Source organism: Hevea brasiliensis, chromosome 14 (assembly GCF_030052815.1).
Source record: "Hevea brasiliensis isolate MT/VB/25A 57/8 chromosome 14, ASM3005281v1, whole genome shotgun sequence".
In the NCBI taxonomy this organism is placed as follows: Eukaryota; Viridiplantae; Streptophyta; class Magnoliopsida; order Malpighiales; family Euphorbiaceae; genus Hevea; species Hevea brasiliensis.
The window spans coordinates 25,263,596-25,331,063 of record NC_079506.1 but is presented as its reverse complement, the minus strand read 5'-3'; the positions used below and the strand labels follow the sequence as shown (position 1 = coordinate 25,331,063).

Here is a 67,468-nt window from a genome sequence, read left to right as displayed (position 1 = left end):
TTTGTTTTTTAGGTGTTTTATATATTTTCTTAGTTTACTTGTAAGTTTTCTAGCATAAAGTAAAGGAAATAAAGGTGTTTGTTGATGGAGTGGGGCTCTATTTAGGTTCACACCTCACACCAATTTCAAATATGCTTGCTTTTTTAACATACTGGGAAATGAGAATTGTTAGATCTCATTCTGCATGTTTCTTTAAGTTGGTAGTTGCATCTATTGTTACAACATCATTACCAGTTCATGTTTCTGGGTCTATAGAATTCTGTATTTCTTGGAGTGCAGGGAAAGAGAGGCTAAATCAAGAAGAATGGTTGCTTTTTTATTTGGATAACTTGATTGTTTGGCTAAATTATAAGAGTACATGCATCCTTTTTTGAATGGCCTGGCTATAAAATTATTTAGTTGATTAACCTGAGCTTTTTAAAAGACAATGTTTAAGGTCCTTAAACTGGCAAAAGTATAATGCTACAGCCAAAATTAATGTTTTAATGTTGTATTGCTGCCTTTCTAACTTGAACTCTTAAAAGACAGAAAAGCAAGATGAATGAGAATGGATGATCAAAATTGCTTGCTGGTTTCATGGATTGATATCACAAAAATAACTAACAAGCAATTGGAGTAGTTAAAAGGCTAAAAACAACACTTTGGAGATAGATTATTTGTGTTAAAGCAAGAAGAATATAAGCAATGGCAACAAATTATTTTTCTTGTTAATACATAATACATCTAGGGAAAAATAGAATAAGCAATGTGTAACACCCCTATGCTCAGTAGTTCCGTACATTCTACTATTCCGGTGACCAGTGTCTGCCGGGACAGTTGGGATATGTAAAACCATATTTAAGTCACTTAGAAAAGCTATGAATGAAAATTAACAACAACTACATGAAGGCAAAATGGAAATGAAGAAAACAAAGCATAATGGGTTAAATGAGCCGAGGCCACAGCGATGGGTGATCGAACCGAGAAATGGCTACGAGCTCAGTCGCAACCCTAATTTCGTGTGAGACACTGTGGCACCCCAGGTCTAAGGATTATTGTAAAGCTAATGGTAATGTGAAAACCACAGAAAAGAAAAGAAAACCAGTTCGAATAATTGAAACAGACATCAGAAAGCAAGTCAGGGCTGTTGGAAAAACAGATTTGATAGATAAGGGACAAAATGGTCAATTCACCCTTAGAGGTGACTTTTGACCAAATGATCCATTAAAATATATGAAATTAAAATTTCATAAAAGAATTACAAACATAAAGATGTGTATGGAAGAGAAGAAAAAATTTTTCAAAAGTTAAAATGATTATGACATTATCATTATGCAAGGATGACATCATAATAATTTATAATTTTAAATTAAGAAATTTGGGGATAAATGTTAACATAAAATCACAAAAGAAAAGGAAAAAAAATTAATTCCTGTCTTTTTCTTCATCATCTTATGCCGCCCCCTCTCTCTCTAAAATTCTCTCCCAAATTCCACCATTAATAACCAAATCCAAGCTTTCAAACTCCCAAACTTAACCCTAATTTTGATAGTCTTTCCACTAAAAACCCTTAACTAGACCTTGGTAAGAAAGATTGAAGAGAGAAATTCAAGGAAGAAGTGGGAATTAAGATGATTGGAAAGCTCTATAAAAGGTAAGTCTTTCTTTCCATTTAAATTGAGTATTATGTATGGAGATGGAATTGAATAAGTAGGAATTTACATAGGAAATCAAGAAATCATGCATGTATGGAACCCTAGGAAATTCGACCAACATGTGGGAATTAGGGTTTGATGGTAATTGATGGTATTAAACATGTATTCATGCTTGAATGAGTGTGTAGATGTAAGTGGTACACTTTAATTTCATGAATTATCCTAATTGGACATTTAAGGTTCTTGCTGATTAGGGTTTTGAGGAAAATTAGGGATTTTGGTGAATTGATGACAAATTGACATTGTTGATGCTTAAATTGGTTAATTGGTGTGCTTATAAGTGTGATTGAATGCATGGTCCAAATCTGGATAGCTTGACCCTTGCTCATTCACATGGCTATAACTGAAATTTTTTTGCTCCAATTAGTGTGAGGCTAATGGGAGATGAAAATGAAGACCCAAAACAATAATTTTCATGCAGAAACCTTATCCTAAAACTGGCCACAAATTAGTGTAAAATTAGGTTGAATCCGGATTAGGTACCCTGCCACTGGACAAAATTGACCATATGAATAGTACTTGTTCAAATAGTCATAACTTGGTGTAGAAAGGTCCAAATGACCTGATTTTTATACCAATGGAAAGCCTAAACATAGTAGAAAAATTTTCATGAAGAATATAAACCCAAATTCTGACCATAACCTAGTCAAATTGTCAACCAAATTTAACTTACCAAATCTGCCATAACCTAAATTGCCCAAACTTTCTGGGTTTTGACCAATCCCGCCAGCCTTAGTAAAAATGGCATAACTTGAGCTACAAAACTCCAAATGGAGTGATTCACAAAGAGAATTAAAGCTAAGATATTAAGGAATAACTTTGATGAATAAAAGTTGACCAAATTTCCATTGTAGATAGGTCCGATGGAACAGTAAACTTTGGAAACAAAAACTAAAAATTTGGAATTTCTCTTAGGGAGTTTTGAATTTCAATTGGCAATCAATGCCAACACAATTGTAACCCAAAATGTGGTATGTGAGTGTAATTAGAATTAGTTTACCTATTAAGTATGAAAAAGTCAATATTTTACCTAATTGGTCAAATGAATAGTAACCCCATAATCTTAAATACAAAGAACTCAACTTAGAAGACCTTATAAGTAAATTTTAAATGCAAAATTTAATTATTAGAATTATTGTAACAAATAATTGAGAATGAGAATTAAAACACTTTAAATTATGTATTTCAATTGAAAAGGAGCCCTCTAAGGAAGGGAGAAGTGTGGACTAAGACAAGGCTAATATAAGAGGTTTGTGCACAATAATTTTTGACTTCTTATTTGCTACTTGAAAAATTTAGTTGAATATGTATAGTGAACAATTTGTGCTTATTATAGCTTTGAGAAATATTGTGTTGCCTATTTTACAAATGAAAATTTGGAATGAAAAATGCTTAGTGCTTTGCATGAAATGTTTGAACAATATGATTTTGAATTTGGTTTTGGATTCACACTTAGTATGGTAATATCACCATATTCCTCCTCCATTCATGGGGTTGAGATTGACTATGTTCCTCCTTCTCTGGCTTGCCAGTCTAAGATTGAGATTGGATGAGTACTCATATAACTAGCTAGCCACCTCCCTCTTTGATTTCAATTAGTGGGGTTAAGATTGCTTTGTCGTAGTGTACAACATGATATTATTTAGAAATTTTGTGTCATGACCTAAGTTGTGTTATTAATTGGCAATACTATGATTTATAAATTATTTTGATAAAATGGTATTATAAATGTTGACATCAATATTGTGAAATGTGATTGTGAAAGGTTTTAAAATTCTTTTTATCGATGAATGCTTTTATTTTTAGCAACTTTAAAATTTTTATTGTGCACCACTGAGTAAAATTACTCAACGATGGCTTTTTATTGCTATCGCAGATAGGGAAAAGGATAAAGCAGCAGGGTGAGCTGCTATAGTGGCAAAGAAGCATATTTTGAGGACTTTTACAGGTATAATATTTTATACCCTTGTAATTTCTTTTGATATAAATATTTTTGTTTATATGTATCTATTGAACTAATCGAGCAGTTGTACATTAAAGTTTGTATTAATAATATTTTTGATTTTCCTTTCTGTCAATTGAGACTTTTATATGTAAATTGAATTAAAATTAATGATGATGAGATTTATTGAAAATGTGTTACATTGTGTTGATTGAAATGAGTTGGATTGTTGAGATTAATTGGAGTTATGGTTGAGAACTTTACTGGAAGTGTTTTTAACAGGTTTTTGAAGAACTGTTTTCTTAAATTACAGCCGACACTCTGTTGAAATTTTTGTAAAATTTGCGGAAATAATGAATTAATTAAAAATTTAACTCATAACCTAAACTCCAATTAATGGCTTTTTAATAATGATTTAGTATCACTTTACATCTTAAAATGAATTTGATTTATTTAAAATCCCTTATAGTGTATTTAATGGGTTATCGGTAGGCGAAGTTCGGTAATTCATTAGGTATACTACCGAATCATGTTATGTCTTATAGAGGAGTAAGGTATGACATGCTTTAGTGGTATCAAAGCCATATTTTGAATGAGTTTTGAACTATGCATTTGAATTATTTTCTTGATAAGTACAACTACTCAAGTGTTCTTAATTGATACATATGATGCATTTACATCATGAATATGAACTAATGGGGATAATAGTCCTTGTGTTGGCTGACAGGGAATAGAGAATCTCTATAAGTGAAATGGAGGAAGGAGACCCCGCTCTGTTGAGCAATCAGTTGAGGCTGAGGCACAAGAGGAAGCCCCAGTTTTACAGAATGCTAGTGGGTCAGCTACACCAGCTCCATCCATGCTGCAGTTTCCTGCTCAGTTCGCTCAGCAGATGGCTGCATTATTTCAACAAATGGCTAGAAGTATGCCCACCCAAGTCCCAACTCACACACCAACAGTGCAACCCCAACCTCCAGCTAGATAGTATGATAAGCTGATAAAGTATGGCGCTACTGAATTTAAGGGAACTGTGGATCCGCTAAAAGCTGAACAGTGGTTGGAGAGAATGGAAATGGTGTTTAAGAAGCTACACTGTACAGAAGAATTAAAGTTCCAGTACACTATTTCTTTGCTATAAGGAGATGCATATGAGTAGTGGAAGACCATCCCCCATAGTCTAGTGGAGCCCCCAGTCCTCACATGGTCAGATTTTCTAAGGAAGTTTCGGCAGAAATGGGTCCCCGACAGATATATTGACATGAAGTTGCAAGAATTTCTAAGCTTGAAGCAAAGGGACAGAAAAGTGGCAGAGTATGAAAGGGACTTCTCTAGGCTGAGTCACTACGCTGGGAGCTTACTCACTACTGCTAGAGATCGATATAAATGCTTTGAGGCTGGGTTAAGGCCTAGCTTGAGAATGCAAGTAGTGAGATTCAGACATCAAAATTTTTCAGAACTGATTTCGCAAGCTCTGGAGCTGGAGAGAATTGAATTGGAAGGGGCACCTAAAAAGGGATCAGAAGAAAAGGAGAAGGGTGGAAAGGCTACTGGTCAACCTCCTGATAGTGGATCAGGAAAGAGAAAAAAATTTGAAGGATCCAGTTCATGTAAGTCTGGTAGAGGCAGATCTTCTGGATAGAGACCACCCCAATCCCGTCAGCAAACCCAGTAGACACCTAAAGGTGCACTGTTGATTCGACTTTGTGAAACCTGTGGCAAGACACACAGTGGAGTATGCTATAGAGCCACAGGAGCATGTTTTAACTGTGGAGGGACCGGTCATTTTGCTAAGGATTATACAAGTGAACGTCGTTCTGGGCCACCTTTTACTTTAGAGGCAATAGCCCAAGTCTAGTAGAGGCAGAGGTAAAGGTAGGGGTAGTACACTTGGTAGTCAGAGTACAGTGAACCAGCCAGAATAGAGTGGTACCTCAACCAGAGTGTATACTATGAAATAAAGAAAAGAGGCATAGACTTCCGACATTGTTGCTGGTACTTTCTCAATCTTTAACCAATATGTGTATGTATTGTTTAACCCAGGGTCTACACACTCTTATGTCAGTGCCAGCATTGCTTACTTTACTGTTGCTCCTTGTGTAAAAATGGATTTTGAGGTGTTAGTGACTAGTCCTTTGGGACAAGAGGTTAGAGTAAACATGATGTATAAGGATTGTTTTTTGGTGATCCAAGGACATTTTTTTTTTGGTCAGATTTGATAGAAATACCCTTCAGAGATTATGACATCATCTTGGGCATGGATTGGTTAGCCAGGCATCATGCTATGATTGACTGTAGACTAAAGATAGTCACTTTTGGTCTCCCTCAGTGTGGTGATGTAGTAATACAAGGGGAGAGGCAATTATTGATATCAAATCTCATTTCGGCTGCATTAGCTAGAAAAATGATCACAAAGGGGTGTGAAGCTTACTTAGCTCATGTGATAGATACCCAAGTATGGAGTCCAACATTGAGGGATATTCCTACTATATGTGACTTTCCGGATGTCTTTCCTGATGAGTTACCAGGATTACCTCCGGAAAGAGAGGTGCAGTTCAAAATAGAGGCTATGCTTAGTGTGAACCCAATCTCCATTACTCCGTATAGATTGGCACCTGCTGAATTGAAGGAGTTGAAGGTGCAGTTGCAAAAAATTGCTTGACAAGGGCTTCATTCACCCCAGTGTGTCACCTTGGGGAGTGCCAGTACTGTTTGTTAAGAAGAAAGATGGTACTCTCCGTCTATGCATCGACTATAGACAGCTGAATAAGGTGACAATAAAGAATAGATATCTGTTGCCTCGCATAGATGACTTGTTTGATCAATTGAATGGTGCAGCTGTGTTCTCTAAAATTGATTTGAGATCCGACTATTATTAGTTGAGGGTACAAGAGTAGAGTATCTCAAAAACTACTTTTAGAACTCGATATGGCCACTATGAGTTTCTGGTTATGCCATTTGGGTTAACTAATACTCCAGCTGCTTTTATGGACCTGATGAACACTATCTTTAGGCCATATTTAGATCAATTTGTTGTTGTGTTTATTAATGATATATTGGTATATTCGAGGAATGCAGAGGAACATGATAAGCACCTGAGGATTGTACTACAGACCTTAAGAGAGAAATAGCTGTATGCCAAATTGTCGAAATATAAATTTTGGCTGAAAGAAATTTCTTTCTTGGGCCACATTGTGTCAACTGAGGGCATTAAGGTAGATCCCAGTAAGGTTGAAGCTATCCTTAATTGGAAGCCACCCAGAAATGTTACAGAAGTTCATAGTTTTCTGGGTTTAGTTGGATACTATCGCTGTTTTGTTAAGGGGTTTTCTATGTTAGCATCTCCACTAATCAAGCTGCTTTAGAAAGATGTAAAATTTCAGTGGACTAATAAATGTCAATGGAGTTTTGATGAATTGAAGAGATGTTTGACTGAAGCTCTAGTCTTGACTTTACCTACACTGGGTAAAGAATACATTATTTATAGCGATGCTTCTCACAATGGGTTAAGCTATATACTGATGCAAGACTGAAATATTATTGCTTATGCATCACATCAGCTGAAATCACATGAGAGAAACTATCCTACACATGACTTGGAGCTTGCTGCCATAGTATTTGCTTTGAAGATCAGGAGACACTATTTGTATGGGGAGAAATATTATATCTACACAGATCACAAGAGCTTGAAGTATTTGGACACCTAGAAGGAGCTAAATTTGAGGTAGAGGAGGTGGTTAGAACTGATCAGCAAATGTGGTTGCTGATGCTTTGAGCCGCAAAACCATGGCTAGTGTCACACCTTACCCCTCTGTAAGGCATAACATGATCCCGTAGAATACTTAATGAACTACCGAACTTCACCTACCGATAACTCATTAAGTACCCTACAAGGGATTTTAAAACAATTTTCTTATCTTTGACAAGTGGTGAGCATTTCTAATAAGTATTTAAAACATTTAGTTGAAATTAAAACTAATTAATATTTTTGGCCATTTTAGTTTTCCGCAAATCTTATAAAAATTTTGACAGAGTTTCCTCTGTATTTTGAGAAAATCGTTCTTCAAATACCTGAAATAAAAGCACTTCTAATAATTATCTAACCACTGCTTCAAATTCATACTCAATCTCAACCAATTTCTCAAAATTCACAAGTTCAAAAATTCTCAAAATACTGTCCATCAATATCATTTATTCATATTCCATTCAAGATAAACAATTTATATATTCATCATACTAAAATTTACATTCAAAAAGTCCAAATTAAAATTTATTACAACTTTTATACAAACTTTGTACAAGCTGCTCAATACCCATGTACATGTCCATACATTTATGTGCAATATATACATCAATATAAATATTTACTATTAGGGTATAAATTATACACAAAGACTTCATGATGATGACTTCACACACCTCAAGAGCTACTCACGCTCCTCTAGTTCTCAGATCATGAAGAATAAAAGCTATCGCTGAGTATTAGGACTCAGTGGTGCACAATATACTAAAATAATCTTTATGCAAAACTTAAAGCACATTCATTCAAAAATTTGACTAAACATGAAAATTAAATACAATCATGCATTGTAAGATTTTACATGTAAACCAAGTTTATTTTAAAGTATCAAAACACATTTCATAAAACTCACAGTTAGATCACGCCATTCGAAACAAATAGAATCTCAATAGCCAGAGGCTAAAGAGAAATCACATGAATCTCAATAGCCAGAGGCTAAAGAGAAATCATATCACAGGCTAGCTAGCTCAAATATATGGATATCCATTCACATCCTCTTCTACTGGCACACCTCAACACTTCTCCAGAGAAGGAATCAAAATTCAAAACTAATTACCCCCACTAGTCGTGCTAGTGAGGTGTTTAAATATATGGTCATGACACTGTGGTTTCAAAACTTATCTTAACAATTTGCTAAACATTGTCATTTCAAATATACACAATAACTTTTACAATTTAAATCAAACATCATAAAAATGCTATAATCCAATATTTCACATTATTCAAAACATTATGCAAAAGATGATTATAAAAGTATATGTTGTGCACAAACCTCAAACGAGTCGCCTGTTGGCCTTGACTCGACTCCTGGTTCTGTCCCAGATTCTTTCCACTGAAACACGAAATTTTCCAATGTTTCAGTACTAAAACTTAAAATAAATCCAAAATAAACTTAACTTCACATTTACCTAGCTCTAACGTGTTAAATTCGACATTCTCGAAATTTTGTGTTTCGGGTTACTATTCACTGCACTATTCAAGTCAAATTATTGACTTTCTAAGGCTTAATGGGTATGGGAACTCCAACTTCACCCACATACCACATTTTGGACACCAAACTTGTTGGTTTTGGTCATTTGTTTAAAGCTTAGGTCATTTTGGCAAAATTGCCAATTTTCGGTTTTGGTTCTCCGAAGTTGTACTGTTCCATTGGTCGATCTACTGTTGGAATTTGACAAAACTTCCTTCATAGAAAATGTTCCTTATTGTCTTAAGTGTATTCTCATTTTTGGATCACCCCAATCGGAGTTTTGTAGCTCAAGTTATGGCCAAAATAAGTTTAATGTTCACGCATTAATCGCTCATACTGCAATTTAGGTGCTGGCAGATTTTTGGTCCAACTTTGGTCAATAATTTGATCAAGTTAAGTTCATAATTTGGTCTCACTTTCTTCATATGAAATGTTTTACTATGTCTTAGGTTTCCATTGGTTCAAGAATCGCCTAAATCCGAGTTTTCTAGAGAGAGTTATAGCTATCCAAACATTGCTGCTCAACTAAAAATCTGCAGAATTTCAATACAGAAATTTTAACTTTGCTCAATGATTTGAATGAGTTAATGGCCTAATTTGGGTTGGTGTTCTTCATGAAAGTTTTAGGTCTATATCATATCTAATTGCCGGTAAAATTTCAGGTCAATTTGACCTACCTAGCTCGAGTTATGACCAAATGAACAGTTACTGTTCATTTGGTCAGTTTGGTGCAGTGGCAGCCAGCAATCAATTCACTTTGGTCAATTGTTTCACCAAGTTTTGGTCAGTTTTTGGCTATGGTTCCTTAATGAAAATTGTGCTCTTTTATGTCTATTTTCATCTCCAATTGGTGGCATATCAATTGGACTTGTAAAATTTGAGTTTTGGTCCTTCAAAGTGGGTTTAGTCATGCTGCCAGCAGCATGACCATTTACCTCCGAATTTAGTTTTCATTCCTATCATTCCCACACAAGTTATTTGGTCATAATTGACCATTATTTCACTTCACAATAGGTCCAACATGTCATTTATGCATTTCTCCAAATTTTGGTTCATAAACCCTAGCATTGAAACCCTAATCTCACTAACTCTTGCATTTAACTACTTCTAATGATTTTAATGTTAATCATTTAACTAAGTAAGGTTTCTAAACTCATTCAATTGCATCATATTCATGCAAACCATACTCCTCTCAAGCTGCCCCAAAATTCAGTTTGTTCTTCCCCACATTTTTTTTTCATTTTAAGGTTATTTACAAGCTCTTAATGCCATATAAACACTAATTAAACAAAGAAAAATTAAGGCTTGTATTACCAACCTTGAGCAGAATTTTCTTCCTCCTTTTCTTCAAATTTTCCTTCTTTCTTTCTTGCTCAATCCTCTTCTCAAGTTGCCTAGATAAGCTTTAACTATGGTGACTAATTTTTCTATGGTGAAATTTTATGATATACAAGCTCAAAATTGAGCTTTAATGGAGTTTGTGGAGATGGAGAGTTAAGAAAAAGAGAGAGATGAGAGAGGAGATGAAGGTTGACGGAAATGAAGAAGAAAAAAACCAATTTCTTTTCTTTTTATTTTGCTTATGGAAGACCACAAAGTCACAATTTAATAATTCATTTAAATAAATTCTTTTATGACATCACCTTTGACTTTTCTAACTTCTTTCTTTTCTTTTTTTTTATTTTATTTATTTTTTATTAGTTCTTTAATTTTATTCTCGATTCCAAAATTTTCTTTTCTCCGATTTTATTTGATGCTAGGTCAGAGTCACTCGGGTCAATTGACCAAATTGCCCTCGCGGCTCATCCCGCTTTGCAAATAATCCAATATTTCTTCCGACTTCGACCTAATTATTTAACCGGCTTAACAGCTTCTTTTCGTGGTTTTCTTTTCCATTATTTTCATTAGGGTCCTAAGGACCGCAGCGTCACTTTTTACGTTTCGAAATTTGAGTTTAATATGACTTCGCAGTCGTTCCCGATGAGGTCACTCATCGCCGTGACTCTACTGCTTAACCTCTTATGTTCTGCTTTTTCTTATTTATAGTTAACTAATTAAACATTACTAATTATTTGTGTTTATGGCTTCTCAAATTGTCTTAAGTGTGGCCCTAATCCCATTAATTGTCCTGACACCGATCACCGAATGTTGAAATATACTGAGCTATACAACGGGGTGTTACAATTCTCCCCCTTAAATAAATTTCGTCTCAAAATTTTTACCGTATCAATCTCTCGAACACCGTGGGTGTTGTCTCCTCATGTCCTCCTCTCGCTCCCAAGTAGCTTCTGGCCCGAATGATGGTTCCACAAAGACTTTTACCAACGGTATCTGCTTATTCCGTAGTCGCTTCACCTCATAAGCCGTAATCTTTATGGGTTCTTCTTCATATGTGAGGTCCGGATTCACTTCTATTTCTTCTATCGTAGTACATGAGATGGGTCTGATCGGTACCTCCTCAACATGGACACATGGAAGACATTATGTATCTTCTCCAACTCTGGAGGTAGTGCCAACCGATATGCCAAAGGACCCACTCTTTCCGTAACCTCATACGCCCGATAAAACAAGGACTTAGTTTCCTTTCTACTAATCTCATAATCCTCTTCCAAGGAGAAACCTTGAGGAAAACTTTCTCACCCATCGCATACTCAATATCCCTTCTCTTCAGATCAATGTAGGACTTCTGACGATCTGATGCAGCTATAAGTCGATCTCTGATCACCCGGATTTTCACTTCAGTCTGTTGAACACTTTCGGGTCCGATCATCTTTCTTTCACCACGTCATCCCAACACAACGGGTTCTACATTTCCCGCCATACAAAGCTTCATATGGAGGCATTCCAATGCTTGATTGGTAGTCATGTTGTAAGCAAACTCAATCAAAGGCAAGTGTGTATCCCAACTACCCTCAAACTCAATCACACAAGCCCATAGCATGTCCTCCAAGATCCGACTACCCTCTCGATCGGCCATCTGTCTGTGGGTGGAATGCAGTACTGAAGTTCAATCTAGTTCCTAGGGCTCTCTGAAGACTACCCCAGAATCTAGAAGTGAACCTAGGATCTCTGTCTGACACGATGGATACTGGCACTCCATGCAATCTCACAATCTCATCGATGTACAACTTGGCCAATCTTTCTAAATCAGAGTCCATCCGAATCGCGTAAAATGAGCAGATTTAGTCATGTCAACAATGACCCAAATCGCATCATGACTCTTCCGTGTCCTCAAGTCCCATCACAAAATCCATCGTTATTCTTTCCCATTTCCATTCTGCATCGGGTAGTGGATGTAACAACCCAAATGGTACTTGATGTTCGCTTTACTTGTCCGATGTTAGGCATTTGGATACAAACTCGCCACATCTCTTTTCATAGCCATCCACCAAGAATGCTCCTTTAGCCCTCTATACATTTTTGTGCCACTGTGGTGCATGGCAAAGGAGACTCATGTGCTTCCTTCAAAATGATCCGCCTCAAATCAACATCATTAGGAACACATATTCGCTCGTGTAACAAAGAAACCATCATCTCCGATTGAGAATTACGGTTTCTTGCCTGTCGGACTTCTTCCATCAACTCGATACTTCGATCATTCCGAGCGACCATTCTAATATGATCAATCAACACCGGCCGTACATGCCATGCAATCGTTGTCCGCCTCATCATTAATCTCTAAACCGCATGTAATGATCTCAACTCATGTACCAAAGACAAAGGAGTAACTCGTAGACTTGCCATAGTCTTGCGACTTAAGGCGTCGGCGACAACATTAGCTTTCCTGGTGATAGTCTATCGACAATCATAGTCTTTATCAATTCTAACCATCTCCTCTGCCTCAAATTCAGCTCTTTTGGGTGCCCAAATACTTCAAACTCTTATGATCCGTAGATGTAACACTTTTCCCCATATAAATAATGTCTCCAGATCTTAAGAGCAAACACAATGGTCGTAAGCTCCAAATCATGTGTTGGATAATTCCTCTCATGCGGTTTCAGTGGCGTGATGCATGTGCAATGACATTTCGATCTTGCATCAACACACAACCTAACCTGTGAGAAGCATCATCAGAATCAGATATTCTTTACCTTGTGGGTAAAGTTAGGACTGAGCTTCACCAAACATCTCTTCAATTCATCAAAACTCACTGGCATTTATCCGTCCCACCGAAATTTTACATCTTTTCTAAGCGGCTTGGTCAATGGAGATGCCAACATGGAGAATCCTTCACAAATCGACGGTAGTATCCACTAAACCTAAAACTGCGAATCTCGTGACATTTCGGGTGGCCTCCAATTAAGGATGCTTCAATCTTACTTGGATCTACCTTAATGCCCTCTTCGATACTACATGCCCTAAGAAAGATATTTCTTTCAGCCAAAATTCACACTTCGACAATTTGGCATATAGTTGCTTTCTCCTTCAAAGTCTCAAGTACATAATCCGCAGATGTCTATCATGCTCTTCTCGCATTCCTCGAATAGACCAATATATCATCTATGAATACCACAACAAACCGGTCGAGGTATGGTCTCAAGATAGTGTTCATCGATCCATAAAAGCAAATGAGCATTAGTTAACCCAAATGGCATAACTAGGAACTCATAATGGCCATAGCGGTTCTCAAGGCGCTTTAGGAATACTTTGCTCTTGTACCTTTCAATGATAATAACTCGATCTCGTGTCAATTTTGGAGAACATACCGCACCCTCAACCGATCAAACAAGTCATCAATGCGGGTAATGGATATCTATTCTTTATTGTCACCTTATTCAACCGCCGATAATCAATACACAAGTGGAGAGTGCCATCTTTCTTCTTTACAAACAACACCGGCGCTCCTAAGGTGACACACTAGGGCGGATAAAGCCCTTGTCAAGCAATTCTTGCAATCGCACTTTCAACTCTTTCAATCGCAGTGCCATTCTATATGGCGTTATGGAGATTGGATCCACACTGCATAACATCAATTTCAAATCGCACTCTCTTCTCGAGGTAATCTCGCAATTCATCAGAAATACATCCGAAAGTCACATATAGTAGGGGATGTCCTTGATGCCTTGGACTCGCACTTGGGTGTCTATCACATGTGCCAAGTATGCTTCACACCCTTTCTCGATCATCTTTACGCTAGTGCAAATAAATGATGTTTGATGGCAGAAATGCCTCTCCCGTATGACCACATCACCGCATACAAAGGGAGACCAAAAGTGACTATCTTCGCCTACAAATCAATCATAGCATGATGCCCGCTAACCAATCCATGCCTAAGATAATATCATACTCTCTGAAGGGCATCTCAATCAAGTCGACAGAAAACATGTCCTTGGATCACCAAAGGACAGTCTCTATAAATTCTATTGACCGGACCTCTTGTCCTAATGGACTAGTTACTAGCACTTCAAAACCCATTTGCACACATGGGACAAAGAAGTGAACCGACTATGCTAGCACTAACATATGAATGGGTTGAACCGGATCAAACAATACAAATACATCTTGACCAGAGATAGAGAATGTACCAGCTACCACATCGAAGTCTCACCTCTTCTCATTGTCTCATTGCGTAGATTCTGTTGAAGCACTTCCTTGTCCCGACCGACCAATTGTGCCCCGACTACAAGCAAAGGCCTCTACCTCTGCCTCTTCCTCTACCAACATCGTGAACCTCTGGGAGCAGGACTCTGAATAGATCCCTCGGCAGTAGTAGGAGTTGGACCATATCTCGGAGCACTAGTACAATCTTTAGCCATATGGCCTTTGCCTCCACAGTTAAAACAGGCTCCAGTGGCCCAATAGCATTCCCCCCCATGAATCTTGCCACAAGTCTCACGGGCGTGAATGTGAACCCTCGCTGATCACGACTAGACCTAGGGGTCTCTCGACTGTAAAATCTGCCTCGCCAAACCGCCACCTCAACCCCGCTGGGTCCACTAAACTTCTTTTTCTTTCCGAGGTAGCACCGTAACTCGCTCAACCGATTTTTCCCCTTGTCTTTTTCTAATTTCTTGACTTTTTCCTTCACTGGGTTTGCTTCTGCTTCAACTCTCTCCAGTTCAAGTGCTTGGGACATAAGTTCTGAGAAGTTGCTGTGTCGAAATCCTACAACTTGCATCCTTATGCTGGGCTTCAAACCCGTCTCAAATCTCTTGCATCTTGCTTTCTTTGGTAGTAAGGAGACTCTCCGCATAGTGACTCAAAGCAGAGAACTCCTCTCATACTCGCCATCGATCGATTTCCTTGTTTCAAACTCAAAAATTCTTGCAATTTCGATCAACATATGCGTCTGGGATGTATTTGTCTGAACTCTCGATGAAGTCATCCTGTGTTAGCACCGGTGGTTCTCGCTAAGCCGTGGGGATGGTCTTCCACCAATCATATGCATCCTTGCGATGGCGATACGTAATATTCGAACTTCAACTCATCCGGGCAAGGCAATTTCTTAAACACTGTCCCATTCTTTCAAGCCATTGCTCGCCTCTAAAGGGTCCATCGCAGCCCCATATACTTGATAATTTATCATATTGTCCGGCCGAGGCAATGGTTGTGCCACAGGTGGTTGTGGTGGAGTTTGAACGGGCATACCTCACCATTTGTTGAAACATCGCGACCATCTATCAGGCAAATTGTGCAGGAATCGCGCATTTGTGGGTGCTATCGACTCCACCGACATTCGTAAAGTGGGCTTCCTTGTGCCTCGGCTTCAACAGATCGCTCAACCGAGCGATCCCCTTCTTCCATTTCAGTGAAGCTAGGTATCTCTGAACAAGTAACATAAGGAGATTTCTCCGTTAGTTCACATTCATGATGTAATGCACTGTATGTAGCAATTATGGACATTGAGCAGTTGTACTTAACAAAGAAAAGACACAAATTCACAATTTAAAACATAATTCAAAAATTTGCTCTGATACCACTAAAACATGTCACACCTTACCCCTCTGTAAGGCATAACATGATCCCGTAGAATACCTAATGAACTACCGAACTTCACCTACCGATAACTCATTAAGTACCCTACAAGGGATTTTAAAACAATTTTCTTATCTTTGACAAGTGGTGAGCATTTCTAATAAGTATTTAAAACATTTAGTTGAAATTAAAACTAATTAATATTTTTGGCCATTTTAGTTTTCCGCAAATCTTATAAAAATTTTGACAGAGTTTCCTCTGTATTTTGAGAAAACCGTTCTTCAAATACCTGAAATAAAAGCACATCCAATAATTATCTAACCACTGCTTCAAATTCATACTCAATCTCAACCAATTTCTCAAAATTCACAAGTTCAAAAATTCTCAAAATACTGTCCATCAATATCATTTATTCATATTCCATTCAAGATAAACAATTTATATATTCATCATACTAAAATTTACATTCAAAAAGTCCAAATTAAAATTTATTACAACTTTTATACAAACTTTGTACAAGCTACTCAAGACCCATGTACATGTCCATACATTTATGTGCAATATATACATCAAAAGAAATATTTACAGTTATGGTATAAATTATACCCGAAGACTTCAAGCTGATGACTTCACACACCTCAAGACTCACCGCTGCTCCTCTAGTCTCAGATTCTGCATGACAAATAAAAGCTATCGCTGAGTACTAGGACTCAGTGGTGCACAATATACTAAAATAATCTTTATGCAAAACTTAAAGCACATTCATTCAAAAATTTGACTAAACATGAAAATTAAATACAATCATGCATTGTAAGATTTTACATGTAAACCAAGTTTATTTCAAAGTATCAAAACACATTTCATAAAACTCACAGTTAGATCACGCCATTCGAAACAAATAGAATCTCAATAGCCAGAGGCTAAAGAGAAATCACATGAATCTCAATAGCCAGAGGCTAAAGAGAAATCATATCACAGGCTAGCTAGCTCAAATATATGGATATCCATTCACATCCTCTTCTACTGGCACACCTCAACACTTCTCCAGAGAAGGAATCAAAATTCGAAACTAATTACCCCCACTAGTCGTGCTAGTGAGGTGTTCAAATATATGGTCATGACACTGTGGTTTCAAAACTTATCTTAACAATTTGCTAAACATTGTCATTTCAAATATACACAATAACTTTCACAATTTAAATCAAACATCATAAAAATGCTATAATCCAATATTTCACATTATTCAAAACATTATGCAAAAGATGATTATAAAAGTATATGTTGTGCACAAACCTCAAACGAGTCGCCTGTTGGCCTTGACTCGACTCCTCGGGTTCTGTCCCGTTATTCTTTTCCCCTGAAACACGAAATTTTCCAATGTTTCAGTACTAAAACTTAAAATAAATCCAAAATAAACTTAACTTCACATTTACCTAGCTCTAACGTGTTAAATTCGACATTCTCGAAATTTTGTGTTTCGGGTTACTATTCACTGCACTATTCAAGTCAAATTATTGACTTTCTAAGGCTTAATGGGTATGGGAACTCCAACTTCACCCACATACCACATTTTGGTCACCAAACTTGTTGGTTTTGGTCATTTGTTTAAAGCTTAGGTCATTTTGGCAAAATTGCCAATTTTCGGTTTTGGTTCTCCGAAGTTGTACTGTTCCATTGGTCGATCTACTGTTGGAATTTGACAAAACTTCCTTCATAGAAAATGTTCCTTATTGTCTTAAGTGTATTCTCATTTTTGGATCACCCCAATCGGAGTTTTGTAGCTCAAGTTATGGCCAAAATAAGTTTACTGTTCACGTGCAATCGCTCATACCGCAATTTAGGTGCTGGCAGATTTTTGGTCCAACTTTGGTCAATAATTTGATCAAGTTAAGTTCATAATTTGGTCTCACTTTCTTCATATGAAATGTTGTACTATGTCTTAGGTTTCCATCGGTTCAAGAATCGCCTAAATCCGAGTTTTCTAGAGAGAGTTATAGCTATCCAAACATTGCTGCTCAACTAAAAATCTGCAGAATTTTAATACAGAAATTTTAACTTTGCTCAATGATTTGAATGAGTTAATGGCCTAATTTGGGTTGGTGTTCTTCATGAAAGTTTTAGGTCTATATCATATCTAATTGCTGGTAAAATTTCAGGTCAATTTGACCTACCTAGCTCGAGTTATGACCAAATGAACAGTTACTGTTCATTTGGTCAGTTTGGTGCAGTGGCAGCCAGCAATCAATTCACTTTGGTCAATTGTTTCACCAAGTTTTGGTCAGTTTTTGGCTATGGTTCCTTAATGAAAATTGTGCTCTTTTATGTCTATTTTCATCTCCAATTGGTGGCATATCAATTGGACTTGTAAAATTTGAGTTTTGGTCCTTCAAAGTGGGTTTGGTCATGCTGCCAGCAGCATGACCATTTACCTCCGAATTTAGTTTTCATTCCTATCATTCCCACACAAGTTATTTGGTCATAATTGACCATTATTTCACTTCACAATAGGTCCAACATGTCATTTATGCATTTCTCCAAATTTTGGTTCATAAACCCTAGCATTGAAACCCTAATCTCACTAACTCTTGCATTTAACTACTTCTAATGATTTTAATGTTAATCATTTAACTAAGTAAGGTTTCTAAACTCATTCAATTGCATCATATTCATGCAAACCATACTTCTCTCAAGCTGCCCCAAAATTCAGTTTGTTCTTCCCCACATTTTTTTTTTCATTTTAAGGTTATTTACAAGCTCTTAAGGCCATATAAACACTAATTAAACAAAGAAAAATTAAGGCTTGTATTACCAACCTTGAGCAGAATTTTCTTCCTCCTTTTCTTCAAATTTTCCTTCTTTCTTTCTTGCTCAATCCTCTTCTCAAGTTGCCTAGATAAGCTTTAACTATGGTGACTAATTTTTCTATGGTGAAATTTTATGATATACAAGCTCAAAATTGAGCTTTAATGGAGTTTGTGGAGATGGAGAGTTAAGAAAAAGAGAGAGATGAGAGAGGAGATGAAGGTTGATTTGAAATGAAGAAAAAAAAACCAATTTCTTTTCTTTTTATTTTGCTTATGGAAGACCACAAAGTCACAATTTAATAATTCATTTAAATAAATTCTTTTATGACATCACCTTTGACTTTTCTAACTTCTTTCTTTTCTTTTTTTTTTTATTTTATTTATTTTTTTATTAGTTCTTTAATTTTATTCTCGATTCCAAAATTTTCTTTTCTCCGATTTTATTTGACAGTTAGGTCAGGAGTCAGCTCTCGGGGTCAATTGACCAAATTGCCCCTCGCGGCTCATCCGGTTTGCAAATAATCCAATATTTCTTCCGCTCACGACCTAATTATTTGGTAGCTTAACGATTCTTTTTCGTGGTTTTCTCTTTTCCACTTTGTGTTCATAAGGGTCCTAAGGACCGCAGCGTCACTTTTACGGTTGAAATTTGAGTTTAGAATGACTTGTGATCATTCCCGAGGAGGTCACTCATCGCTGTGACTCTCGGCTCGTTTAACCTCTTATGTTCTATTTTTCTTATTTATAGTTAACTAATTAAACATTACTAATTATTTGTGTTTATGGCTTCTCAAATTGTCTTAAGTGTGGCCCTAATCCCATTAATTGTCCGGACCGACACCGGTCACCGGAACAGTGAAATATACCAGGCTATACAACGGGTGTGTTACAGCTAGTTTAAAGATTTCAACTTTGTCCATGGTGCATGAATTAAATGCATTGCATGTTAGTTTGGAGGTTAATGATGAGGGGCAGATGACAGTTACTTGGCAAGTGAAACTAGTGTTGATATAACAGATCCAAATGGCTGCACAAAATGATAAAAAGTATCAGATGTTGATGGAAGAAGCTAGAGATGGAAAGAAACCTTGATTTTCTGTGAATAATGATGGCTTATTGGTACACCAGAGCAGAGTGTACGTTCCAAATGATGTGGAATTGAGGCAAATCATTATGAAGGAAACGCATAACTCTCCTTTTTCTATGCATCCTGGTGGAACTAAAATGTATAGAACAGTCAGAGAGCACTATTGGTGCATGGGTATGAAGAGAGACATAGTTGAGTATGTATCCAAATGCTAGACTTGGTAGCAAGTGAAGGCTGAACACCAAATGCCAATTGGGTTGCTACAGCCATTACCAGTTCTCGAGTGAAAATAGGAAAGAATCACAATGGACTTTATGATGGGACTTCCTAGAACACAGAAGAATTATGATGCAGTATGGGTCATTGTGGACATATTAACTAAGTTTGCACATTTTCTGCCAGTGAGGATAGACTATAGCCTGGACAGATTGGCTAAATTGTACCTTGATGAAATAGTGAGACTCCATGGAGTGCCAGTATCGATTGTGTCAGACAGAGATCAAAGGTTTACTTCTAGATTCTAGGGTAGTTTGCAAAGAGCCCTAGGAACTAGATTGAACTTCAGTACGGCATTCCATCCACAGACAGATAGTCAGTCTAAGAGGGTAATTTAGATCTTGGAGGATATGCTATGGGCTTGTGTGATTGAATTTGAAGGTAGTTGGGATACACACTTGCCTTTGATTGAGTTTGCCTACAATAACAATTATTAATCAAGCATAAAGATGCCTCCATATGAAGCTCTGTCTGGCAGGAAGTGTAGAACTCCTCTGTGTTGGGATGAAGTGGGTGAAATGAAACTAATTGGCCCAGAAATTGTTCAGTAGATAGAGGAGAAGATTAAGCTTATCAGAGATAGACTCAAGGTTGCATCAGATCGTTAGAAGTCCTATATTGATCTGAAGAAGTGAGATATTGAATATACAGTGGGTGACAAGGTATTCCTCAAGGTTTCTCCTTGAAAGAGGATTATAAGATTTGGCAAAAAGGGGAAGCTAAGTCCTCGTTTCATTGGGTTATATGAGGTGCTAGAAAAAGTGGGTCCTCTGGCATATCGATTGGCACTGCCTCTAGAGTTGAAAAAGATACATAATGTCTTCTATGTATCAATGTTAAGGAGGTATCGATTAGACCCCTCTCATATTCTACCAATTGAGGAAATTGAAGTAAATCTAGACCTCACTTATAAGGAAAAGCCTATAGAGATTCTAGCATATAAGGTGAAGCAACTGAGGAACAAGCAAATACCACTGGTTAAGGTGTTGTGGAACCATCATTCAGGCCAAGAAACTACTTGGGAACGTGATGAGGACATGAGGAGACAGCACTCACAACTGTTCAGAGACTAACGCCAAGTAAAATTTCGAGACAAAATTTATTTTAAGGAGGGGAGAATTGTAACACCCCTATGCTCAGTAGTTTCGTACATTTCACTGTTCCGGTGACCAGTGTCTGCCCAGACAGTTGGAATGTGTAAAACTATATTTAAGTCACCTAGAAAATCCATGAATGAAAATTAACAACAACTACATGAAGGCAAAATGGAAATGAAGAAAACAAAGCATAATGGGTTAAATGAGCCGAGGCCACAGCAATGGGTGACCGAACCGGGAAGTGGCTACGAGCTCAGTCACTACCCTGATTTTGTGTGGGACCCTATGGCATCTCAAGTCTAAGGATTATTGTGAAGCTAATGGTAATGTGAAAATCACAGAAAAGAATAGAGAACCAGTTCGAATAATTGAAACAAACTTCAGAAAGCAAGTCAGGGCTGTTAGAAAAACATATCAGACCGATAAGGGGCAAAATGGTCAATTCACCCTTAGAGGTGACTTTTGACCTAATGATCCATCAAAATGTATGAAATTAAAATTTCATAAAAGAATTACAAACATAAAGATGTGTATGGAAGAGAAGAAAAAAATTTTCAAAAGTTAAAATGATTATGACATCATAATAATTTATAATTTTAAATTAAGAAATTTAGGGATAAATGTTAACATAAAATGACAAAATAAAAGGAAAAAAAAATTAATTCCTATCTTCTTCTTCATCATCTTGTGCCGCCCTCTCTCTCTCTAAAGTTCTCTCCCAAATTCCACCACTAACAACCAAATCCAAGCTTTCAAACTCCCAAACTTAACCCTAATTTTGATAGTCTCTCCACTAAAAACCCTTAATTAGACCTTTGTAAGAAAGATTGAAGAGAGAAATTCAAGGAAGAAGTGGGAATTAAGATGATTGAAAAGCTCCATATAAGGTAAGTCTTTCTTTCCATTTAAATTGAGTACTAAGTATGGAGATGGAATTGAATAAGTAGGAATTTACATAGGAAATCAAGAAGTCATGCATGTATAGAACCCTAGGAAATTTGGCCAACATGTGGGAATTAGGGTTTGATAGTAATTGATGGTATTAAACATGTATTCATGCTTGAATGAGTGTGTAGATGTAAGTGGTACACTTTAATTTCATGAATTATGGCACTTGGACATTTAGGGTTCTTGGTGATTAGGGTTTTCAAGAAAATTAGGATTTTGGTGAATTGATGACAAATTGACATTGTTGATGCTTAAATTGGTCAATTGGTGTGCTTATAAGTATGATTGAATGCATGAAATTGAATTAAAGTGTGAATGTGGTAATATCCAAATCTGGACAACTTGACCCTTGCTCATTCACATGGCTATAACTGAAATTCTGTTGCTCTAATTGGTGTGAGGCTAATTGGAAATGAAAATTAAGACCCAAAACAACAATTTTCATGTAGAAACCTTTCCCTAAAATTGAACACAAATTGGTGTAAAATTAGGTTGAATCTGGATTAGGTACCCTACCACTGGACAAAACTGATCATATAAACAGTACTTATTCAGATGGTCATAACTTAGTATAGAAAAGTCCAAATGACCTGATTTTATACCAATGGAAAGCTTAAACATAGTAGAACAATTTTCGTGAAGAACACAAACTCAAATTTTGACCATAACCTAGTCAAATTGCCAACCAAAGTTGACTCACCAAATCTGCAAGAACCTAAATTGCCCAAAATTTTTGGGTTTTGACCAATCCGGCTAGCCTTAGTAAAAATGGCATAACTTGAGCTATAAAACTCCAAATAGAGTGATTATAAAAGGAAATTAAAGCTAAGACATTAAGGAACAACTTTGATGAAGAAAAGTTGGCCAAATTTCCATTGTAGATAGGTCCGATGGAATAGTAAACTTTTGAAACAAAAACTAAAAATTTGGAATTTCTCTTAGGGAGTTTTGAATTTCAATTAGCAATCAATGCCAACACAATTGTAACCCAAAATGTAGTATGTGAGTGTAATTAGAACTAGTATACCTATTAAGTATAAAAAAGTTAACATTTTACCTAATTGGTCAAATGAATAGTAACCCCATAATCTTAAATACAAAGAACTCAATTTAGAAGACCTTATAAGTAAATTTTAAATGCAAAATTTAATTATTAGAATTATTGTAAGAAATAATTGGGAATGAGTACTGGAACACTTTAAATTATGTGTTTCAGTTAAAAAGGAACCCTCTAAGAAAGGGAGAAGTGTGGACTAAGACAAGGATTAATAAGAGGTTTGTGCACAATAATTTTTGACTTCTTATTTGCTACTTGAAAATTTTATTTGAATATTTATAGTGAACAATTTGTGCTTATTATAGCTTTGAGAAATGTTGTGCTTCCTATTTTATAAATGAAAATTTGGAATGATAAATGCTTAGTGTTTTGCATGAAATGTTTGAACAATATGATTTTGAATTTGGTTTTGGATTCACACTTGGTATGGCAATATCACTATGTTCCTCCTCCATTCATGGGGTTGAGATTGACTATGTTCCTCCCTCTCTTGCTTGCCAATCTGAGATTAAGATTGGATGAGTACTTATATAGCTAGCTAGCCACCGCCCTCATTGATTTCAATTAGTGAGGTTGAGATTGTTTTGTCATGGTGTACAATATGACATTGTTTAGAAATTTTGTGTCATGACCTAAGTTGTGTTATTGATTGGCAATACTATGATTTGTAAATTATTTTGATAAAATGGTATTATAAATGTTGACATCAATCTTGTGAAATGTGATTGTGAAAGGTTTTAAAATTATGTTTATCGATGAATGCTTTTATTTTCAGCAACTTTAAAATTTTTATTGTGCACCACTGAGTAAAACTACTCAGCGATGGCTTTTTATTGCTGTCGTAGATAGGAGAAAGGATAAAGCAGCATGATGAGCTGCTATAGTGGCGAAGAAGCATCTTTTGAGGACTTTTACGGGTATAATATTTTATACCCTTGTAATTTCTTTTGATGTAAATATTTTTGTTTATATGTATCTATTGAACTAGTCGAGCATTTATACCTTAAAGTTTGTATTAATAATATTTTTGGTTTTCCTTTCTATCAATTGAGACTTTTACATGTAAATTGAGTTAAAATTAATGATGATGAGATTTATTGAAAATGTGTTGCATTTTGTTGATTGAAATGACTTGGATTGTTGAGATTAATTAGAGTTGTAGTTAAGAACTTTACTAGAAGTGCTTTTAATAGGTTTTTAAAGAACTGTTTTCTCGAATTACAGCCAGTACTCTATCGAAATTTTTGTAAAATTTACGAAAATAATGAATTAATTAAAATTGTAACTCGTAAACTAAACTCCAAATAATGGCTTTTTAATAATGATTTAACATCACTTTACATCTTAAAATGAATTGAATTTATTTAAAATCCCTTGTAGTGTATTTAATAGGTTATTAGTAGGCGAAGTTTGATAATTCATTAAGTACACTACGAGATCATGTTATGCCTTACAGAGGGGTAAAGTGTGACACAATGTGAAGGAAAAATTTTTCAAGAAGTTGAAAAATAAGACAATGGAAACGTCTGATGCACTAAATGAACTACAAACCCGAGCTGTTAGATTAAGCTGTTTATCTTCAATCTTTCTCTATCTGATTTTTCTCTAATTTTTAATAGATGAATGTATTGTGTAATAACTTTAGTCTGTTTCTTATTTGATTCTTCAAGAATGACTTAAATCCTTTTATAATCCTTGGTTGCTTCATAGTTTATAGAGTTGCAGCTGTAACGCAAAGTAATCATTTTAGATGTGACCGTGACCATGAGTATTATAGTGGAGACGCCATTGTGGTCATTTAGACATAGGTGTATGACTTCACTTGTATTAGGTCCACCAATTCCTTGCAATTGGATGTGGAACCACAAGAAAAACCTTCACAAATTAAACATAATCTATGTGCACGTTTGCCCATGTGCATATATATGTGAGCATCTCTTCTATTTTGGTTAAGATTTAAGGGAAAAAAGAATTTTGGCTTCATAATCTCTGTAGTTCTTGGATTAAATATTTGGCAAATGTATACTAGTTTGTTGGAATAGTACTCTTCAACAATGTAAAGTTTGCATTAAAGTGCGGCTATTAGCAGCATTTGGTTACCCTCCTGCAATCTCTCTCTTTACCCTAACTCCACTTGCCTTCAGTTGATCACTGTCATTGCAAAATTATGTTGGACTTTTATAAGTGGTTACTTCTGGGTTGGAAAGCATGGGATGCCAAAATGTCTCTTAGGAATTTACTTCTAAAGTGACTTGCTTGAAAGGGTTATTCTTTTTTTTCAGAGTTGTAACACAATGAATGTTTTTGGTAAACAAGAATCACTTTTATGTTATGAGTACGTCTGAATATTCCGATAGGAGCTTCCTTGAAGATTCTGATCAGTCGAGTCTCTCTAAACATTCTGAGCACAGTTCCCATGAAAACTCTAAATTAAAGTGCTCACGTGGGCTTCCTGCTAAATTGTGATCGTCTCGTACACCCAGAAATCCTTTTCGATTATTCTGTAACTGCCCTAGGAGCTATAATAATGTAAGAGCATCTTTTTTTTCTTTCAAAAGAAATATTTTCTTGAGCTACATTCTTTATCCTCATTATTTTGCTTATTATTGCTAGTAATGTAAATTTTTTCATTGGTTTGATGAGCCAGCTCCAACTGATGATAGACATATAGATGAGCTAAATCTCATTCGTGACAAGTTTACTCGACTGCAAGGAAGACTGGATGAAATACAACAAAGACATGATAATGATAGAAGTGTCTGGGAAAGGGAAAAAACTGATCTAATGTCAAGATTATCAACTGTCCAATGAGATTAAAGGAAGAATTAAAACTGTAAACGTGTCGAATAACATGCCCCCGCTCCCACTTCATAAGTTATTAAGTGCAGATGATGAAGGACAAGATGATGCAATACTGATACACAATATATAAGTGGTAGGGTATAACAAGAATAGATGCAGAAACCTCTTCTGTAGTTTCTTTTGCCTCATTTTTGTTTTGTTTGCATCTTGTGAATGTCTTTCATGTAATTATTACTCCTACATCTTATGCCATTGGGTTGCAAATGGGTGAGATAGATATATCAATTAAAAAAAATCCAGAACTTGAATCACATTTTGGTTTTAGCCATTTTTTTAATCATAATCACCGTTGTAAAAGCTGAACTGACTTAGTGGGTTGACCTAATAATTGGTGATCTGAATTTAAAATTGAACTCTTTAATAGAATCGGAGAAGAAAATGATGGGAATGAGGAGTGACCAAAAAATTACGAGGAAAATAAATTTTGAGACGCACTTTTATTTTCCCTTTAAATTGAAAACTAAGTAAAAAGAAAATGTTAAAATTATATATATATATATATATATATATATATATATATATATATATATATATATATATATATATATATATATATATATATATATATATATAAAGATTATGTTCATTTTTCAAAATTTTTTATATATAAAAGTGAGTAGGTCTTGAATAATTAATACTTTAAGTTAGACTCGTTCAGGAGTTGGACTTAAAATATTATTTTTTTTATTATTATGTATAAGTAAATGATTTTATATTAAAATACATATTTTAATTTAATTTTTTTATATTTAAAAAATAAGATTTTTTATATATCTCTTCACTACTTTAAAAAATCATGATTTTATCAAATACAATTATATAATTTTAGAACCTTTTAAAAATCTTTTATTATTTTACAAAACCTAACATAGTATTAAAACCCAATCAATGACAAGTCTACTGAAAACTAATATCAATTGTAATAAGATGATATTACTTTTTTTTTATCTTAAATAAATGTTAATAGCCTTAAACAGGGCATAGTAAGTATATAAGTTCAGAAACAAAGGTTCAAAGCCTATAAAAATACATTAAAAACTCTCAGCAGTTAAACCCATACAACAAGCTTAGATATTAAGCCCAAGTTGAACACTACAACCCTAAAGAATCGGATCTTGACTTGAAAGAGAAATAACCCAGCAACCAGAGGGAACGAAGCACCGCACTACATTGGAAGGAATGCAGCATCTCATTTAAAGCACCATCATCCCCTGCGTAGCTTAAGAATGCAAAAAGGAGAACTATACGTTATAAATAGTTAGTGATATAAAAGTTGTCTCATATCAAAATAGTTATGTCTGTTTATTAAAAGGTATCAAAAGAAATTATTTATTACCAACAATTATATCTGTTCTAAAAAGTATATGTGAACATATGTAATTTTTCTATTCTAAAAGGTATAAGTGAATAGATATAATTTTTCTAAGAAATATGAAATGAATTATTGCATCTATTATAAAAATTGCAAGTGAACAGATGCGATTATTATAATAGATACAAAGTGAACTATTGTATCTATTTGAAAATGTGTAAATGTTTTACAAATAGTAATAGTTTTGAACAAAAATTATTATCTCTTTCTCTTATATCTTCTCTCTTCACTTCTACTTACAATCAATATTATTATTTTTTAATTCATTCTTGGGAGAATTCTAGAATTTTTGTCTAAAATTCTATTTTAGCTTTGTTATCCTAGAGGGATTTGCTTAAACTATCCGGCAACAACATAGTGAGGGGCATAATTCCCTTAAGGAGAGTGATTATATGATTGAAGCTTATTGCTATTATTATTGTTATTTTTCTAATACTATATATAGAGCATAAACGTTAAAAGTTCGAGCAATGATAGATACCATTTACGAGGGGAAGAGAATTGAGAGAAAAGGAACTAAAAGCCAGCAAGCTGGAGACAATAGTAAATCACTATAGTCAACAAAGGGGGGAAATGGATGCATCATTAGCATCCCAATTGCGCATTTTGGGCCACTATAATTGTCAGCATCAACCCTGCGAGAAACCTCCATTATCCTCTACACCCTCATGTCATAACAACAAAAGACACACAGGGCCTCTACCATCTCCTAAATAACACCATTACTAAAGAAAAGCGAAAGCAAAGATCTTGAACCATCAATGAAGAAACACTCAACCTTGGTAGAACTTATAACAAAAAACATAACACAAACACATGGAAATATAAAAAAACCAACAAGCTATAGTATAAACCCAACTAAGGAGCCACAAAAGTCCCTCACCGATTAATGCATAGCTACCCACAACTAGACCAAAAGTTATCTAAAACCCATCCAAAAGTTATCTACAATCTACCCAGAGGTGGAGATGGAACTCTGTAATGCCCTCACTTTAGGTAGTTCCGTATATTCTACTATTCCGGTGACTAACGTCTGTTTGGATGACTGAAATGTTTGCAACCAACCTTAAATTAAAGTAAGGAGTCATAATTTAATTTAATAAAGATCAAGTAAGATTGAAAGAAATGGATTAAAAATTAGTTAAATGTGCACAAGTCCTGACAATGAGTAACTCCCCTGGAAAGTGGCTAAAGATCGGTATTTTGGGTCTGTTTGCCACTTCAATTCATGTAGGACCTTGTAAAACTCTTAATTAAGACTCAATTAAGGTATAATTATAAATTAATAAGCCAAAGAAATGAAAAAAAGTAAAAGTATTCACATAAGTGGCAAACTAAGTAGGTGTGCACTTGCTTCCTTTCACACCTAGAAAGTTGGCCACTAAGAGTTAGAGGACTAAAGTGAATTAATAAATAAGTTAAGAGGCAAATAAAAGGTTAGAGGACTAACTTGAATCAATTATAAAGTTGAGGAAAAAAATTAAAAATGAGAGAAAATACCCTATGGACCAATCGACAAAGAATGAAGGACCAATGGGTAAAAGATAATATAGGCAAATCTTATCTTCTTCCTTCTCAAAAACTAGTCGGCCACTCTTGTTTTTCTTCCTCTTTTCTTTGTTTTTTTTCCAATAGCCATTTCTCTCAAAATTTGAAGAGAAAACCTCAAATTCAAACCCTAAATCAACCAATTTTGGAGGCCTAAGCAAGATGGAGTAAGAAGGGTTAGCAATTAAAGCTTGAAGAACCCTAATTCCATAAAAGGGTTAGAGGAAATCTAGAAGAAAAGGGGGATAACAGCTAGTTTCCCTTAAGGTTAGTGCTAAAACCTCTATTTTTTATCAAGTTTGAATAAAGATAACACTAGGGACAATGAGGAAATATAAGACAGTGAGAAAGATAGTTAGTTGAGGTGATGAAACCCTGGTTCTGCAACTTCGATGATCTTTATGTCTATAAAAATCTTGATGAATCCTCTAAAACTTTGTAGTTTTAAGCTAGACCTAATTCCTCTACTATGATAGTGTTTGAGGGCAAAACTTTCCGTTGCTCAAATATGGAAAACTGACCTAAGAATTTCCAAAAGCAGGACATCCGAATTTGAAAATACATAACTTATGCACTAGAACTTGAAATAGTGTGATTCTTAAACCATTAGAAAGTTAAATGAATACCCTAAAACTTTGTAGTTATGACTGAAAATTGATTTTGTTGGTTGTATGATGAAATTCTTGCATTTTTTGTCACTGCTCTGACTGTGACTAGAGTCTGGAACAGTTTGCACACTTTTATTCATAACTTGAATTGTGGCCCTGATTTTGATATGATTCAAATTAGAGACTGAAGTGAACATATGAAAGTTCATTTATGGAAAAGATGCCATGAAGCCGTTGTTGCTAGAATTTTTGGTGGAATTTTAAGTTTGTTGCCCTGTTCACCTGAACTTTACTGGAAATTTAGGATAGCAATGATTCATAGGCTTATAATTTGCATTCTATAATTTCAAATGATATGAAATTTATGGCAAATGAAAGTTAAGACATAAGACTAAAACTTTCATAAAGGAATACTGTTCAAAAATTGTGGGTAAGTAATCTTAAAATTGGCTAGAAGATAAGATAGGACATAGAATCTGGAACCTGGTACGAGTGCATTCTAGACTGTCTAGAGTAAAAAGGGTATAAGTTATCCTAGAAAACTCTAAATGAGGTGATTATTATTTTATTGGAAATTTAAGATATGAGGGATCAATTTTCGTGAAGAATGAATTGGCAAAATCTAATTGCAACTTGTTCAAATCTAGACTCTAAAATTTGTCCAGAACCTACCCTGTAACTGATGAAGTTGAAATTTTGCTTAAGGATAGCTGTTAATTAATTAACCATAACTTTTGATCCTTGAATCCAAATTAAGTGATTCAAAAACTATATTAAAGTTAATATATAGATTTAACAATCTCATGAAGAAAGTTGAATTTAATTCCTGCAATTACTAGGTCAAAATGCTTGAACAAAGTAATGCAAAAAGTCTGATTTTTATTAGAAATTCGACAATAGACATCATATGTGTGAATTTTATATAAATGTATGTAATGCTTGAGTAAAGTAATGCATAAAGTCTTATTTTTATTAGAAATTTGACAATAGACATCATATGTGTGAATTTTATATAAATGTATATAATATGAAAATATGATAATAGCAAAAGTTTATGTACATACAAGTATTATTGATTACATCATGTAAAAATTAAAAATAATAATTACCTTATTAAACTCGGGTAAATCTAGACAGTAAATTATAGTTTTGGATAGATTGGCATGCCAATAGGGGACATCATTAGCAGTACTACATTAATTATTTTACTGGATTGATAAATGTCTATTAAAGGCACCGAGTGCCTATTGTTGAACCGGTCAGGGACACCGAGTGTTCAATACCGGGAGCTCCATAACTAGACAGTTATATAAAGGCACCGAGTGCCCATTGTTAAACTAGTCAGAGGCATCAAGTATTCAGTACCGGGAGTCTCATATCCAATCTATATAGTTCTGTCATACGTTACTGTGGGCCCATGACAAATCTTAAAATGTGATTTTAATTAAGAAAATACACATAAATATAATAAGAACTATATTAAACCTTGAACATTATTTATAAAATCTCTTATAATATATATATATATATATATACTAGTTTTGCTTTTATTCTTTTAAATTATTAGTGCACCACTACGCTGTAAAGCTTAGCGTGTAGGTTTTTCCTCGCACAGGTATAGAAAGTAAAGAGTAAATAGCCAGAGACTAGGGGTGAGCATTATTCAATTCAAACTGAATAAACCGAACCGAACCTCATTAATTCAGTAATTCAGTTTAGTTTTTAAAATAATTCGGTTTGATTCGGTTTTATATTATAAATAATTTTGTTATTTCGATTCGATTTCGAAGAGAAAAAAATCGGTTAAACCGAACTAAACTGAATAGTTTTATTGATTTTTAAATTGATTTATTTTTATGGAGAATTCATAAATTATATGTAATTATATATATAAATTATTTAATTTCATTGATTAATGGTTATTAGGTTAGAACCAAGGTCAAAATTAGACTAAATAACTTGAAAATCAACTCTAAATTAAAAAACAATTAAAAATAAAACCGATCGATTTGAACCAAATCAAACTGAAATAGAGTGGTTCTGTTCGATTCTATTTTTCATCCATTTGGTTCGATTTTTAAAGCATATAATTTGATTTTCATGATTTAATTCGGTTCAGTTCGGTTTTCATAGTAGTGCATCTACCAAAGACAGGAGAGGAGGTAGTGTATCTGCAGGAAAGTTCGAAGTCACATCATTCTTGGATTTTGTGGTAGATACATTACCAATACTAGATGTATTTTGATCACTCATTTTTTTGTAATCCAATTGTCATGTACTAAAATACTTGATATAAATTTATTTTGAATGATTGTAAATTAAGTACAAATATATTTTATTACATTTACAAATTTATGTCTGAACATATGTTTTGTAAATATTTACATATAATGAAGAAATAAATTTGATTGCAAGTACGATGAGAGTTGATTAAAAATATTGTTGTAATTGAAAATATAATTATTAGCAGGTGTTATTAACAAGTGAATATTAAAAGTTTAGAGGAAAGTCTTGCAATTTTTCCTCTTGAAATTTATGGCTAAAATTTTAAAATAAAAACAAATTAAATAAATTGTTCAAATATAAATTTAAGTATATCATGTACAGAATGTAGCATTGCTTTACTCAGTTTCACTGTAAGTCGGATAGAGGGTGTTACAAACCCACTCACTAGGTAAAGAGAAGCAGCCTCTCCTACCTAGAGGGGCAAAAGAAAGTTGTCGAAAAAGGCAATAAAAGTAAGGATCCGAACCCTAAGCTGAAAAAATAAAGAGAGCCCATAAAGAAAAAAAAAAATATATATATATATATATATATATATATATATATATATATATATATATATATATATATATATATATATATATCCTTTAGCGCGGAGATGATATTACTTTTAAAGGAAAAATGATGGTAAAGAATTGTTATTGTTAGTTCACAATTAATAATAATCAATTTATATTAAATACTTGATAAATTTATATTTAATTATTATAATTAATATATAAAATGATCAATAAAAGTATATATAATATATTTATTTTATTAATAAAATAAATATATTATTAATAATTTATCATAATATTTGTTAATGTATCATATTATTTACTTTATTTTTAAAATAGATAAATAAAAATTAAATAATTTAAAGAAAACATAATTAGAGCCTTCTTCCACATTAGAGTTTTTAAAGGTTTTAATCGCCATTCATCAAATTTATAATCTATTTAATATTATTGTTAAAATTACCATTGAAAAAAGTATTTTTTTTTATTTTATTATATAGAGAATATTAAAAATTAATTTAAATTAAATTTTGTAAATTTTAATTATAAGAACTTTAAAATAATAATTGCAAATTTTATTGAAATTATTTTTTTACCAACATTTCAAATGATATTTAAAAGAAAATTATTTTTATTCTTTGATTCATAATTATAAATGGTAATAAATAGAATACTTATAAAAATTATTATATTTAAATTAAATTAATATTTATAGAACCTTTTCAAATTTGATTAAGATTTATTCTCCACCATCTAATGGAATCTCGAGCTTCGATTAATGACTTCCAACACTTATTGGGATTGGCTAGCTTTGTTTTCTATTATTTATAAAGATAATTCTTAAAATTCGTATGATATTATTATTAAAATTGTTATCGAGAAAGTTATTTTTTAAAATATATTAATAAAAAATTATTAAAAAATAATTAAAATTTTAATTTAATTAATTTAATTATAAAAAATTAAAACAATAAAATTATTTTTTAAAATTATTTTTAACAATATTTAAAATAATATTTTTATTTAAAAAAAAATAGTTTGAGTTTCAATGTCAAACAGAAGCAGACGGCAGATTTGATACAACTTTTTCAATCCTATTTCATATCATCGATCCTGTGCGAAGGAATTGAGAACATGTTTAGTTTAACTGTTGAATATAATTGATAGCTATTAGCTGATGGCTGTTACTGTTAGCTGATAATTGATAATTGATGGCTGATGATTGCTGTTTTATGTTAAGTGTTTGGTAAAATTATATTTAATTATTGTTGTTGATATGTGAAATGACTAATAAGGGTATATATTATATAATTTATTTAATTTTTAAATAAATATAAAATTATAAATTTATTATATTATATTATTTATTTTATTATTAAATTAAATATATAATTATTAATTTATTATATGATATCATTTATTTTACTATTGAAATAAGAAAATAATTATTTTTTAAGATAATTAAATTATTTTAAAAAATATGGATAAAATAATAAAATAATTATTATTATTAATAGAAAAATTTATAATTAATTTTAAATTTTTAGATATAAATAAATATTTCATATTTTTGTTATTAATAAAAAATATTTTAATAAAGTTAAAATATGTTAATTAAAATGTTAAAATTATAAATAAAAAATAAAAATATTAATAATATTAATTTTTAAGTTAAATAAAAATAATAATATTATCAAAATAAAATCAAATCAGCTATCAACTAATAAAAAACAGTTCTAAAAATAAAATTGATATGAACTATAACCGATGAGTATTATATCAGTTATCCATCAACTATTAATTTTATTTTTTTAAATTTATCAAATATTATAATTTATTTATTTAAATATCTATTAATTATCTATTATCAATTATATTCAACAAATAAATCAAATACTCAATCCTGACCGCTTTGTCTATCTGTTTGACTTAGATGTTGTTATTGGGCAAAGAAAGCAGAACTTGTCCACTGGAGCAGACCGTGTCCACCGGATTTATCACGCTTTCATTATCACCTGAATGATGCTTGAATTTATTTAATTTTATATATTTTAATTATTATTTTATATAAAAAAAATTTTTATTAATATTTTATATTTTTTAAATTAAAAATTATTAAATTTATAATTATTTAAATTTTATTTATTTAAAATATATAAATATTAATATAAAAATATAAATTTTATATTTAATTAATTATTTATATAAATAAATTTAAATAATAAATATATAATATATAAAATTTAAATTCAACTTAAATTTATTATAAATATTTTTTAAAATTTAAATTTATTTTAAATTTAATTATAAATATTTCATACGTTATCATCCCTAATCACATGCCATACAGGCGCTAGATAAAATTAGAAAGTTACTTTTGAGCGTAGTCTACACTCAAAGTCTACGTCTCATTTTACATCCTTGTTTGTGTGTTGAGTTTACGGAGGCATGTGTTAAGCCTTCACGTGAAGGATGAAAAATCAAATTTGCCATGCCTTATCACCAAGAGAGACTAGACTGTGTCATCAATTATGATGTGATGTTTGTCATTCTTTCCTTCCTACAAAAACATTTGTAAGTTTTTTATATTTTTTCACAATTTTAATTTAATAAAATTATTATAATTTTGATTATAATCACAATTAATAAAAATTATAATAAAATAATATTTTTATTAATTTGAATTAAAAAAAATATAATTATAACATTTTTAATATGTAATTATAAAATTTTATTTATAACTGTAAAAAATTAGATAGATTAAAATTAATTTTTTTAGTATAATTTAATATCAACTAATATTTATTTTAATTAAAATAAATTTTAATTTTATTCATATAAAAATTATTTGATAAAAGCATTATATATATATATATATATATATATATATATATATATATATATATATATATATATATAAATTAATTCTCTCTCTGCCTATAACGTCTCATATATTTTATTTTTAGAAATATTAAGATTATTTAATAAAAATTTTATTATTAAAATTTTGTGTATGAATCAAGGAGAATTAAGAGAGAAAAATTAATTTATTGAATTAAATGATATTTTTTAATTACTATATGATTCAATTAAATTTCGCATTAAAATTTATGAAAATTTATTTGTTTAAAATTTATTATTGATGTGATAATTGAATTTTATTTTTAAGATTTAATATTATATTTATAATTATTATAATTTGTTAAGAACTATTTTATAGTAATTAATAAAAAATTTATTTTCTTTAATATCCAAAAATTTATGAACATATTAATATATAAGTAAAAAAGAAATTTCAATAAAAAGTAAATATAAAGGATTATTAGGAATTTAAAAATGGAAAATGCATTGAATAATAAATTTTCTGCTTTAAAAGAAATTTTTTGTTTTTGGGGTCGGTGGATGATTGGTTGGTGAATCCTGATTGGGACATTTGTGATTCTTTGCTGGGTCACATTCATACCACACCACAGCGCACCTAGGCCCAAACCTACTGCACTTGTTTTTTTGTTAAATTTTTATTCAAAAATGTTATTTAATGTAATTTTAAATTTGTAAAATGTATTATTTTATAATTATGTTTTCTTTAAATTATTTAATTTTTATTTATCTATTTTAAAAATAAAGTAAATAATATGATACATTAACAAATATTATGATAAATTAATAATAATATATTTATTTTATTAATAAAATAAATAAATTATTTATTTTATTAATAAAATAAATATATTATATTTTTTTATTAATCATTTTATATATTAATTATAATAATTAAATATAAATTTATCAAGTATTTAATATAAATTAATTATTATTAATTGTAAGCTAACAATAACAATTCTTTACCATCATTTTCCCTTTAAAAGTAATATCCTCTACGGGCTAAAGGATATATATATATATATATATATATATATATATATATATATATATATATATATATATATATATATATATTTCTATTTTTTTTTTCTTTATGGGCTCTCTTTATTTTTTCGGCTTAGGGTCCGGACCCTTACTTTCATTGCCTTTTTCGACAACTTTCCTTTGCCCCTCTAGGTAAGGGAGGCTGCTTCTCTTTACCAGTAAGTGAGTCTGAACACCCCTATCTGACTTACAGTAAAGTCGAATAAAAGAATACCACATTCTGTATATACCTAAATTTATATTTGAACAATTTATTTAATTTATTTTTACTTTAAATTTTTAGTCATAAATTTCAAGAAAAAAACTGTAAGACTTTTCTCTATTCTTTTGATATTCACTTGTTAATAGCATCCGTTAATAATCATATTTTCAATTATAATAATATTATTAATCAACTCTCACCTTACTTGCAATCAAATTCATTTATTCATTGTATGTAAATATTTACAAAATATATATTCAGACATAAATTTATAAATGTAATAAAATATATTTGTATTTAATTTACAATCATTTAAAATAAATTTACATCAAGTATTTTAGTACATGACAATTGGATACCAAAATACATCTAGTATTGGTAATGCATCTACCACAAAATCCAAGTATGAGGTGACTTCGAACTTTTCTGCAGATACACTCCCTCCTCTCCTGTCTCTGGTAGATGCACTACTATGAAAATCGAACTGAATTTAACTGAACCAAATTAAATCATGAAAATCGAATTACATGCTTTAAAAATCGAAGCAAAATGGATGAAAAATAGAATCGAACCGAACGGCTCTATTTCAATTCGATTTGGTTCAAATCGATCGATTTTATTTTTTATTATTTTTTAATTTAGACTTGATTTTCAAGTTATTTAGTCTAATTTTGATATTGGTTTGAACCTAATAACCATTAATCAATGAAATTAAATAATTTATATATATATATATAATTACATATAATTTATAAATTCCCCATAACAATAAATCAATTTAAAAATCAATAACACTATTCGGTTTGGTTCGGTTTAACTGATTTTTTTTCTTTCAAAATCGAATCGAATCGAAATAACTACATTTTTTATAATATAAAACCGAATTATTTTAAAAACTAAACTGAATTACTGAATTAAAGTGGTTCGGTTCGGTTCATTCAATTTGAACTAAATAATGCTTACCCCTAGTCTCTGGCTATTTACTTTTTACCTTATGTACTTGTGAGAGGAAAACCTACGCGCTAAGCTTTATAGCTTAGTGGTGCACTAATAATTTAAAAAAGAATAAAAGCAAAACTTGTATATATATATATATATATATATATTATAAGAGATTTTATAAATAATGTTTAAGGTTTAACATAGTTCTTATTATATTTATATGTATTTTCTTAATTAAAATCACATTTTAAGATTTGTCATGGGCCCACAGTAACGTATGACAGAACTATATAGATTGGATATGGGACTCCCAGTACTGAATATTCGATGCCTCTGACCAATTTAACAATAGGCACTCGGTGCCTTTATATAACTGTCTGAATATGGAGCTCCCGGTACTGAACACTCGGTGTCTCTGACCGATTCAGCAATAGGCACTCGGTGCCTTTAATAGACATTTATCAATCCAGTAATATAATTAATGCAGTACTGCTAATAATGTTCCCTATTGGCATGCCAATCTATCCAAAATTATAATTCACTATTTAGATTTACCCGAACTTAATAAGGTAATTATTATTTTTAATTTTCACATGATGTAATCAATAATACTTTTATGCACATAAACTTTTGCCATTATCATATTTTTATATTACATAAATTTATATAAAATTCACACATATAATGTCTATTGTCGAATTTCTAATAAAAATCAGACTTTATGCATTACTTTACTTAAGCATTTTGACCTAATAAGTGCAGGAATTAAATTCAACTTTCTTCATGAGATTGTTAAATCTATATCTTAACTTTAATATAGTTTTTGAATCACTTAATATGTATTTAAGGATCAAAAGTTATAGTCAATTAATTAACAGCTATCCTTAAGTAAAATTTCAACTTCTTTCTGGACAAATTTTAGAGTGTAGATTTAAACAAGTTGCAATCAAATTTTATCAATTCGTTCTTCACGAAAGTTTTAATTTAAAACCTTTAAAGATTCTATCCGTTATTTTCAATTTCTATGTACTACCCATTTCAAATTCTATTGCGACTTTAATTTTTCAATCATTATATTTACTTTCAATTAAATAATATATTTTTCAATTTAAATTTCAAGCACATATTTCAATTTTAATTTCAATTTCAATAAAATGACCTCTCATTTTTTTTTAATTTACTCTCTATTCAAAGGTGAAATTGTGTTTGGTGTGGCAAATTTTTATAATTACTTAATTAAAAAGTTAGAAGCACATTTTTATTGATACAATTAGTAATTAGCACACCCACATTTAAATTGTTTATTAATCAAATTATTTTTAAATTAAATAATTTTTGTGTGCTCGATGGATCAAGAATCTCATTTCAGTATCAATTTTCACTTTTTTTAATTAAATTTATAAATAATTTTTGACACGTTAAATAAGACAAATTCTATTATTTTACATTAACTTTCTCTGTATACTCCACTAATATTCTTAATCAAAAATTGCAAACATTTTTTTAAAATAAATCTCACTTTTCTTCGGTATTTAATTGTTACAAGATTTTCAATGCCTCAAAAAATAAGAAAGCTGCTAGATAAAGACAATATCACATCGTAGCAAGACTTAATGTCTGGTAATTTATAAAAATACAAGTATATATTATTTTGCATAAATAATATAATTAATTGTTATTTCAAATTAATAATAATATTTTATTGTTAAAAGTTTAATATAATCTTTTATTATGTTAATTTATAGAAAATATTATATATATATTAGTTAATTTTAATATATTTTCTATAGAGTATTTAATTATTTTAAAAAATAACGTATAAAATTCATAAAATTTATTTTTTTACGTAGCAAAGTAAATTTATTTTATTTAAAATAAAATAACTATAAAAACCATCATTTTAAGTTTGTTAAGTTTCAAACTTGAATTTTGCTAGCTTAACTTGCTCATAATGCATATATTTTTAGATTTATTGAGTATCCTCTATTTCGACAGAAAATTAATTTATTTAAAAATCGTAATTATATTTTTTAATAATATATTTTTTAAAAATTAAATTTGAATTCTCTCAATCTTAATTACCACGTCAACACTTATTGATTACTATTTAAGCTGGAATTTATTCTGAGTTAAAATATTAATGTATATTAAATTTTTTTTAATAATTAACTAAAGTTAAAATCTCCCGTGTAGCCTCTTGAGACGAGGGATTTGCTGCCGTTTTGCTCCTCCAAAATGTCTCGTCAAAGAAAATTCTCCTGACTCCACCTTATGCTACCATATACAATAATTAATTAATAACAAATATCATCTTAAGCAGTAATTATTTAATTAATTAATTAAATTAAATATAATTAAATAAAGACTATCTACCACGGTTCGCTCGTGGTGCCTGTTTCGTGTCTGTCTCCGCGTCCACCACCGCGTAGAAAATAAATAAATAAATAAAACGATTTTAAAGGATACCAAAAATTCTTCAAAAAAAAAAAATCCAGATCATATGGGTCCCACTCCAGACATCACGCGCTCTTTGCATTCAAAGCTTACCAAACATAGTTCAGTGTTCACTTCCTTGCATTGCCAGTTACCAGTGAAGCGAAAAAGAGAGAGAAGTGATGGAGGAGGATGGCGAGTGGGTGGTGGTGCGGCGGCCGCTGGAGAAGGACTGGTGGAAACCGAGTTTGATGGATGACAAGGACGACGATGATGATGGAGAGAGTTCTAGTTTGAAGATTACTTTTGGTGGACCGGCGAAGTACTGGACGGATGCCATTCCCATTGGAAATGGCCGCATTGGTGCCATGATCTGGGGCGGTGTTGCATCTGAAACTCTGCAGCTCAATGGTAAATGATAATCCCCCCTAAAATAGAAAATGATTGCTGTTTTTAGACGATGATTTCTATAGGATCAATTGGTCTTCAATGTCATGCTACTAGGCAGCTCAAGTTGTTTTTCTTTTTAATTAATTTACTACAAAAGCTTTTTTGCTTTAGGCTTAAACATTAGTTGCATTTGACTGTTGTTCGGGCTAGATACGTCGTAGATGATGAAGAAGAATGGTTGTTATTCGGTCTTGAAACTCTCATAAGATTTCATGTTGTGTTCATTTCATCTCCTTTTTTTCTCATGTGGGCACATACATTTACACCAATTCACAATTTCACGTGTTAAACGAATACAACAGAGGACAAATTCACTGTATATTATCTTTATTCTTGCAGATGATACACTCTGGACTGGAACCCCTGGAAATTATACTAACCCTAATGCTCCAGAGGCACTATCAGAGGTCAGAAAACTTGTTGATAATGGAAAGTATGCAGAAGCTACTACAGCAGCGGTCAAGTTATCAGGAAACCCTTCTGATGTATGTCTTTTTGCTTATCTGTGGCATAACCATTTTTATTCATTGTTTTGCTTAGTGATAACAATTATCTATCGCTATCTCAATTATCTGATGTATGTAATGAATTACAATCGAGGCTTGTGACAATTAATTATCCTTCTAAGTCTATATACTGGCAGGTGAAACTATGTCATATTTTAAATTGCTGATAAGTTTGACCTCTATATTGTTAACTTTGAGACTCATAAGTTGGTTAAGTAAATAAGTGGCGCATTGATATTGATGGTTTGGTTGCTAATGCATCATTGCTTTTGTCAGCTCTGACTGGATATGTTAAATCCTTTTACCAAAATTAATATGACTGTTCCTATAAGGGTGCCTTCTATGTTATGCATGTATTCCTTATTAGCCTAGCCAACAAACTTGCATTACAAGTTCATGGAACTAATTTTGTTTTTAATGTTGGTGCCTCCATTCTAATGAGGAAGATTTCAATTGTTTGAGAATTATATTCCTAAAATTGTTATGTTCTATTGTTGTAGGTTTACCAACTTCTTGGTGATATCAAGTTAGAATTTGATGATTCCCATCTGAAATATGATGAGAAAACTTACCACAGAGAGCTTGACTTGGATACTGCCACAGCGAGAGTAAAATATTCTGTGGGTGACGTAGAATACACAAGGGAACATTTTGCTTCTAATCCCGATCAAGTGATTGTGACAAAGATTTCTGGAAGCAAATCAGGTTCTGTATCATTTACAGTGTCTCTAGACAGCAAGATGCATCCTCATTCTTATGTAAAAGGTGAAAATCAGATTGTAATAGATGGAAGTTGTCCTGGGAAAAGGATACCTCCAAAACTGAATGCCAATGAAAATCCTGAGGGAATTCATTTTACTGCAATTCTCAATTTACAAATTAGTGAAGGAAAAGGAATGATACATGTTTTGGATGGCAAGAAATTGAAGGTGGAAGGTTCAGACTGGGTAGTTTTACTGTTAGCGGCTTCATCTTCATTTGATGGGCCATTTACTAAGCCTAATGATTCCAAGAAGGATCCTACTTCAGAGTCCCTCAGTGCTTTGAATTTAATAAGAAATTTGTCATATAATGATTTATATGTGCGTCATTTGGATGATTATCAGAATCTCTTTCATCGTGTCTCGCTTAAGCTTTCAAAAAGCTCAAAGAGCAATTTAGGAAATGGACCTCTGGATATGAAGAAACTCATGGCTTTTAAATTTAATTCATTCTTCAAGGGAAGTGAAGATGAAATCATTTCAACTGCAGAAAGGGTGAAATCTTTTCAAACTAATGAAGATCCATCCTTGGTGGAGCTTTTATTCCAGTATGGTCGATATTTGCTTATTTCTTCTTCACGTCCTGGAACTCAGGTGGCAAATTTGCAGGGTATATGGAATAAGGACATTGAGCCTCCATGGGAGTATGTTCTCTTTTTCTCTGTGTGTGTGTGTGTTGTGCTTCTCTGTACCTTGTTAGGTTGTCACACTTGCAACTTACCCCTTCTCATATACAAACACATGTGTGCATGTGTGTGGAAAGACATTGTATATATGAGTTTTCATTGATTGTTTGAAAGATTGAGGCCATTTTAGCCATTGATAACAGGGAAATTGCAGGATCATCTAAATTATAGATGGCTGTTTTACCTGTAGAGTATTGATGTTTTATTTCTTCCCCTTTCTGGTACGGTGTTGAGGCTATAAGTTAACATTTTAGTGCAAGCACAAAAAATAGTTCTCTGAATTAGCATCTGAAAAGTGGCCAGGGAGTTGAGAAAGTAATTTGGTGTGGTCAGCTCTAAACTGATTACAGTCTGATAGTCTTCAATCATGGGTGAAAGAATGTTACAAATGAAAATTTTCTTCCTTGCTGTCCTGGAACTTTTGGTCAGCAATGGAGTGAAGCTCTGGTTCCAATGCGAGTTCTAGGTTATTCAGTCATTTTTGCCCGTTGACTTAAGGCCACCAATTTAATGTAGGGTATAGTTCTTTTAAGCTTTGTTTGGTGTTCAATTGCAGTTTGATTGTTGACCTTGATATAAGTTCTGGTTCAGTAATAAAAACAGCATTCAGTGGAGGAATGGAGGTATCAAGCACCTATATTTTAGTTAAGAAAGAGGAAAAAAAATTTCTATGAGAAACTTTCGGTTATTCCATCTTTTCATCTTTTTTTATCCTCCGACCTTGTTTGATGAACATCTGAAATGTTGCTTCTTATGTCTTCCATCTAATATTTTTGAAGTACAGAGTGATTAAAGGTTTTCATAAACCAGGTCTCTGTAAAAAGCTAGGGTGTCTAGAGGGAATTGGGACAGAGTTATAATGGAATATTTCATTCTCTTGATGGTGACTAATTTGGCCCTTCTTCTATTATACTTTCAGTGGTGCTCAACATCTGAACATTAATCTGCAAATGAACTATTGGCTGGCCCTTCCTTGCAATCTTCGTGAGTGTCAAGAACCCTTGTTTGACTACACGTCTTCTCTATCAATCAATGGGAGTAAGACAGCAAAAGTAAGCTTTTCTCCCTCTTTTGGTTGTAGTTGAAGACTTTCATAACTTATCTTTTGGTTTATTCAATTTTTTTTTTCCAGTTTTTCATATATAGTTTTCATGTATTAATTGGATGAGATTCTACTTAAGTTGAACTGAATTCACACCTGGATCCTACCACTCAGGGATTTAAAATTAGCCATGAGCCTTTGTATGATCACTTAAAAGATTTATAAGCCTTCATGCATGGGAAGTGAATGCTTTTTGATGATTCTATAGAAGGCACCACTTCATATGTGGAGTAACTTTTTTTTTCTTTTATTCCTGCCATCATTTTATAAGACCTTTGTGCATCTACTTTGACCAATGAGATGACAAGGCATATGGACAGTACAATTTTTTTAGTAATTTAGATGCTCATAAGCCTCTTAAACTTCTCATTTTGCTACACAAGATTCACTTGTGATCTTGCATTGAAACTGTTTTAACAATTTCATTTCCAATACTAATATTCTGAAATAAAATGAAAATATCCCTTTTCTTCCTTCTTTCCACTCTTTTCTATCTTCATCTGGAAACCATTTTCATTCTCAACTAACCAAATGAATTTTGGTGTGGCTTTGCTGCTTGCATTAAAATTTTAAGGGGGAAAGCTCTGTTAAGAAACGTATTCCTATTTTTCCCTGCTCCTTATACTTTTGAATGTGCAGCATTTTTAGTTATCGATTGTTGCAGATTAACTATGAAGCAAATGGTTGGGTGGTTCATCAAGTGTCAGACATATGGGCAAAAACATCACCAGATAGAGGTGAAGCTGTGTGGGCTTTGTGGCCAATGGGTGGAGCCTGGCTTTGTACACACTTGTGGGAGCATTATACTTACACCATGGACAAAGTAAGATCCTACTTTTCAACAACCTGCTGCTTCTTGATTAGGTTTGCTATTTGGAGGACAACCTATGTCATAGAGGGTTGTTTCTGTATCAGTTCTTATTCAAATCTGCCAAATCAGATTGTAACTTGAGATATATGATATGAGATTAAAAAAAAAGGTGCAACATTGGAAATTTGGTATAGGAGAATATATCACTTCATTGGTTGATCCATGTGGATTGGATCAGAGAATGATGTTATTTTGCATTTCCTAATATGAGCGGTCCTGTTGGCTAAAAAAAGTTAATTTACAGAAATGAGGAAATGGGAAAGTAGAGTGGGTAAGTGAAAGTTGTGCCATAAAACAGTTCTCTGCACCAGTAGCAATTCTTTGATGGGGAAGTGCTGACTTTCCTTGAAGAAGAAAAGGAGAAAAGGAAAAATGAGTTGTAATTAATGAAAATGAGGAAAATGAAAAGGAGAAATGGGAAATGCAAGCTGCACCATAAAACAGTTCACTCAACACCAGTATAGCAGTAATAGCTAAGGATGAGCCAACCACCTGCAAACTGTTTGGCTGTGCATTATAGTTCGAGGAAGTTAAACCTAGGACTTGTGATTACCAACACTATAGTCTCAGAAGACTACTCTTTTCATGTGGGAGTTTGTGGTATTTGAGATGCAGATGCTAGAACTGAATGTTTAGACCTGTCAAAGTGTGATTTGTCTATTAAGGTCATGTTTTAGTGTTGACTATAAGTAACATCCCTGTAGAGGGTTTCTGCATTGTCGTTGTTGGGAAATGTAGAAAGAGATGATTCTCCTTAATTTCAATTAATCTGTACATGGGTATATATATACAATTGATTCCTATAATTGTGTTCTACTAATTAGGAAGAAATCCTAAATAGAAATACAGAATATAGAATATACAGAGAAATAATATAGTGATTGACTTTCCATAATACTCCCCCTCAAGTTGGAGCATAGATGTTAATCATGCCCAACTTGTTACAAATGTAGTCAATCCTAGCTCCATTAAGAGCTTTTGTGAAAATATCTCCTAATTGCTCTCCAGTTTTGATGTGTTCTGTTGAGATGATCTGTTGTTGAATCTTTTCACAAACAAAGTGACAATCAATCTCAATATGTTTGGTTTACTCGTGAAACACCAGATTAGAAGCAATATGGAGAGCAACTTCATTATCACACCACAATTTCGCAGGCAGGGAGGTCTTAAAACCTGTCTCATCTAGTAGTTGAAGTATCCACATTACCTCACATACTGATTGTGCCATAGCTTTGTATTCGGATTCAACACTAGATCGAGAAACTACACTCTGCTTCTTGCTTCTCTAAGGCACCAAATTTCCTCCAACAAAAATGCAATATCCAGTAGTTGACCTCCTGTCAACCTTAGATCCAGCCCAGTCGGTATCTGAAAAACATTCAACATTCAAATGCCCATGATTACCATATAACAAACCTCTTCCTGGAGCGCCTTTCAAATAACACAAGATTTGTCCCAAGGCATCCTAATGAGCAACAGTTGGAGAAGACATAAACTGACTTACCACACTAACGGCATAAGCAATGTCAGGACGAGTGACTGTAAGGTAGTTCAATTTTCCTACCAATCTCCTGTATCTCTCTGGATCTTCAAACAACTTACTATCCCCTGCTAACAGTTGTAAATTTGGAGTCATTGGTGCACTACAAGACTTAGCACCTAATTTTTCTGTCTCTGTCAATAAATCGAGAACATATTTTCTTTGAGACAAGAAATCACCCTTCTTACTTCTCATAACTTCAATACCCAAGAAATACTTTAACAATCCCAAGTCTTTGGTCTGAAACTGGGTTTGGAGGAAGGTTTTAAGAGATGAAATACCTGCAGAGTCACTCCCAATGATGACAATGTCATCCACATAGACTACCAGGAGAATTAGACCAGCTTTAGATTGCCTATAAAATACTGAGTGATCACACTTACTCTTTTGCATACCAAATTCCTGTACTGCTTCACTGAATCTCCCAAATCAGGCCCTAGGACTTTGTTTTAGGCCATAAAGAGACTTCCAAAGCCTACAAACTTTACCCAACTCCCCCTGAGTAATAAACTCAGGTGGTTGCTCCATATACACCTCCTCCTGAAGATCACCATGAAGGAAAGCATTCTTGATATCCAATCGGTGCAGGGGCCAATCATATGTAGCTGCTAAAGAGATAAACAAGCGAACAGAAGTAAGTTTAGCTACAGGAGAAAAAGTGTCAGAGTAATTAACCCCATATGTCTGAGCATATCCTTTTGCTACAATGCGTGCTTTTAACCTAGCCACAGGATCATCAGGATTTACTTTTACTGTAAATACCCATTTGCAACCAATAGGTTTCTTACCAGTGGGCAAAGGCAACAGTTCCCATGTACTATTAGCATCTAAAGCCTCCATTTCCTCTTTTGTAGCAGTACACCAGTCAGGATGAGACAGTGCCTCACCAACAGTATTAAGGATAGGAACAGAGTCTAAAGAAGTAACAAAACACCGAGAACAAGAAGACAATTGATTATAAGAAACAAAAGAAGCGATAGGGTAAGTACATGAACATTTACTTTTACGAAGAGCAATGGGTAAGTCTAGATCAGAATCATGATCAGTATGAGGTACATGATCTCCCAACGAAGTAGCTGGTGGAGGATCTGAGTCAGGAATCTCCAATCTCCTGGAATAAATATGAACAACGGGAGGTTGAGTAGGTCTAGAGACAGAAGAAACAGGCTATGGGAGAGGACTAGATATTGGTTAGAGAGTATATATTAAGAGATCATCCTCCTCCCCCTGACTCTCATACACAGATGATTGAGGAAAAATGGAGTGGACTAAAAAAATGTGACATCTGCAGAAACAAGATAACGATTAGGAGTAGGAGAGAAATAGCGGTACCCTTTTTGCAGCCGAGAGTACCCAAGGAAGACACATTTGAGAGACTTTGGATCTAATTTAGTAACCTGTGGATGAACATCACGCACAAAATAGGTACAACAAAAAATACGGGGTTCAACAAGCAATAAAGATTTTGTAGGAAATAAAGCAGTATAAGGAATATCCCCATTAAGGACAAAAGACGGCATACGATTGATAAAAAAATATGCCGTAGAAACTGCATCTGCCCAAAAGTGTTTAGGAACTTTCATCTGAAAAAGAAGAGCACGAGTTACCTCAAGAATTTGCCGATTTTTTCTTTCGGCCACACCATTTTGGGATGGGATATCCACACAGGAAGACTGATGAAGAATGCCATTTTGTGTCATATAAGATTGAAATTATGCTGAAAAGTATTCTTTGGCATTGTCACTTCTTAATATGTGCACAGAAATATTAAATTGAGTTTTGATTTCATTACAAAAGGCACAAAAGATAGAAAACAACTCAGAACGATTCTTCATTAAATATAACCAGGTAACACGTGAGTAATCATCAACAAAAGTAACAAGATAACGAAATCCAGTTTTAGAAGTAACAGAATACGGACCCCAAACATCAGAATGAACTAACTCAAAAGGGGATGAAGCCCGTTTATTGACTCTAGACACAGAAGGCAAACGATGATATTTTGCAAACTGACAAGACTCACATTCTAGTACTGATAAAAACTGAAACTGAGGAAACAGCTTCTTCATTGTAGACAAAGAAGGATGGCCCAATCTAAAATGAGCATCAAGAGGTATTAAGGTACTGGAGCAAACAAGCGACTGCGGTACATAATTTTTCAGAATGTAGAGACCACCTGACTCACGTCCTCTACCAATAATCTGCTTCGTCATAAGATCCTAAAATAAACACTGGTCAGGAAAAAAGGAAACAGAACAATTTAAGATACGAGTAAGTTTACTAACAGAAAGTAGATTAAAAGAAAATTTTGGTAGACACAAAACAGATGACAAAGAAATTGACAAAATTGGATTCGCAATTCCAGAACCCATGACACAAAAAGTAGAACCATCAGCTAAAGTAACAGTAGAGGAAGTGAGATTAGACTGAAAAGCAGATAGAAGACTAGAATTACATCATGTGATGCATCGCACTGAATTAATAACCCATTTGGATGAGAAAGACACAAGGCATGTAGTGGATTTACCTGACTCAGCGATCGCAGTGACAGGGAAACTAGTAGGCTTTAGAGATGCCTGATACTGAGAAAACTGTGCAAAATCCTCTGCAGACACCAAAATAGTTTTCTCAGAGGAAGATACTATAGAATCCTCTGCTGCCATATTTGCCATCTGTCATTGCTGATTTTTTCTCTGAAGTTGCGGACAATTATATTTTGTATGGCCAGGCTCATAGCAATAATAATAAATGACTCCTCTTGAGTCCTGATTAGAATTAGCTTCTCCATTACGCTGGTTACTTTTGTTGCCGGTAATTCCTTCTCTACTTTCTCTTTTATTACCCTGTTGTCCATTTGGATTATGGCTAATAAGAGCACTACTGGTAGGCTGTGAAGATTGGGTACTCTCTGTACGAAGGACCCGTGTGAACGTTTCATGCAAAGAGGAAATCTCAGAACTGGAGAGAATATGAGATTTAGAAGTCTCATACTCTGAAGGAAGGCCTGCAAGAAAACTCATAACAGCCAGTTGCTCCCGTTGGGCTTGCTGAACTTTCACATCAGGACTAAAAGGCAACAATACATTAAGTTTCTCATATACCCGCTTAAAATCCATAAAATAAGCCGTGAGAGACTTATCCTCTTTCTCAGTGCTGTAGAATGCCTTACAAACATCATAAATACGGGAGATGATGTTTGTACTTTTTACCAGAATACAGAAAACCTAAGTAATCTATCAATTCCTTAACAAATTCACAGTGATTAATTAAACTAATTACCTCACTGTGAATCGAGTTCCAAAGCTGCAAAAACAACCGAGCATCCTCCCTTAGCCAAGTTTGTCGTGTATCATCCGTAGGTGGATCTTTAGTAAGGTGATCATCTTTATCAATGCTACGCAAATAGACCCTAACAGTCTTACTCCACTCCAGGTAATTCGAATCATTAAGTTTGTGTTCCGTGATCTTAGTTATCACCGGAATCACATCAGAAATAACATTCTTATTGTCTGCCATTTGTTGAGACAAAGAAAACTGACCGAAACGCTAATCCAAAGTGCTTACAGTAGCAAAATAACCCAAAATCACAAATCAAGCAAATACCAAAATAGGATCTGAGAGCCAAACCTCAGAAGTCCTTAATGGTGTACTGGATTAGGCAACAGCACACAGTGGTGGAATGAGGGGGTTGAGGCGAAGCCGACGATGTTGATCAGAGTCAAAACGGCCCGTCGGCGGCCAAGGTCTCTCCTGAACTGGGTGATGAGAACAAATAGTCACCCTAGATAGATGACCTGCTCTGATACCATGTAGAAAGAGATGGTTCTCCTTAATTTCAATTAATCTGTACATGGGTATATATATACAATTGATTCCTATAATCGTGTTCTACTAATTAGGAAGAAATCCTAAATAAGAAATTCTAAATAGAAATACAGAATATAGAATATATAAAGAAATAATATAGTGATTGACTTTCCATAACAGGAAATTAAGAGTATGACTGATGGGAGAAGTGTTTGATGCGTAATGGTCACAGAAACAATTGATTTCCCTTAAAGCATCTGTTACATAAACAAAAGTCAACCAGTTGTTTTCCTCTAAATTATAAAATGTAATTAGGGTATAGGCTAACCTGTAAATTTTTTTATCATAGTTGACCTACGAATCAATTTTTTAAGGAAGGAGCTCCTGGAAATATTGAGCAAATCAGAGTATGGGAGTACTTGGCTGCAAGTTTAATCTCATTTCAACATCCATGGCTTTTATTTTTTAGAAGGAAACCACCATATCTTGGCAGATTTCCCATGACTGAATTTCCGTTTTTATTATTCCTAGAGACATTGTTACTCATCTCTTAGCAAGGAGCTGCATATAATTCTTGCTTATAATAACTGCTGCTATATTTTTAGCAAGTGATTACTAATGTATGCTGTATAATTAGGTTTTTTTAAAAAATAAGGCATACCCTTTGTTGGAAGGATGTACAAAATTTCTGTTGGACTGGTTGCTTGAAGGGCCTGGAGGATATCTAGAAACTAATCCATCAACTTCCCCGGAACATATGTTTATTGCTCCAGATGGTAAACCTGCTAGTGTGAGCTACTCAACAACCATGGACATGTCAATCATTAAAGAAGTATTCTCTGCAATTGTTTCTGCAGCAGAGGTAATACTTTCCTTCTTTTACTGGTTAAACATAGTTTAGTCCTTAATCTTTGTTGGCTCTTTATCTTTTTTAACTAGAAAGGTTCTTACTAACAGGTTTTGGGAATACATGAGGATGAACTTGTTCAAAAAGTCCGAGAGGCTCAACCAAGACTTTTACCGACAAAAATTGCCAGAGATGGTTCCATTATGGAATGGGTATGTATGTTGACTCAAGGATTTGAAGATTCAGTTTGGAGGAATCGTGTTCTCCTATAATTGAGGAGTGAAAGGTTCTCTTTATTTTTGGACAGGCTCAGGATTTTGAGGACCCAGAGATTCATCATCGACATGTGTCTCACCTCTTTGGCCTGTTTCCAGGACATACTATAACTGTTGAGAAAACTCCAGACCTCTGTAAAGCTGCTGACTATACCCTTTTCAAAAGAGGTGTTTATTGAATAACTGCCTAGATATAGACTTCTAATGCAAGCTATGCTTGCCAATAATGAATATTTGCTGTTTTTTTTGATAAAAGATTGATATCATCTTAAACAGAGAAAAAAAAAAATTTGGCTTCCATTTGCTTTTTTAAGGAATGGCTTTATACATCAATATGCACTGTGGGGAAAAAAAAAATCTCATGCACCTCATGTTTATGACTAATGCATTTACTAAATCTTCTGATGGTGTCTGAAATGCAATTCGCTGGTCCTACCTGGGGGAGTCATCTTTTCAGTGACTTGCAATTATTTAGTCTGTGAAACTTCATGGTCTTCTGGACTTTACTAAGGCAAGTGTTCCCCATTTTTTGATGATGCATAAACAGGAGAGGAAGGTCCTGGATGGTCAACCATGTGGAAAGCTGCTCTGTGGGCACGTCTACACAACAGTGAGCATGCATACCGAATGGTCAAGCATCTATTTGACCTGGTTGATCCAGAAAATGAAAGTAAATATGAAGGAGGTCTATATAGTAACTTGTTCACCGCACACCCTCCTTTTCAAATTGATGCCAACTTTGGGTAAGCAGCAGCTTTATGCTTTTTTTTTTTTAGTGGAAATATAAGAATCACCAGTTTTCTTTGTGACAATCAATTTTGTATCTGAGAACCCCTCCTTGGTAATAAAAAAAGATTTGGTGATTGGCAATTCAAGTAATATTGCAATTTTTTGTTTCAGTTTTTCAGCAGCAATTGCAGAAATGCTGGTCCAGAGTACAGTTAAGGACTTGTACTTACTTCCGGCCCTTCCTCGAGATAAATGGGCTAACGGTTGTGTCAAAGGGTTGAAGGCACGTGGTGGGGTGACAGTCAACATATGCTGGAAAGAAGGTGATCTTCATGAAGTTGGTCTTTGGTCAAAGGAACACAATTCTCTTAAACGATTACATTATAGAGGAACTGTCGTGGATGCACATATTTCATCTGGTAGAGCATACACATTCAATAGACAGTTAAGATGCATAGAGACATACTATCTATCAGAAGCGGCTTCTTGTTGAATCGTGCGTTCAAGTAGGTCTTAGAAAGGGCATTATTTGGATCTTCCCTAATAATTTGAGGAATGAACTAGGAATGCTTTATTTATCTGTTATTCTTTTTCTAATCCTGATTCTGGGCAAATAAGCAATTAGTCTTGAGGTTTGGTTGAAGAGAATCTGCTATGTATACATTTTTCTTGTTAGTTACTGTAAAGACAATTGTGTCCAAATGGATTGAAAGATTTATGACCATTCAGCAGTTGGTAAATAATGATTTTGCATGCTTTCAAGGTATATAGGTATAAACTGTAATTCCATTATCAATGTTGCTGTTTAATAATGAGTTCATTTCATTAAAAAGACAACCGTACAAGATTTCATTGTTCTTCTGTTTCTTCTCCTTGTTCTTGTGGTATTTTCATCGGGAATTGTAGAGAGATTTTTAATTGAACAACTTTAGGGATTTTGATTGAAAATCGAGGAGAGATTTTACTCTTGAACAAATTGATGGATTTTCATTTTGAGAATTTTGATTTTCGATTTTGTTTTTAAGTTTCCCATTATGCTTATGAATTTTTAATTTTTTTAGAAAAATTTAATTACTTAAAAATTATGAAAATTAAAACAAATTATTGTTAAATAATTAGGGATTGGTCTAAATGGTCTTTCTTATTTTTTAAAGCGTAAATAGTGAAAAAATCAAATTGAGAAATGAAGATGGTTAACTTTTACTTTATATGTAACGCTTCAAATTTTTAAATTTATTATTTTTTGAGTAATATTAATATTTTAATTTTATTTAAATTTTAAGAAATTATTTGAAATTTTTCGGATCTTATAAATTGGGTTTGATTTTCTAAAAATATAAAATTTTGATGATTTTTAAAAATTAATTTAAAGACATTTGGAGTCTACGAATTTTTCTGAGTTTTCTAGAATTTTTTCGAAATTTTTTGGCCTCGTTTTCGATCCCAAGGTAGAGTAAAAATTTAAAATTTTGTATCGTGAATCGGACCGATCAAATCGAACAGGATCAGATCAGACCGATCAAATCGGACCGGCCTTTCTTTTCTTCTTCTTCCTTTCCCCGCGCGTCCCTACCTCTCTCTCTCTCTCTCTCTCTCCCGTTTTCTCTCTCCTCCCTCCTCCTCAGGCCGTGCCACCCTCCCCACCTCGCCCCGCCCATGACCGCCGATTCCTCCCCATGGCCGCGAACTCCTCCCCTGCAGGCGCGATTCCTCACCTTCTCGGCCGAAATCTGGTTGATCCGACCACCGATTGGGCCGAGTCTTGTGTCAAACACCATCTACACCTCGAGAGCTTTCCATAGACACTAAGCACACTAAAATCCATCTAGCGGTTTGCCCAATTTTTGTCCAGAAAGTTTTAGCCCATTTCGACTTTTGGGCTAGATTTCTCGCAAACCGTGAACCCCATGAGAAAACCGAGAGTACCAGAGCGCTCCACTCGTCGAGAGCTTCGTGGTAATATAAATTTCGAAATTTTTCGACACCGTTTTTCGATGAGTCCCACGAAACTTCGTAGTGTTTTTCTGAGCATTAAATGAGCTTAGAAAATTATGTAAAAATTATATACTAACCCCCGTGTTGTGGGCTTCGTGTAGGTACCTTCAATTCGTGGAAATTCGACAGTTGCCTGGGTCTGTGAATTTCCGGTTAGACAGACAGGCTATCGAAAAAGTCTTAGAATTGGATCGAGATTTTGGCTACTCCATCGTTGTCAGACATCCCGAGCGAGTTCCAGAGATCGAAATCGGCATAGGTAAACCTGAACCTTACTTCTCGGGTTTGAGTCTCGCCTCTGCGTAAAAAATAGCTCTGCGCTAAGAGTGAGCCTGGCGAACCCAGAGTCTGCGCAAGCGGAGTCGTGGTGGGCTTGGGCCTTGGCCGTGCGCGGCCCATGGAGACTGAGAGCTTATGAGGAATTTGGTACGCTACCCGAGCAGGATATCCTTTTCGGGCTAAGTGGTATCAGAGCCTGGTTATGTTTGTATTATACATACTTCACTGGTGAGTAGGGGAGAACTTTTCCAACTCTGGTATTTTCTCTTAATCTTTGTATCGTTGTTTTCTGCCATCTTCTCTTACCTTGGTATATCGGCTGGAAACCAGTAACTGCTTAATTCCTTCCTAGAAGGTAGAGCGATCTCTGGCCACAACTCCACGTACCAAATATGGCTTGCCAAACACCTAACCCTGTTTCTGAAACTCATATCCAAACCCCTTCTCCCTCTGAGATTGTTAACCTCACCTCTTCTCTTTCCTTCTCTTCACCACTTCGAAGAACACTATCCTCCAGAATTGATAATCTCGTAGAAATATCCACTTTACCTGAAGATGCTCAGGTTGGAGAATCTCTCCTTCCTCTTCTCAGTCCATACAACATCTACAGACGATCTGGATCTTTAACCAGATCTATCAGATCTCTCATTTCATCTAGAAGATCTTTGTCAAAAGAATATGTTCAGGCCTCCAGGATGGATCAATGCTCTCTCCAGAGTTCATCTGCTGAACAATATGTGACTTTAGAAATCCCTCCTCAACTCATTCCTAGATGGAGACAAGAAGGGTTTTCTCATCTTCACTTTGGAGCTGTTCGACTTATCCTCAGTCTACATGGGAGACGAGGGCTTCCAGTTACAGCCAGAGTGTCTCTCCTTGATACACGGTTCTTGCAGTATGAACATGCGGTTATAGGAACCTGCCTCACCACCTTACATGCTGGGAGTGTGGTGCTGACATTCTTCCCAAACTATAATCTCTCGCTAAGAGATCCACATCTTAGCACTGCCCTTAAAGTTCAGGTTCAACTCACTGGCGCCGCTCAGGTGACCTCTTCGATGATGGCCACCTTGCACCATCAAATTATCTACAGATTGCAGGATCATGCTGTAGATCTCTCACAACCATCTGTTTCCAATGATGCTCTGCTTGTATTGGCTGATACTGAGACCACCCCAACAATTGTCCAGATACCTAGGCAACTGCCTAGAAATGAGCTTGAACAGCTCATCCCAAAGGATTGGTTAACCAATTACGAAAGGCTTCATTCAACCTCTCAGCCTATCCAGATCACAGAATCTTCCTTCAGACGGAATCCTGATGGAACAGTACAAACTTCCTTCCAGCCACCACGGCATTCTACAGGATCCTTGCCTGTATTCCAGACCATGATGGTCCAGCCATTAGAGAAGGAACAAAACGACTATCCCATTGGAGCAGTAACACCAGACAATCATTACATCTATCCTCAGAAAATAGATGGTCACTGCCCTTGGGATCTCCCAGGTTCTGGAGCATGCGACGAAGATTGTGACTGTCGTGACAATTACTGGGAAAATGAGTATGATCATCCTCTGTCTGACAAAAATTGGAGGAAGCTCACCAAACAAACAAGAAGAGCCTCTTGCAAGCCACAACGAGTTCTCAGAAGAGACTATCCAGATAGTAGCCCATGGATTGGTATCCATGAGGAAACCAAGCAGAAGAAGCCTCTTCCCATCTATGAGCTTGCCCTTGAGATCATCAGAAAGGAAGAAAAGAAACTACCCCCTCTTAAACCAGTTTCTTCCCCTCCTCCTGCACTTCCTCCGTACAACCACGTATGATGTTCTCACCTACCTCTTATGAAGCGATTTTCCTCCATTAGCTGTGGTGACCAGACTAAAATCTCCACCAGGCCTTTCATTCACTCAACTAAGGTTGATAGTGAAGGTCAGACAACCCCGATCACTCAAGCTGAAGAAGTTTTGAACTGGCAAACCAAGAATGCTGCTGTCCAGAATAAGGCACTACAACGTATTGATTCCAAGATTGACCAGGTCCTCACCAGGACTCAGCATGTTGATCAAAAGATTGACTCCTTCACTGCTTTTGCCCAAAACATGTACAAGGACTTACAAAGCAGAATTGCCCAGCTTGATAGAGATCTGAAGGCTTTGATCCAACAACGGAGATTTGGTGCAGAATTCAACCAAAAGGAACAGGAGATAAGAAGGCTGAAAAAACAGTTGGCCCAAGTTGAGGCAGACTTACATAAGCCCACAGAAGCTCCGGTCTCTTACAGCCCATTCAGCCCTTTCTCTGCTCAAACAACTCCTAATCCTTTTCTTCCTACTCCTGAACCTACTTACTCCCCTTTTGGACCTTTTAACTATTCATATGAACCACCTCCAACATATCACCCGTCTCCTTTGTTCAAACCTGCTCCAACACCTGCCAAATATGAACAAAAGAGTCCATCTTCCTCAGAAGAATCCCATCCTCCAAAAAGAAAGATTGATAAAGGGAAAGACAAAATGTATCCTGATCCTCCTCCTCAGCATATGGTGTCCATACCCTCTGAGCCAGAACCAGAAGAAGATTCTTCTGATGACTTGTCTGATGACAGTGAGGACGGACGAATGGATATCACGACACTGCTCATGGCTGATACCAAGATAAGCCGGGAGCCCCTACTACTCATAGAATGAACTCATGCTATGCCTCTTCCCTATCCATAGGTACTCTCTAGCTGTGCCCTTTTGTTCATTATACAAGTGATAATGGGACCGTCGCACCTTAATGTCAAAACAAAGATATTTCTGATACACAGGATCCTCTTAAAGAGGCAAGTGCAGAGCATACGTATCTCTGATTATAAGAGTATGATACACATTCAAAGATTTTCAGAGAGAAGGAGAAGAGTTTAGAAAGCCATAGAAGAGAACTTCAGAGAATATTATTGAAAGGAAAACTGAGTCTGAACATAACTGAAGAGAGCAACTCCTTATATAGGCGAGGAGGCTCTTAACATTACAGGCAACCGGTTAGAAACTGGCTACCGATACTCTTAAAGCAAGCAAAATAAAGACAGATACATTATTACATTTTTTACTGTCAAACTTTTTAACTTTTATCATGGAGTGGCAGACAGATTAAGGGTGTCAAAGTCAGAGTCATCAGAGTCGATTCCAAAAAAGTCCTTTGGCCACCGCTTGTGCACGGGAGATGGTGGGTCAGCACTCTGAATGGCATCTCGTGACTCTGTGTCCATTGGATCCTGGGAATCTTGCCACATGGGATGGGTCCAGTCAATGGGCTTATCAGTGAGAGACCGAATGGGACCAAGTGATGTACAATTCACATGGGGAGGCACCAAGCAATAATAGCTATTGATTTCACAGAGGTACTCAGCTAGTTGCTTTCTCAAAGGTCCCATGACATCTTTGTCAATAATTGACCCTTCGTAAGTCCTCCACTCATATTCAGTATTCTGGGTCCAGAGGAGTCCATCGGGCCTTCTAGAGAAAGGCCTGTGAAAAATGAACAAGGTTCTGATGTTGAAATGGCGGCAATGGGCCTGTCTTCTATTCCATGGGTGTCTATGATGCGTTTCAGGCTGTAGCGCCATGTTGAAATGGGCTTGAACCATTGTAGAAACCTGGACAGGAGAGTCCTGTTAGTATTGTTCATAACATACTGATACAGGGCCATGAGCGGGAATTCCAGTCCTGTGGAATAGAGTGTAACCATGCACCAGAGGAGCCATAGTTCTTCTAGGATGAGTTCTCTGCCAGGTTGGATACTGAAACAGGTGAGGAAAGGGTTGTCAGGGATAAAGACAGTCGAGGAGGGGAGTAATCCCCTTAGGGTGTTTCTTGCACTCAGGTAGTGAAACAGATGATCTCTTGCGAACTTAGCCATCTTTGTGATAGGCTGGTTGGGTGAGCATCCAGGAGGAAAACTGTCTGGAGTAGGAACCAGGAAATTGTGCATTGGAGAAGGAGTATGTGGAGAGGAAGAGGATGATGCCATAAGGATCAAAGGAAGTGTGGAGAAAGACTGAATCAGGTGGAGGTTTTTGGGCCTGGATAGGAGGTCAGGAACCAAGTTGTGTTTTCCTTTGATATGCTGAACTGAGAATTTATACTTGGCGAACCAGTCCTTAAGCCTCAGTAATTGTGGTTCAGGAAGAGACTTGTTTTTGAAGTCTAGAACCTTTGGGAAGGATGAGCTGTCCATAACCACAGTGAAGTGGTGGCCAATCAGATGAAATTCGAATCTCTTTATCCCATTTTTGACAGCTAATATCTCTTTATAGACTAAATGATAATGTTTCTGAGGTTCTGGGAACTCTCCACTAGTATGTCCGCATATATGCTTTTCTCCTTGAATTTCTTCGATGAGGACTGCACCCCAGTGGGTGTCACTAGCATCAGTCTGAAGGATGCGGTGTCCAATGCTGGGAATCTTTAGTGGTGGCGGGTTTAAAGCCACTTCTTTTAATTTTTTGACTGCACATGTCTGTTCTTCCCTCCATGGTGGGGAATCCTTTTTAAGCATCTTTGACAGCTGACAAGTATGGGCGGCCACATGCGGGATAAACTTCCTGATGTATTTGATAATACCAAGGAACTGTTGTATTTGTTTTACTGTCAAGTCCTTATCAGGAACTTGATGAATTCTTCGCAATGTGAGGTCGGTTGGTATTTTCCATCCTTGAATCTCATTCCAAGGAAGTCGATATCAGTTTGGGCCAGTGAGCTCTTCTTTTCTGATAGCATAATTCCATAGGAATCCACCAATTGTTGGAATGTGGAGAGGAGTGCCCTATGGGTTGTAACATCTTTGGAGAAAAGAAGGATATCGTCTATATAAATAAGAACACTATGCAGTATGGGCTCGAATATCCTTGTCATGGCCTTTTGGAAAACTGATGGGGCCGTCTTAAGGCCGAATGGAAGGATCCATTGGTATTGGGCCGTAGGAATGCGTATGCGATCTTGGGCCTATCGGAGGATTAATACCCAATTGCCAAAAACCGCTTTAAGGTCAAACTTGGAGAAAATATGGGCTTCGTAGTTGAGTGAACAAGGCTTGGGCTTTGGTAATGGGAACTTGTCATCTTGGAGGAAATGATTCAGAGGCTTGTAATCTATGATAAGCCTTTACTTCCCACTTAGTCGTTAGATCTTTTTCAACATAAAAGGCACAGCGGCCATTGGGAGGAAGTGGGTTCTATGAGGCCTTGTTGGAGAAGCTGTCTGCACTCTTCTTGGGCTAAAGCCAAGTCTGTAGGATTCATTCCCGGGTGTGATGCCTTTGTCGGATTGATATCTTCATTGAGTTTGAATGGAAGACTGACAAAGAATTTCGGGTTTTTCCATAGGGGATGGTGATGGTAAAAATGTGCATGGGAGTCAGCACAGGACCTTAAAAGGAGCTCCTTGTGCTCTTGGAATTTAGCTGAGGCATCAGCCAGAGAATATAACCTTGGGACAGAAGTAAATGGCTGAAAATTTCTCTTATATTTCAATCCTGTGGGGAGGATCTTCAAATGCTTTGCCTGTTGATACAAGTCAACGCCTATCAGCAAATCCTTGTCAGGAAGATCCGACTTGATGACCTTAGTCCAAAGGATACAAGTGGGGAAGAACTGGATTCCAATTGGGTGCTTAGTGATAAGGCTAGTTTTGAAAACATTTCCATCTGCAGCCTTAAAGTATTCTTCATGAGGGACCCAGTATTCTGATGGTAAGATGGCTGGGTTCATCATACTTTTGTGAGCCCCGGTATCCAGGAAGCCAATGACACTAATGGGCCGTTCATACTTACTGGGAAGAATATGAATCGGGACTAAAGGAATTGGAATAGTGTCTGGGCCATAAGTGGATTGGGAAGATTGGATATGTTGGGCCAGGTAAGACGGGTAATGGACTTCAGTATCCGAACTGGATTCTTCTGAAGTGATTGAGTAATCTTCTTCTGCTCCAAAGGTCCATTCCAAGGGCAAAGATCAGATCTTCATCGGGCTCATCCTGTTCAGAGAACAAGGATTCGACATCATCATGCTCCAGGGAGATGTGAGAAGCCTGTTGTATGTGTTGTAATAGCTTAACTGCCTTATTGGGGTTCTTAGGGCAGTTCTTGGCATAGTGGCCTCGGTTGCCACAGATATAGCATCTGTCAGACTTCTTTGTACCCGTCCTTTTCTTTCGGAAGTATTTTACTGACCTTCTTCCTTTCTTTTGCTTGAAAGGGGGTTTGAATCCAGAGGGATGCTTCTTGTAATGTGCTTTCTTCTTTGGTTTGCATTCACAGTTCTTTTCCTTGCATTTAATTGCAAGGTGAGACTTCTGGCATACATTCTTCAAAGCTTTGCTGTTGTCAATGATATCTTTGAATAACTTCTGTTGTTCACACATTTTGTCAAGATAGGCTAGAGTCATTTGATGAATTTCCCCTATAGTGATAGCATTCATTGCTCTTCTGGTAGCAGCAATACTTCTGTGGAGTTCTAGTTGTAATGCTTCTGGCAATGAGGCAATGTAGGTATGCCTGAGGTTGACATCATTATATCCATTAAGCAGATAATAGCGTTGAGTCATGCGCTGGTAGTATCTCTCAATGTCTGATCTTTTTAAAGAACAGCAGCGCATATCAAAGAACTCTTGTCTTAACTGCTTGCTGTATAAAGATGCATCTCCGAGAAACTCAGCAAAGAGAGCGTTGATTGCTTGTAAGGGAGTCAGGTGGCAAAATTGGGCTTTCTGATATTCTCCAATGGAGGAAAACCAATCTTGCAATGTGCCAACAGTTCGAGAGATGAATTCTCTGAGTATAGTGTGGGAGTCAGCACCTTCCCGGAGCATTTGAACATCAAGCCAAGCTTTAAATTCTGCAAGGCGATCTCTCCACCTTGATGGGGGAATATCATCTAAGGTGAACCATGGGCCTGAACTGGGCCTGGGCTGTTGTGGAGCGCCTGGTAGTCCAAAGTCTAGAATTGGTTCATCATCTGGGATTTCAACATGGGAGTCTTGGGGAGGTCCTGTAGGGCCTGTAGTGCCACTGGTAGAATCTGTGGTTGGTGAAGGACCTGTTTGGGAGGCTGTTGGCTGAGGATCAGCCATGAGCAGTGTCGTGATATCCAGGCTTGGGCCTTGGCCGTGCGCGGCCCATGGAGACTGAGAGCTTATGAGGAATTTGGTGCGCTACCCGAGCAGGATATCCTTTTCGGGCTAAGTGGTATCAGAGCCTCGTAACGTTCCGGGGGTCTCGGGTTTGAGTCTCGCCCAGAAAAAGCGACTCTGCGCTAAGAGTGGGCCTGGCGAACCCAGAGTCTGCGCAAGTGGAGTCGTGGTGGGCTTGGGCCTTGGCCGTGCGCAGCCCATGGAGACTGAGAGCTTATGAGGAATTTGGTGCGCTACCCGAGCAGGATATCCTTTTCGGGCTAAATGGGATTAAAAATCCATAAAATATTCATGATAGCTCAGAAAATTATGATTCTTTTTGCATTAGCTTAGTAATGTTGCTAAGGATCACGGGGCAAAGTTTTAGAATTTTTAGAGCTTATTTGGGTAGTTTTTGCAAAAAGGGTCAATTATAAGGACTAAACTGTAATTTTACATATTATGATTGATGACTGTTTGGATGGGCCCAGGAGGGGCTATGTGATGTGATTGAGTTGTGGATATAGAAGTGTGTTTTAAGCCTTTTTGCAGGTTGGGTAGGTCCTAGGTATAGGGAAGACTCTACCGGATTTTCGGCACGACTTGGGACGTATTTGGTCTTTTTCTTAGTTTGTATTGAGTCAAATTTATTAAATGATTGTAATAAAATTGTCAGGTGAGCCAAGACAGCCTTCCTCCACCGCCCAGCCTCCACAATGACTTCGATTGAGTCTGTGAGTAAAATATTAATTTTAACTATAATTTCGATATTATTATATGTTCAAGCATGCCCATGCATCACTTATATGTATGTATTTATGTAGTTAAACACTAGGCACATTTTATGTTGTATTCATAATTGTTAAAGTGCCATGGATGTTGTTGTGGTAATTTGGAGCAGTGTGCGTGAGTTAGCGTGCGTGTGGTGTGGTGTTGGCTATGAACATGATGGGTAGACACGGCTTGAGATCTTCGCTGGGACCCGGTCCTTCGGGGTAGACACGACTTGAGTTCTTCACTGGGAGCTCGATTTGGTTTATTAAGCGAAAGTTCGAGCTTGAGCTCTTCGCTGGCACAGTTTAGATTAAGAGGGCTGTATAGGGGATCAGCTCCCATATATGTATTGTTTGACATTATAGGGTTTGTGAGTGCTCCAAATTACCTTTTTGCTGTTATAATGTGAAAATATTGTCGATATTGCATTTCACTCTATAGGGTGTATTAGCTTTAGATAGTTATAGATATTATGGTTAAAATTGATATTTTACTCTCTGAGTCGAACGCTCAGTCCTGTTCATTATTTTTTCAGGCTATAGGAGGATTATTATTGTGGTTAACCTGCTTTTCTCCTTCGCAGGTTGTTTATTAATGTTTGTGTAATTCTGTTAACTTCTAGAATTCCGCATGTGTTAGAAATATTCATTTGATATGGGTCTGTAATATAATTACCATGTTGGACCTGTAAACTTTTTATTATATGCGTGTATGTTGGACTAGATGAGGGAGCTGAGCTTCCATTTATTTTTATGGCATATGAGTATGTGGAGGGTGAGCTGAGCTCCCTAATTGATTGTATATTGTGTTTACAGGTCGGATGAGTCAAAAAATCCCTGTTGAAAGGTCCATTTTATGGCCGGACTTTGTCCGATTAAATTCTTGAAATTGGGACTAAATGGGCCTTAGAGTTGGGTTGAGGAATAGTTAGGCTTACTACGGGCCTCGGGGGCTTTAGGCTGGCCCAGGTCCTAGTGCCAGTCTGGCCCATAGGTTGGGTCATGACAAATGTGGTATCAGAGCTTAGGCTCCAAATTCATAGGGAAAAATTGTCTAAAGTGTTCGGAAGAGTCTAATAGGAGTCACATGTGGAAAATAGGGTCCACATTCGTCTTGCATTGTCATCTTTGCTTCTAGTTTCTGCTTCATATATTGTGTGTAAATATGAGTCTATAGAGTTGTGTAATATGCAGTATTGAAATTTTGTGGGCTAATACTGCTTAATTTCAGGAAAATGCATAGAAGCAGGAGAGCTACCACTGCACCAGAACCAGATGTGCCTAACAAGGTGTCGGCACAGGATGAGGCGCTTGCCCTGAGGAGGCAGGGTAGGAGGCCTAGTGCTGCTCAAGTAGAGGTGCAGCCACCACTAGTTCAGGAACAGTCTTTTGTGGCCTGGGTCCCATGGACTCAATGACAGCTACTCTAGCTGGTTTGCAGAGAACCATCGATATGATGGCACAGTCTATGGTTTACCCTCATCAACAGCAGCAGTCCACCGCACCAAGAGGAGAACCGTATAAACAAATAATAAATTTCAAGAAGTTGGTGCCTGGTACTTATGATGTATCAGATGATGCTTATCGATTTTTGGATTCCTGCAGACAGGCAGGAACAGAGTTACAGTTGACTGATAGGAGACTTATAGAATATGTGCAGTATGTCATGGGGTCTATGCCTAGACAATGGATGAATGACTACATATTACCTCAGATGGAGGGTTTGTCATGGACCCAGTTTATGGAACTGTTTATCAATAGATTTGTACTAGAAAGTTTCAGAGATCAAAAGCAGTGGGCCTTAAGGCAGAATGGCAGGTCTGTAGATGAGTATGCTACAGAATTTCTGGAATTGAGCAGATATGCCCCTATAGCAGTGGCAACAGAAAGTATGAAGGTGAAAAGGTTCCTAAAAGGGCTGGAAAGGAGGTATGCAAACCTGGCCATGATGTCTGATCAGTCTTTTGACATGGTAGTTGATTGAGCCCGACAGATTGAGATTAGCTACACCAGAGATAACAGTGAAAGAGCAAAGAAAAATAGAGAAGATGATTCTTCAGGTGTTCCCCACATGGGTGCTCCAGACAGTGGAGGCCAGAGTAATTACAGAGGAAGAAGTAGGAACAAGAGGAGTGGTTTTAGACACAAATCTCGATGATTCAGACCAGGGTATGGATCCAACAATGGTCACAGTTTGGGATACAGCAGTTCTGGGTCTGGTTCAGGATCCTCCCTTACGCCTTGTGCACAGTGTGGAAGAGGACATTTTGGACCTTGTCTGATGGTTCAGAATTATGTTTTAGGTGTGGCCAACCAGGTCACTTTGCTAGGGAATGCCCCGTGTTCAGCGAGCCACAGATGGGGTCACAGGGTTCTGTTGCAAATATTCCTCATCAGTTGTATCCTGGTGCTTCCAGCATGGCAGGCAGTCAGTTCAGTGGCCAACAAGGCCGAGGACAAGCGGGACATGGATTTGGAAGCAGATCAGGAGGTAGAAGTCAGTATTAGGGTTCTGCCACCCAGGATAGGGGTCAAGCTCGGGTTTTCACCCTGACCCACCAGTATGCTCAGGCTTCCAATGCAGTTGTGGCAGGTATTTTTCTAGTCTGTTCCTATGAGGCTCGTGTTTTAATAGATCCGGGTGCTACGCACTCATTTGTCTCCCCAGTGTTTGCCTGAGATTGGGTAGGAACCCTACAACTTTAGAATGTCCTTTGTCTGTAGCTACCCCGCTTAGTGACAATATAGATGTAGATATGGTTTTTCCGGGTAGCCCAGTAGTAGTGGATGGAAAGATCCTCCCAACAGACTTGATTCCTCTACCAGTAATGGATTTTGATGTAATTTTAGGAATGGATTGGTTGGTAACCCATTATGCCACATTAGACTGCAGGAGCAAAAAGGTGTATTTCTACATACCTATTGTGGAAGAGTTTAGCTTTGATGGTGACAGGAGCATGGCTCCATATAAATTGGTGTCAGTAATTAGTGCTAGAAAAATGTTGAGGCGTGGATGTCATGGGTATTTGGCATTGGTGAGAGATATATCGGTAAAAGGTGTCAACATGGGAAATGTTCCTGTTGTCAGAGAATTCATGGATGTCTTCCCTGAGGAGCTTCCAGGATTGCCACCAGGAAGAGAAATAGAGTTCTGCATTGATATTGTTCCGGGTACAAACCCCATATCAATGCCATCTTACAGGATGGCACCAGCAGAATTGAAAGAGTTAAAGGAGCAACTACAGGAGTTTTGGACAAGGGTTTCATACATCCGATCACTTTACCCTAGGGTGCTCCTGTTCTATTTGTGAGAAAGAAAGATAGGTCCTTGAGGTTGTGTATTGATTATAGACAGCTGAATAAGGTGACTGTGAAGAACAAGTATCCACTTTCTTGGATTGATGATCTGTTTGATCAGCTCTAAGGAGCTAGATTCTTTTCCAAGATAGACCTGCGATCAGGCTACCATCAGTTGAGAATCAGGAATGAGGATGTGTCCAAAACAGCATTCAAGACAAGATATGATCATTATGAGTTCTTGGTGATGTCTTTTGGACTCACTAATGCACCAGCAGCCTTCATGGACTTGATGAACAGGGTGTTCAGGCCATTCTTGGACTGTTTTGTCATCGTATTCATAGATGACATTTTGGTATACTTTCAGACCGAGGAAGAACACGTGTGGCACTTGAGGATGGTGTTGCAGACTTTAAGGGAGCACCAGCTATATGCCAAATTTTCAAAATGTGAATTTTGGCTAGAAAGCATCTCATTCTTGGGACACGTGGTTTCTAGTGAAGGCATTCAAGTGGATCCCAAGAAAATTGAGGCTGTAACTGATTGGCTTAGGCCTATAACAGTCACTAAGGTGCGAAATTTTCTGGGCCTAGCTGGCTACTATAAGCATTTTGTGCAGGATTTTTCTAGGATAGCAGCTCCCCTAACTAAGTTAACTTGGAAGAATGTTCCATTCATTTGGACAGATGATTGTGAGGAGAGTTTCTAGAAGCTTAAGGAGTGTCTAACCACCGCCCCTGTGTTGACACTACCGATGAGTGGTGAATGATATACCATGTACTGTGATGCCTCTAGAGTTGGCTTAGGGTGTGTTTTGATGCAGAATGAAAAAGTAATGGCTTATGCTTCAAGGCAGCTGAAGAGGCATGAGCAGAACTACCCCACCCATGATTTGAAAGTGGCGGCTGTAGTCTTTGCACTAAAGATCTGGAGACACTACCTGTATAGTGAAGTGTGCGAGATATACACCGACCATAAGAGTTTGAAGTACATATTCCAATAGAGGGATTTAAATTTGAGACAGAGGAGATGAATGGAGCTTCTGAAGGACTATGATTGTACCATCCAGTACCACCCTAGGAAGGCCAACGTAGTAGCAGATGCTTTGAGCAGAAAATCTTCTGGCAGCTTGGCACACATATCAGCGGAGAAGAGACCGTTGATTCAAGAAGTACATGAGTTGATGGATCAAGGTCTAATCCTAGATCTTTCAGATGATGGGGTATTGTTGACTCATTTTTCAATGAGACCAGACCTGCAAGACAGAGTTAGAGTTTCCCAGCACAGAGACCAGCAATTGATGAAGATCATAAAAAGAGTACAACAGGGTGAAGGTGGTCAGTTTGGATTTGCCAATGATGGCGCCCTTATGCAAGGTTTCAGGATATGTATGCTCGATGTGGACAATTTCAGAAATGAAATCATGCGAGAGGCACACTATACACTGTACAATATCCACCCAGGCTCCACCAAGATGCACAATGATGTAAAAGATAGTTATTGGTGGAATGGCATGAAGAGAGACATAGCAGACTTCGTGTCCAAGTGCTTGACTTGTCAGAAGGTGAAGTTTGAACACCAAAGGCCATCAGGGAAGCTGCAAGAGCTCCCTATCCCAGAATGGAAGTGGGAGATGATTACTATGGATTTTGTGACTGGGTTGCCTCGTACCACGCGAGGATATGATTCGATATGGGTAATTGTAGATCGCTTAACCAAATCAGCTCATTTCTTGCCTGTGAAGACCACATATTCTGTTGCACAATACGCTCGGCTCTACATTTGAGAAATAGTCAGATTGCATGGGGTTTCTGCTTCCATAATATCTGACAGAGGGCCCCAGTTCACTTCTCGATTTTAGAGAAAGTTGCAGGGGGTACTTGGCACGTAGTTGAACTTTAGTATCGCTTTTCACCCTCAGACAGACGGACAGTCCGAAAGGACAATCCAGACACTGGAAGACATGCTTCGTATGAGTGTTTTGGATTTTGGAGGTCAATGGGATGATCAGCTACCTTTGGTGGAGTTTTCCTACAACAACAGTTATCACTCCATCATAGGGATGGCACCCTATGAAGTACTATATGGCTGAAAGTATAGGTCTCCTCTGTGTTGGAGGAGATGGGAGAAGCAAAGGTACATGATGTAGACCTAGTGCAGTACACTTTAGAGATAATTCCTTTAATTAGGGAATGATTGAAAACAGCTTTCAGCAGGCAAAAGAGTTATGCAGATCCTAGGTAGAGGTATGTAGAGTTTGCAGTAGGCGATTACGTATTCCTGAAGGTTTCTCCGATGAAGGAAGTCATGAGATTTGGAAAGAAGGGCAAGTTGGCACCTTAGTATATTGGACCTTTTAAGGTTACTGATAGAGTTGGGGCAGTTGCCTACCGGTTGAAGCTACCACCCAACCTTTCTCATGTTCATCCTTTATTTCACATCTCCATACTTAGGAAATACATACCTGATCCTTCTCATGTGCTACAGCTGGATGTAATAGAGCTGAAAGAAAACTTGACGTTTGAGGAGCAACCAGTAGCCATAGTGAGGCAGCTAAGATCAAAACAGATCCCTATGGTTAAGGTTTTGTGGAGGAGTCAGTTAGTGGAAGAGTGCACTTGGGAGTCAGAGC

At 35.6% G+C, this 67,468-nt stretch overlaps 1 protein-coding gene across 1 annotated transcript; it reads left to right on the top strand.

Moving 5' to 3' along the window:
- The first annotated feature begins 39,888 nt into the window (after positions 1–39,888).
- Positions 39,889–52,065, top strand: LOC110651965 (alpha-L-fucosidase 2). The gene is made up of 10 exons (XM_021807450.2): positions 39,889–40,178; positions 40,557–40,702; positions 41,224–42,128; positions 43,090–43,222; positions 43,937–44,095; positions 50,128–50,352; positions 50,448–50,549; positions 50,645–50,780; positions 51,160–51,355; positions 51,513–52,065. Exons 1-10 carry the CDS (start codon positions 39,950–39,952, stop codon positions 51,832–51,834), a joined length of 2,553 nt encoding a protein of 850 aa, XP_021663142.2. The 5' UTR covers positions 39,889–39,949; the 3' UTR covers positions 51,835–52,065.
- The last annotated feature ends 15,403 nt before the right edge of the window (positions 52,066–67,468 follow it).

What these genes read in the sequence shown, in the direction of transcription:
- LOC110651965 (XM_021807450.2), top strand. Translation starts at nt 39,950, where the DNA reads ATGGAGGAGGATGGCGAGTGGGTGGTGGTGCGGCGGCCGCTGGAGAAG. An exon ending in ATACTTACACCATGGACAAA is followed by an intron (nt 44,096 to 50,127) that starts GTAAGATCCTAC and finishes CTGTATAATTAG; the next exon opens with GTTTTTTTAAAAAATAAGGC. An exon ending in CAATTGTTTCTGCAGCAGAG is followed by an intron (nt 50,353 to 50,447) that starts GTAATACTTTCC and finishes TCTTACTAACAG; the next exon opens with GTTTTGGGAATACATGAGGA.